General features: G+C 35.7%; 6 protein-coding genes and 1 non-coding gene across 15 annotated transcripts; 4 read left to right on the top strand and 3 right to left on the bottom strand.

The window, feature by feature from the left end:
* Window positions 1-21523: 21523 nt before the first annotated feature.
* LOC112744089 (beta-amylase 7) lies at window positions 21524-27902 on the top strand. 2 transcript variants are annotated; one of them, XM_025793580.3, is made up of 11 exons: window positions 21524-22023; window positions 22351-22926; window positions 23266-23550; window positions 23694-23771; window positions 24004-24207; window positions 24300-24494; window positions 24892-25056; window positions 25735-25995; window positions 26631-26849; window positions 27040-27259; window positions 27521-27902. In XM_025793580.3, exons 2-11 carry the CDS (start codon window positions 22471-22473, stop codon window positions 27547-27549), a joined length of 2112 nt encoding a protein of 703 aa, XP_025649365.1. In that variant the 5' UTR covers window positions 21524-22023; window positions 22351-22470; the 3' UTR covers window positions 27550-27902. The 2 variants fall into 2 exon arrangements, with proteins under 2 accessions (XP_025649365.1, XP_072071013.1); XM_072214912.1 differs by having other exon boundaries at window positions 21572-22023; window positions 23211-23550.
* A 1458-nt stretch (window positions 27903-29360) lies between these two features.
* LOC112744087 (acyl-CoA hydrolase 2) lies at window positions 29361-35023 on the top strand. 5 transcript variants are annotated; one of them, XM_025793576.3, is made up of 17 exons: window positions 29361-29514; window positions 29605-29697; window positions 31163-31230; window positions 31447-31528; window positions 31650-31696; window positions 31832-31957; window positions 32095-32172; window positions 32264-32361; window positions 32768-32870; window positions 33165-33227; window positions 33310-33365; window positions 33506-33610; window positions 33863-33919; window positions 34093-34194; window positions 34295-34343; window positions 34617-34685; window positions 34770-35023. In XM_025793576.3, the coding sequence occupies exons 1-17, from the start codon at window positions 29496-29498 to the stop codon at window positions 34845-34847; spliced, it is 1293 nt and encodes a 430-aa protein (XP_025649361.1). In that variant the 5' UTR covers window positions 29361-29495; the 3' UTR covers window positions 34848-35023. The 5 variants fall into 5 exon arrangements, with proteins under 5 accessions (XP_025649361.1, XP_025649359.1, XP_025649360.1 ...); XM_025793574.3 differs by lacking the exon at window positions 32768-32870 and having other exon boundaries at window positions 32099-32172; window positions 32264-32351; XM_072214915.1 differs by lacking the exon at window positions 32768-32870 and having other exon boundaries at window positions 29391-29514; window positions 29602-29697; window positions 32099-32172; window positions 32264-32351.
* Window positions 35024-35424: 401 nt separating this feature from the next.
* TRNAV-CAC (transfer RNA valine (anticodon CAC)) lies at window positions 35425-35498 on the top strand. Its single transcript has one exon. It is a non-coding gene; the product is annotated as a tRNA-Val (tRNA).
* A 368-nt stretch (window positions 35499-35866) lies between these two features.
* Window positions 35867-38643, bottom strand: LOC112744086 (uncharacterized). The gene is made up of 3 exons (XM_025793573.3): window positions 38284-38643; window positions 36657-36711; window positions 35867-36442 (listed from the first exon to the last, which is right to left on the bottom strand). The coding sequence occupies exons 1-3, from the start codon at window positions 38521-38523 to the stop codon at window positions 36120-36122; spliced, it is 618 nt and encodes a 205-aa protein (XP_025649358.1). The 5' UTR covers window positions 38524-38643; the 3' UTR covers window positions 35867-36119.
* Window positions 38644-51701: 13058 nt separating this feature from the next.
* On the top strand, window positions 51702-53199 carry LOC112744084 (uncharacterized). The gene is made up of 2 exons (XM_025793568.2): window positions 51702-51967; window positions 52868-53199. Exons 1-2 carry the CDS (start codon window positions 51842-51844, stop codon window positions 52982-52984), a joined length of 243 nt encoding a protein of 80 aa, XP_025649353.1. The 5' UTR covers window positions 51702-51841; the 3' UTR covers window positions 52985-53199.
* A 523-nt stretch (window positions 53200-53722) lies between these two features.
* Window positions 53723-55503, bottom strand: LOC112744085 (uncharacterized). Of its 4 annotated transcripts, none has more exons than XM_025793570.3 (3): window positions 55374-55503; window positions 55086-55243; window positions 53723-54213 (listed from the first exon to the last, which is right to left on the bottom strand). In XM_025793570.3, exons 2-3 carry the CDS (start codon window positions 55218-55220, stop codon window positions 54118-54120), a joined length of 231 nt encoding a protein of 76 aa, XP_025649355.1. In that variant the 5' UTR covers window positions 55221-55243; window positions 55374-55503; the 3' UTR covers window positions 53723-54117. The 4 variants fall into 4 exon arrangements, with proteins under 4 accessions (XP_025649355.1, XP_025649356.1, XP_025649354.1 ...); XM_025793571.3 differs by having other exon boundaries at window positions 55086-55240; window positions 55374-55497; XM_025793569.3 differs by having other exon boundaries at window positions 55369-55493.
* A 2296-nt stretch (window positions 55504-57799) lies between these two features.
* Window positions 57800-63119, bottom strand: LOC112744083 (uncharacterized protein At2g33490). Its single transcript, XM_025793567.3, has 11 exons — window positions 62743-63119; window positions 62517-62589; window positions 62025-62102; window positions 61871-61932; window positions 61679-61747; window positions 60848-60876; window positions 60559-60766; window positions 60224-60466; window positions 59787-59840; window positions 58594-59593; window positions 57800-58046 (listed from the first exon to the last, which is right to left on the bottom strand). Exons 1-10 carry the CDS (start codon window positions 62860-62862, stop codon window positions 58631-58633), a joined length of 1899 nt encoding a protein of 632 aa, XP_025649352.1. The 5' UTR covers window positions 62863-63119; the 3' UTR covers window positions 57800-58046; window positions 58594-58630.
* Window positions 63120-70256: the final 7137 nt, after the last annotated feature.

The raw sequence follows: 70256 nt of genomic DNA, 5'->3' as shown, positions 1-70256 counted from the left end.
GTATTCACCATAACTGTTGTTATGGAAATTTGATTCTGATTATGATTCTAATTATTCTAATCGCACATCAATCGAATGTGAATGACTGTATCCATGAGTACTTGAAGGAGCACTTCACCGACCACTCCAGTGCTTTCTTCTTCCACGACGCGGCAGTGAGACCCTCTTCGCCTCCTTGTCCTCTTCGTCCACATATCACGGTGGTGATTGCTTTGAAGATATGAGAGATGGCAGTTTGGTACTTCGAGTATGCCCATTTGAATGCCATCGGAAGCAGGCCCATGGGGATTACATTGTGGGCCGTATAAGCTTGAGCACTGTGAAAAAGGCAGTGTCGTGGCTTCCACTGCTGATTGTGTCGATGGGGTATGGTGTCATGAGCTCGAAGTCGAGGATGATGATTGTTGTTGTACTTTACATTGTGGACTCCGAGGCTCTTCTTCTTATCGAGCATTTGAGCAACATTAACGACTTTTTCGGCAATGCTAAGCTTCTTTCTTGTGCTCTCTGTTGTTTGCCTTGATTCCTGCTTTATTTTCTGGATCTTCTCTTCTTTGTCCAACACCCTCGCGAAGCTACAGGTAATGTATTGGTTATTTTTAATTGCTAGATTTCAATTCTTATTCTAAAATATAGTTGAAGAATAGTGGAGATGGAGAAGGTGAGAAAAAAGATATTCTAGAAATTTCATAAAATTTTTAATGGAGTCAATTTTAAATTTAATGATTGAATATTTTTGTCAAATAATACTAATCTTTCATGGGTACAACATCAATTTAATTTTTTCATGGTTAGTTTTATCAGCGGTCAAATATTTGATGGTAAGAATATCTATTTACTCATAGGACCGATGCCAACTCATCTGCGCTTGAGCCTTTTCTTTGATCTAAACGCTTCTTCAGTCCCTTCAGGATGAATTTGTTCGCTGCCTATGCTTGTCCGTTACTCTGAGAGTATTCTACAGAGGAGAACTTTTTCTTGATGCAAAGGCCTGATAGAAACTCCACAAAATTCTTATCGAAGAACTGCGTTCTATTATCCAATATCACGACCTTAGGAGTTCCAAACCTTGGACCACCTGCCTCTATAAGAATTTTCGGTAGTTTACGAACGATATACTTGTCAAAGGCTCAGCTTCTACCCATTTGGTATAGTAGTCAATGGACATAATTAAGTATTTGACTTGTTTTGGAGCCATCAGGTTGTCCTTAATTGTGTTGTTCTAGGAAAAGGCATAAGTGGTAAGAATTGTTTATTTTGAAAAATGAATTGTTACACTAGTAGTTTATGAAGTGCATGCATTATGTTTGGTCTCATGTTCGCTGATTGATTTTTGCAGATGGCAAAATATTTCAATGAGAAATCAGGCTTAACTAGGAAAATTCCAAATGGAAGCTTCAATTCTATGTTCAATTTTAGTGGCTCTTACATAGTTGATGCAGCAGCTACAAACTACAAACTCCCTTGCCTGAGGGTATCAGTGTATTTATAATAGAATAGATACCTATATTTTAGAGTAGTTCTACCTTTGAGGGTGGGTGATCGTTCCTTTTTTGTAGGAAAGTTATTGAGATCTCTGATGCGTGATCATCTTTCCTATCTTTTCCTAGTGAATTTGCATTTAATTTATTGAGTTTAATCAAGAATTAATTATCTTTTAGCCACTATGGATGCTAATTTGAGTCTTGTGTATTTCTGTTTATTTTAGGTAGCGTTTAGTTGGATTTGATGGAGCTTCTACAGAAGAAGAGAAGAAGTCCATATAGTGCAGGAATGACTTAAAGGATAGAGAGAAAGCTTGTACAAATGGAATCAGCACAAGAATTAAAGAAGATAACAGCGATGGGCGACGCGTGCACGTACCTGACGCGTACGCGTGAAAAGCAAAGTTGCACAGCGACGCGTGCGCGTACCTGATGCGTACGCATGACACGTGAAGAAGACCATCGACGCGTATGTGTGAATGACGCGTACGCGTGACATGTGCCACATGCAGAAAACGCAGAAAACGCTGATGCCTATTAACTCTGATTTAAACTTTATTTTATTTAAAAATAGGAAAAGATATTATTTAGTTTTAGAAAATAGATTTTAAATTAATTAGGATTAGATATAAAAGAGAAAAGAAACTTCTCTTCTGGGGGGATTCCAACATTAGTTCACTTTTCATTCCACCTCAGTCCAATTTATAATCCTAGTTTTTCACTCTAAACCATGAGCAACTAAACCTCCACTGTTAAGGTTAGGAGCTCTGTCTATTGTATGGATTGATACTATTATTTTTCCATTTTAATTCATGTACTGATTTATATTTCAAGAATTGTTTTTGTTCTTTATTTTATGAATTTGGGTGGAACGAAAGTATGACCCTTTTTCTAATTGAGTTCTTGTATAACTTGGAAAAGCTCTTTACTTGAACAACAACTTGAAAATAATTTCTCCTAAATGTTAATTATCTGGACTTAACGGGATACGTAACATATAATCCTCTTATATTTGGGTAATTAGGATTTTTGTGGCATAATAACTAGAATTAAACTTCACCCCCTAATTGGAATTAATTAACCAAGGAATTGGTGGTTGATGAATTTTAGAGGAGACTAGAAAGGCCTAAGGAATTAGAGTCTAGTCACATATAGTTTGCCATGAATTAAATCTTGCATGATTAAAATAAATTAAGAAGAAAATTCAATCCGGAAAATAGATAACTCTAAAGCCTTAACTGCTTTCTCCATATTTTATTCCCAACTTATTTATTTGCCCGTCTTCTGTTTAATTTTTTTTGAACTCGCAAACACTATTTTTTGTTTGTCTAACTAAGTAAATCATTTAACCATTGTTTCTTAATCCATAAATCCTCGTGGGATCGACCCTCACTCACCTGAAGTATTACTTGGTACGACCCGGTGCACTTGCCGGTTAGTTTGTGGTTGTAAATTCTGCACTAAGTTTTTGGCGCCGTTGCCGGGGATTCATAGTGATTAACAACTATCAGTTGTTTGATTGCTTAGATTAGGCATTTTAGTTTTAATTTTACTTTAATTTTGCTTAGTATTTTTGAAAAAAAATTAAATAAATAAATAGCACTAATATTTTTCCTTAATTTCTGAAATTAAGTTTGGTGTCACCTAGTTAATTTTATTTTAATTTTCTCGTTTATTTTCCCTGTTAATTTTCAAAGTTTTTTTTGTTTTATTTATTTAGTATTTCTATTTTATTATTTTACACATTTACCTCACTGGGAGTTCTCTGCACTCTGACGTAGAGAATCCCATCTTTTCTCATTTTCTGTCTGTTTATGTGCAGGAACAGAGACAAGGAACCTCTTTTAGACTTTGATCCTAAACCTGAAAAGACTTTCAGGCGGCGTTTGCAACAAGCGAGACTTTACAAGGCTGCAGAATCCACTATGGATCCTAATAATGCTGTTAATGCCAATGTGGCAAATCCGAATGGGGATGATCAACAAAAGAGAGTGCTTGGCTCTTACTCTGCTCCTACTGCAGATCTTTATGAAAAAAGCATTGTGGTGCCTACTATAGCTGCGAACAACTTTGAGTTGAAGTCACAATTGGTCACCTTGGTGCAACAAAACTGCCAGTATCGTGGTCTTCTCCACGAAGACCCAAATCAATTTATTTCTAATTTTTTGCAGATTTGTGATACTGTGAAGACAAATGGAGTGAACCCAGAGGTGTACAAACTCATACTCTTCCCGTTTGCTCTGAGGGATGGAGCTAAGCTATGGCTAGATTCCCAATCCAAGGAGAGTTTGGATACGTGGGACAAGGTTGTTACTGAGTTTCTTACTAAATTTTTCCAACCAAAGAAGCTGACTAAGTTTAGGGTGGAGGTTCAGACCTTTAGGCAGAAGGATGGTGAAACTCTTTATGAAGTTTAGGAAAGGTACAAGCTACTGACTAGGCAATGCCCTCCGGACATGTTCTCCAAATGGACTCAACTAGATATCTTTTATGAAAGCTTGGGTGAAATGTCCAAGATGTGCTTAGATAATTCTGCAGGTGGTTCATTGTACAAGAAGAAGACACCGGAAGAGACTATTGAGCTGATTGAATTGGTTGCTAGCAACCAATATTTATACTCATCTAACAGGAATCCTGTGAACTCAAAGACTTCTCAGAAGAGAGGTGTGTTGGAAATGGAAGCTGTTAATGCTATTCTTGCTCATAACAAGCTTATGTCTTAGCAAATAAATCTACTTACTCAGCGGATGGATGGCATGCAAGTCTCAGCTATCAACATCCAAAATCCACCTCAAGAGGTCTCTTATGACATGACAGGTAATTTTGTGTAAAATGATAATTATGATTATGCTCAATCCTTTTCTGAACAGGTCAATTACATGGGGAGTGCTCCTAGAAATCTCAATAATGATCCCTATTCTCAGACCTACAATCAGGGGTGGAGAAATCACCCAAATTTTAGGTGGAGGGACCAACCGCAGAAACCTCAGAATTTCAACAATAATTCTCAGGGTGGCTTCCAACAGAACAATCATAATAACTGCCAATTTCAATCTCATCAACAACAACCACCTCCGCAGACTAATTCTAAATCCCAAGAGGATTCTAATTGGGAGATGATGAGGAGTTTTATGCAAGAAACCAGAGCAGCAATCAAGAATTTGGAGATTCAGATGGGTCAAATAGCCATAAGAGTTAATGAAATTGATTAGAGGACCACTAATAGCCTTCCGGGTAACACAATTCCAAATCCAAAAGAGGAATGCAAGGCTATTACCTTGATAAGTGGAAAAGTGGCAAGTATTAAAGCACAAGTTAATGAGGAGCCAGTTGAAAAAGAAGATTGCAAGGTTATTCAATTGAGAAGTGGTAAAGTAGCTGGCTCTGAGACCAAGGTCAATGGAGAGTTAGTTGAAAAAGAAGCTCCGAAAGAGAAGAAGGAAGAAGTAGAGCACGTCCCTCCAAAGCGTGCAGACAACCCATTCCCAGACTCTCTTAACACTTATCCTACATTGCCAAAGGCTGCTGAGTACAAGCCTAAAATACCATATCCTCAGAGACTTAAAAAGGAGACCAAGGACAAGCAGTTTTCAAAGTTCTTGGAAGTCTTCAGAAAGTTACAAATCAATATTCCTTTTGCTGAAGTATTGGAGCAAATGACTCTCTATGTCAAGTTCATAAAAGAGTTATTGTCGAAGAAGAAGCCTTTAAAGGGAGATGAGACAGTGGTCCTGACTAAAGAATGCAGTGCCATCATTCAGAATAACTTGCCAAGGAAGATGCCGGATCCAGGGAGCTTTCAAATTCCATGCACCATTGGGAGCACAACCTTTGAGAAAGCCCTATGTGATCTAGGGGCAAGCATAAATCTAATGCCCTTATCTGTGATGAAGAAGTTGCAAATCCAAGAGGCACAACTGGTGCAGAATTTATAACCCACAAACTTACCGGCAAGTGCACCGGGTCGTACCAAATAATACCTTACGTGAGTAATGGTCGATCCCACGATGATTGATGGATTAAGCAACAATAGTGTTTGATAGTATTAGTTAGACAAGCAGAAAATAGTGTTTGGAAGTTTAAAAGCATTAAAAAATAAAGAAGAGTTTGAAGACAGGCAGGTGAATAGATGAGGAATAAAATATGAAGAAACAGTTAAGGTTTCAGAGTTATCTATTTTCCGGATTGACTTTTCTTATTATTTTATTTTAATCATGTAAGATCTAATTTATGGCAACTATATGTGACTAGACCCTAATCCCTTAGACCTTTCTAGTCTCCTCTAAAATTCATTAACAGCCAATTCCTTGGTCAATTAATTCTAATTAGGGGGTGAAGTTCAATTCTAGTTATATGCCACAGAAATCCTAATTACCCAAACATAAAAGGATTATATGTCACGTATCCTATTAAATCTAGATAAATTAGAAATTTAGGAGAATATGTTTTCAAGCTGTTGTTCAAGTAAAGAGCTTTTCCAAGTTATACAAGAACGCATTTAGAAAGAGGGTCATACTTCCGTTCCACCCAAATTCATAAAATAAAGAACGCAAACAATTCTTAAATATAAATCAAAACATGAATTAAAATAGAAAAATAATAGTATCAATCCATACAATAGACAGAGCTTCTAACCTTAACAGTGGAGGTTTAGTTGCTCATGGTTCAAAAAAAATACGGATTGTAAATTGGGATGGAATGGGATCCTCCCCGGGACCTCTCCAAAGGAAGGAAAGTTTCTCCCTTTTATAACTAATCCTAATAAATTTAGAATCTAATTTTCAAAATTAAAATAATATCTTTTCCTAGAATTCAAATTTGAATTTAAATTCGAATTAATTTAAATAATCACGTCTTTAATGGATGGATGGGAATCACTTGTTTCGTCCATTCTGCAGCTTATAATTTGTATTTTCTGGGTTGAAAACTGGGTCAAAACAGCCCAGAAATTGCCCCCAGCATTTTTCAACGTTTCTTGCACGTGGCGCATGTCATGCGTACGTGTCAGTCACGCGTACGCGTCATTGGTCCTTTTCGCGAGTCATGCGGACGCGTCGGTCACGCGCTCGCGTTGCTGAGTAAATCTTCAATTCATGCGTACGCGTCGCTCCTCGCTGCCATCTCCTTTGATTCTTGTGCTGCAGAAACTCCATCAAATTCCACCGAATGCTACCTAAAATAAACAGTATTGCACAAAACTCAAAATAGCATCCATAGTGGCTAAAATATAATTAATTCTTAATTAAACTCAACAAATTACATGCAAATTCACTAGGAAAAGATAGGAAAGATGTTCACGCATCACAACACCAAACTTGAACTGTTGCTTGTCCTCAAGCAACCAAAACTAATATAAGCTTAGGAGGTGAATTTGCATGAGAATGAGAGTTCGATTAAGCCCATGTCTCTTCTTATAGTGGGGTTTACAACTGCAATCCTGAACAGTTTTGGCATCTCACTTTATCCTTTGAAGTCCATAATGATTGGCATCCATAGGAACTCAGAATTCAGATAGTGTTATTGATTCTCCTAGTTCAGTATGTTGATTTTTGAACACAGCTACTTTATGAGTCTTGGTCGTGACCCTAAGCATTTTGTTTTCCAGTATTACCACCGGATACATAAATGCCACAGACACATAACTGGGTGAACCTTTTCAGATTGTGACTCAGCTTTGCTAGAGTCCCCAGTTAGAGGTACCCAGAGTTCTTAAGCATACTCTTTTTGCTTTGGATCACAACTTTAACCGCTCAGTCTCAAGCTTTTCATTTGACACCTTCACGCCACAAGCACATGGTTAGGGACAGCTTGATTTAGCCGCTTAGGCCAGGATTTTATTCCTTTGGGCCCTCCTATCTATTAATGCTCAAAAGCCTTGGATCCTTTTTACCCTTTGCCTTTTAGTTTAAAGGGTTATTGGCTTTTTCTGCTTGCTCTCTCTCTCTTTTTTTTCTTTTTTCTTTATTTTATTTTTTTCTTTTCTCCATTTTTTTCGCAAGCTTTGTGTTTTTCACTGCTTTTTCTTGCTTCAAGAATCAATTTTATGATTTTTCAGATTATCAATAACATTTCTCTTTTTTTTCATCATTCTTTCAAGAGCCAACAATTTTAACATTCATAAACTTCACTATAAAAAATATGCAATGTTCATGTCATACATTCAGAATCACAGAAAATACCACCATATTTAAGTAAATAAGACTACTCTAAAAATTAAATTCAAATTCTTATGCACTACATCTGTTCTTCTTTCTTTTTTATTTCAAGCTTAGTGGGCAATACATGAGACATCTTTCAGAATTAAAGCACTTAACAGAAAAATTAAACTAGAACTTATGAATCTACTAATAAAGGATAATGCAGCAAACAAAGCAAAATAGCAGAAAACCGGAACATACATAATAAAAGCGGGAGGGAATAAAAATGAAAGAAACTCAACCACCTTAGTTATCTGAGCAGTCATTTTATTCTTCAGGTTGTGCTCCTCAGTGAAGATGATTCGCCTCCCTTTGGTGCCATAAGAATAAACAGAAAATCCTTAAACGAAGCGTCAACACCAAACTTAAAGGTTTGCTTGTCCTCAAGCAAATAAGAACTGAAAATAGAAGAGATAAATATTAAGATGAAAGAAAAATAAAAGGATAAGAGAATAAGAGAGAATTATGATTGGGAGAGAGAGAAAGAAAGAAAACTGGGCGGCGCAAGCGACGCGTTCGCATACGGCACGCGTTCGCGTGGGTCGCGAATTTTTCATAATGACGCGTAAGCGTTAGGCACGCGTCCGCGTGTTCTGGGTTTTGAGCGATTTGCGCGAAGCCAGCCACGCGCCTGCGCGACTTTCTGTCCGCATGGCTTGGGCACCAAATTTTCATTCGACGCGCGCGCGTCATGCACGCGTTCGCGTGGATGGCCATATGTGCAACTGATGCGAACGCGTCAGTCACGCGTCTGCGTGACCAAATTTATGCTTTTAGCACACTTCTTGCCCCAAGCCAGCACAACTCTCTGCTCAAACATTCTTTTACGTCGAATTTGTAGGTCACGCGTTCGCGTCGGTGATGCGCTCGCGTGAATGGCGAAAATAACAAACGACACAAATGCGTGGGATCATTTTTGCTAAAGGCATGAGTCCAGCGCCACTCCCGCGCAACTCTCTGTCAATTTTCATTTTTCAAGCACACATGATTGACGCGTTCGCGTCAATGACGCTTGCGCGTCGTGTGCCTCCCCTGCCTTCTTTTTTTTTTTTGAAATATAGCTTGAGGTGTTCAGTTCCTGGAAGAACATAGCTGCATGATCAGAAAATTAGTAAGAACTGAATAAAAATAAAATAACTAAGAAAACTACTACTACGAAAAATAGCTAAGGATGAAAAAGAACGATCATACCACGGTGGGTTGTCTCCCACCAAGCACTTTTAGTTAAAGTCCTTAAGTTGGACATGTGGTGAGCTCCTTGTCATGGTGGCTTGTGCTTGTACTGATCCAAGAGTCTCCACCAATGTTTGTTAATCAAATGGCCACTGGGATTCCAAACTAGGCGCATAACTCCTTCGAGCAAGTTGAAGCAAGTGACAAGGCCCCAATAGTGTTGATTGTGAGAATGAATTCCAGGGTCCCAAACCTTGCTTTTACACCCGTCTTCTTGTGGATCACCATTGTTCCCACCGGGTGGCAATTGATCTAAATTCTCACAAAGACATCCAAACAACCTTCTAGACCCATTCAATTGAGCTCTACACCAATTCTTGCACTTCAATTTGGAGCATGCAACCATATTGAACCTTGCTTGAAAACTCTTACCACTAACCATCTTCCTCTTACTCTTAATGCCACAAAGAGCTCTAAGTTGACCATCCGTCTCCAGTAGCCCATATTTTCAAGTGGAAACATAAAGGTTAAGGATAGGAATTTCACCCACTTGAATGTTGTATTGGATGGTGATGCTTTGGGAGAGGTCTTGCAAGCTCCACTCCCTTGTGTTCTTCTTTAAATTCTTCCACTTCTTTGCAAGCTTCCTCAATTTCAACCTCTTCCTCTTGGTAGTTGTCTTCTAATTCAATCTCTTCTTCATTGCTTACCAAGGGCATGTGAGGTTATGCATCTTTCTCCTTTGTGGGTGCATCTTCCTCCTTTGTTTTTGCATCTTTCTCTTCTTCTATGTGTGAGGATGGAAAGTTCTCTAGTTCACTGGAGTATAAACTCTTTTAATTGATTTCTTCACTTTCTTCTATAGGATCTTGTATTATATTTCTTGGGAAGGAATTTGCTTGCTCCTCTTCCTGTGACTTGATAATCGACTACACATGCTTCTCTATATTTTTGACATTTGTCTTTATATCCTGTAAGAATTCTTTCACGAGAGGCTCAAGATCTGATGGTATTTGAAATGAATAAAGAGGAGGTGATGGTTCTTGATAAGTGTAAAAAGATGATGGGTCTTGGTATGGATAGGGAGATAGTGGCTCCTGGTATGGGTAGAAAGATGATGGTTCTTGATATGGATAGAGAGGTGGTGGTTCTTGGTATGAATATGGAGATGGTGGTTTTTGATAGTTGGAATATGGAGCACTGAAGTTTCTTTGGTTTTGACTTTGCCAACCAAAATTTGGGTAGTTCCCCCATTCATAACGATATGAATCACTACTCGGGTGTGAGTAGTAACCATATGATCTCTCTCCATTATTTTTTCTTAGCACAAAACACTAAAAAAGATTAAACACACCATGTGGTAAACAGGAAAGCAAGGAAGAAAGAACAGAATTCTAAGAATTAAAATAAGAAAAAAAAAAACTAACTAGGAAACAACAAATTTAATTTCAGAAATTAAGAAAAATATTAGTGCTATTTTATTTATTTAATTTTTTTTAAAATTTAAAGACAAAAATAAAACAAAACTAATAGAATATATAAAAAAATAAAAAAAAGTAATGGAAGGAAACGGAAAAAAAACAAAAATAAAATGGAAATAAAATAAAAATAGAATAAAATAAAAAAATAAAAACGGACTAAAAAAATAAAACTAAACAGGAGAGGGAACGAAAAAAAGAAAACAAGGAAATTTTTTTATTTTAAATTTTTTTATTTTTTTAAAATAAAATTTAAACAAAAATTAAAGCTAAAACGCTTAATCTAAGCAATCAAACAACTAATAGTTGTTAATCACAGTCAATCCCTGACAACGGCGACAAAAACTTGGTGCGAAATTTATAACCCACAAACTTACCAGCAAGTGCACCGAGTCGTACCAAGTAATAACTTACGTGAGTAAGGGTCAATCCCACGAGGATTGATGGATTAAGCAACAATAGTGTTTGATAGGATTAGTTAGACAAGCAGAAAATAGTGTTTGGAAGCTTAAAAGCATTAAAAAATAAAGAAGAGTTTGAAGACAGGCAGGTGAATAGGTGAGGAATAAAATATGAAGAAACATTTAAGGTTTCAGAGTTATCTATTTTCCGGATTGACTTTTCTTATTATTTTATTTTAATCATGTAAGATCTAATTTATGGCAACTATATGTGACTAGACCCTAATTCCTTAGACCTTTCTAGTCTCCTCTAAAATTCATTAATAGTCAATTCCTTGGTCAATTAATTCTAATTAGGGGGTGAAGTTCAATTCTAGTTATATGCCACAGAAATCCTAATTACCCAAACATAAAAGGATTATATGTCACGTATCCTATTAAATCCAGATAAATTAGAAATTTAGGAGAATATGTTTTCAAGCTGTTGTTCAAGTAAAGAGCTTTTCCAAGTTATACAAGAACGCATTTAGAAAGAGGATCATACTTCCGTTCCACCCAAATTCATAAAATAAAGAACAAAAACAATTCTTAAATATAAATCAAAATATGAATTAAAATAGAAAAATAATAGTATCAATCCATACAATAGACAGAGCTCCTAACCTTAACAGTGGAGGTTTAGTTGCTCATGGTTAAGAGAAAATACGGATTGTAAATTGGGATGGAATGGGATCCTCCCCGGGACCTCTCCAAAGGAAGGAAAGTTTCTCCCTTTTATAACTAATTCTAATAAATTTATAATCTAATTTTCAAAATTAAAATAATATCTTTTCCTAGAATTCAAATTTGAATTTAAATTCGAATTAATTTAAATAATCAAGTCTTCAATGGATGGATAGGGACCACTTGTTTCGTCCATTTTGCAGCTTCTAATCTGTATTTTCTAGGCTAAAAACTGGGTCAAAACAGCCCATAAATCGCCCCCAGCGTTTTTCTGCGTTTCTTGCACGTGGCGCATGTCACGCGTACGCGTCAGTCACGCGTACGCGTCGTTGGTCCTTTTCGCGAGTCATGCGGACACGTCAGTCACGCGCTCGCATCGCTGAGTAAATCTTCAATTCATGCGTACGCGTCGCTCCTTGCTGCCATCTCCTTTTATTCTTGTGCTGCAGAAACTCCATCAAATTTCGCCGAATGCTACCTAAAATAAACAGTATTGCACAAAACTCAAAATAGCATCCATAGTGGCTAAAATATAATTAATTCTTAATTAAACTCAACAAATTACATGCAAATTCACTAGGAAAAGATAGGAAAGATGCTCACATATCAACAACCCACAAAGATAACATTATAGATGGCAGACAAATCTATGAAGCCTGCATACGGATTAGTGGAGAATATCTTGATCAAAGTGGGTAAATTCTTCCTCCCAGCAGATTTTGTGATTCTTGACACAGGGAAGGATGAGAATGCCTCTATAATCCTAGGAAGACCTTTTCTAGCCATTGGGAGAGCTCTAATTGATGTAGAAGTGGGTGAATTAGTGCTTAGAGTGCATAATGAGCAACTGGACTTTCATGTCTTCAAATATATACATTCAGCAGGTGAAGAAGAGAGGTGCATGCAGACTGAGCTTATTGATCCAAACCTTCAAGAATCCCCTGATGACGGACAGCAGAATCTGCAGCTCAAATCTCCTTTGGTGACAATAAATAAAATTCCTCTTGACATCAAACCTAAGTTTGGTGTCGGGAATGCATCATCCACCAAGGAGGAGGTTCCCAAAAAGAAGAAAGTACCCAGATGATGGAGAAACAAAAAGATCTCCACTGAAGGTTTCTCCCCAGGAATGAAAGTGGTGTTGACTAGCAATCTAGTGTGGATTTATACAGTAAACAGAATCCTCTCTCTGGAGCATATTGAGCTACTTTATGGAGACACAGGAAAGAAGTTCAAAGTAAGGGGTGGAGAGCTGAGCCCCTATGATCCTTCTCCTTAGAGGAGCTAACCGTCAAGCTAGTGACGGTAAAGAAGTGCTTGTCGGGAGGCAACCCGATAATTTCGTATCCTTAGTTAATTTTCGTAGTAGTAATTTTCTTACTTATTTGATTTTTATTGAGTTTTTACTATTTTTCTGATCATACAGCTATTTTAGAACAGAAACCAAACACTTCGGAAAAAAAAAATGAGCACACAACGCGCAAGCGTCGCTGACGCGTACGCGTCATATGTGTGTGCGAGAAAAATAAAATTAAACAGAGAGTTGGGCAAGAGTGGTGCTGGTGGCGTGCCAAGTGCACAAGCGAGCTCACGCGTATGCGTCATTCATACGTGCGCGTCGCTTGCATTTTCACCAGTCCACGCGTACGCGTCCCCCACGCGTATGCGTGACCTTACCAATCGGCATAAATGAGTGTTTGGACAGAGAGTTATGATGGTGTGGGGCTGGAACTGTGCTGGGCGCACACGCCCCATCACACGTACGCGTCCCTGACGCATACGCGTCATTTTCTCATCCTAGCCATCCACGCGTACGCGTCGCATGCGACGCCCAAATTAAACCCCTCAGCGCCTGATTTCAAATCATCCACCCCCCAATCCTAATTCTCTCTTGTTCTTTTATCCTTTTATTCTTCTTTCAGCATACTATTTTTTTATGTCTTTTTTTATGCCCCTCTCTGTTTTCAGTTCTTCTTTGCTTGAGGATAAGCAAACCTTTAAGTTTGGTGTTGTCGCTTCGCTTATGGCTTTTCTATGGGACCAAAGGGAGGCAAATCATCTTTACGGAGGAGCACGACCACTAGGATAACTGAGGTGGTTGAATTCCTTTCATTCTATATTCCCTCCCGCTCTTACTATGTTATGTTCCGGTTTTATGCTATTTTGTCTCGTTTATTGCATGATCCTTTATTAGTTAGATTCATAGGTTCTAGTTTAGTTCTGTTATTTTCAAAATTTCTATTAGTTGCTTTAATTCTGAAAGATGTCTCATTTACCCACTGAGCTTGAAATAAATTAAAAAAGAAGAAAAATGGGATGTAATGCATGGGAAATTGAGTTTAATTTTTTTTAGAGTAGTCTCATTTATTCAAATGTGGTGGTATTTTCTGTGACTCTGAATGCATGACATGAATAGGGTATATTTAAATTTGAATCAAAGAATGTTGATGTATAAGGAACAGGAATTTATAGAATTATTATGACTTCTCTGAAATAAACAAAAATTTAATCTTTGAAGCAAAAGAAACAGCAAAAAAAAAAGGATACAAAAAGCAAGGTCCAAGGCTCTGAGCATCAATGACTAGGGAGGTCAGACATGATTAAAAGCTCAAAGAGTTGTTTCCCTAGTCATATGCTTGTGGTGTTCTTGTGTCAAGTAATCCTTGAGACAAAACATTTAGAGTCGAGATAAATTACAATTAGCAGAGTATGCCAAAGGCTTTGAGCACCACTGTCTAGGAGTAGCTGAAAGAAAAATCAAAACTTCAAAAGAGTTTCCCAGTTAAGTGCTTGTGGTGTTTCTGTGTCAAGTGAAGCTTGAGACAAAACATTTAAAGCCACGGCTAGGCTCAAGGTGCAAAGTACCAAAGAAAAGAGAATCAAAGAAAATTTGTTGTGTTCAAGGGTTAAATTGAGTCACAAAAGATCAGAGAATTCATAATATTATCTGGATTCTAATTCCGAATGACATTGACATTCCTCTGATTCAAAGGAGAGTGAGATGCCAAAACTATTCAAGATTGCAGCTGTAAACCCCACTATAAGAAGAGACATGAGCTTAATCGAACTCTCATTCTCATGCAAATTCACATCCTAAGCCTATATTAGTTTGGTTGCTTGAGGACAAGCAACAATTCAAGTTTGGTGTTGTGATGCGTGAGCATCTTTCCTATCTTTTTCTAGTGAATTTGCATTTAATTTATTGAGTTTAATCAAGAATTAATTATCTTTTAGCCACTATGGATGCTACTTTGAGTCTTGTATAATTCTGTTTATTTTAGGTAGCATTTAGTTGGATTTGATGGAGCTTCCACAGAAAAAGAGAAGAAGACCATATAGGGCAGGAATGGCTTAAAGGATGGAGAGGAAGCTTGCACAAATGGAATCAGCACAAGAATTAAAGGAGATGACAGCGAGGAGCGACGCGTGTGCGTACCTGACGCGTGCGCGTGATTTGGAGCTTTCCATGGTGACGCGTGCGCGTACCTGACGCATACGCGTGAAAAGCGAAGTTGCACAGCGACGCGTACGCGTGACATGCGCCACATGCAGAAAATGCAGAAAATGCTGATGCCTATTAATTCTGATTTAAATTTTATTTTATTTAAAAATAGGAAAAGATATTATTTAGTTTTAGAAAATAGATTTTAAATTAATTAGGATTAGATATAAAAGAGAAAAGAAACTTCTCTTCTGGGGGGATTCCAACATTAGTTCACTTTTCATTCTACCTCAACCCAATTTACAATCCTAGTTTTCCACTCTGAACCATGAGCAACTAAACCTCCACTGTTAAGGTTAGGAGCTCTGTCTATTGTATGGATTAATACTATTATTTTTCCATTTTAATTCATGTACTAATTTATATTTCACGAATTATTTTCGTTCTTTATTTTATGAATTTGGGTGGAACGGAAGTATGACCCTTTTTCTAATTAAGTTCTTGTATAACTTGGAAAAGCTCTTCACTGAACAACAGCTTGAAAACAATTTCTCCTAAATGTTAATTATCTGGACTTAACGGGATACGTGACACATAATCCTCTTATATTTGGGTAATTAGAATTTTTGTGGCATAATAACTAGAATTAAACTTCACCCCCTAATCGGAATTAATTGACCAAGGAATTGGTGGTTAATAAATTTTAGAGGAGACTAGAAAGGTCTAAGGAATTAGGGTCTAGTCACATATAGTTTGCCATGAATTAAATCTTGCATGATTAAAATAAATTAAGAAGAAAATTCAATCTGAAAATAGATAACTCTGAAGTCTTAACTGCTTTCTCCATATTTTATTCCCAACTTATTTATTTGTCTGTCTTCTGTTTAATGTTTTTTTGAACTCTCAAACACTATTTTCTGTTTGTCTAACTAAGTAAATCATTTAACCATTGTTGCTTAATCCATCAATCCTCATGGAATCGACCCTCACTCACCTGAGGTATTACTTGGTACGACCCGGTGCACTTGCCGGTTAGTTTGTGGTTGTAAATTCCGCACCAATCTCCTTTCTAAATGAGTAGGAGATATATCAGGGGTTAGTTATTTATAAAGATAAGTAGGGCTAGACTCACGTTGCCGTCCTGATCTCCAAAAGGTCGAGTAGGTGTATACTCTCTTCCTTTTGAACTCGAACATTTCCTACTTTATCGTAGAATATCATCCTTGGTGATTCTTCATTGACTTCTATAAAGATCGTGGCTTCTATGCTGTAAGCAAGTTGAAAAGGAGATTCTCTAGTTGTTGAGTGGGGAGTTATCCGATATACCCACAAGACTTGAGGGGGTTCTTTTGCCCATGCTCTCTTTGCATCTTGTAGTCGTCACTTCAATCCAGCCAATATGAATTTATTTGCAGCTTCTGCTTGTCTGTTGGCCTGAGAGTACTCTACCAACGTAAATCGGTTCTTAATTTTAAGATTTGCCACCAAACTTCGGAATCGTGAGTCGGTAAACTGAGTTCCATTTTCTGTGGTGATGGAATGTGGAATTCCAGACTAGGTGACGATGTTCTTGAAGAAATTCCGACTTCTTTGAGCTGTAATAGTTGCCAGAGGTTCTGCCTCGATCCACTTGGTGAAATAATCAATTTCTACTATAAGGTATTTTACTTGTCGTAGATGTGGGAATGGTCCGAGGAGGTCTAAACTCTATTTTGCAAATGGCTAAGGTGAAGTGATGCTAATGAGCTCTTTTGGAGGTGCCACATGAAAATTAGCATGCTTTTGGCGAGGCGAGCATTTTTTGACGTAGTTAGCTGCTTCCCTTCTGCTTCTCTTTATAAGATCGGTCAAATGAAGCCAGCTTTAATCACTTTCTTGGCTAGTGACCATGTTCTTAGGTGGTTTTCGCATATGCTGCTGTAGACTTCCTCTAAGATTTCATTAGTCATGGAGGTAGGGACGCACTTTAATAAAGGTGTAGATACTCCTCTTTTATATAAACATTGTGAACCAATGTGTAGTTTTGTGCTTCTCTTATAAGCCTCCTTACTTTCCTTTCTTCTTTTGGGATGATATCGAATTTGAGATATTCGATAATAGGGGCCATCCAACCTAAGTTTAGATTGGAGATAACCAGTGTGTCCGACTTATTGACTTTCTTGGCCACTGATAGTGCGTGGAGAGTTTCTTGGATGAAGCTCTTATTGTTGCTCCCTAACTTGGTGCTGGCCAATTTGGAGACGGCATCAGCTCGGATATTGGATTTTTGAACTATGTGTCGGACCTCTACATCTGGGAAATAAGTTAATTGTTCAAGTATTTCTTCTAAGTATTTTTTCATGTTAGGATCTTTAGCTTGGTAAGTCCCATTCACTTGAGAAGTTATTACTTAAGAATCACTGAACACTATTAATTTTACTACTCCGACTTCTTTGGCCAGCTTTAAGCTAGCAAGCATGGCTTCACACTCTACTTGATTATTGGAAGTCAGAAACTCAAATTTCAATGAAAGCTCTATCCAAGTTCCTTCTTCATTTTCCAGAATGATTCCTGCCTCACTTCCATCTTTGTTGAATGATCCATCTACATATAAGTTCTAAGCCGTAGGGTTCCCTAGTGCTTCCGTGTATTCTGCCAAAAATTTGGCCAGGTATTGGAATTTAATTGTCATTTGAGTTTCATACTTTAAGTCAAACTTGGACAACTCTATTTCCCGTTGTAGCATCCGACCTGCAATATCCGTCTTCTGGAGGATATGCTTCATGGGATGATTAGTTTGAACTTTTATGGTATGAGCCTGGAAATAAGCTCAGAGCCTTCTAGAGGTGAGGACAACCACATACGCGAACTTCTCTATCTTTTGATAGTTTAGCTATGTCCCTGCAGGATTTTGCTGAAAAAATAAATCGGTTGCTGTCTGTTTTCATCTTCTCGGACGAGAGCAAAATCTATAGCCTTACTTGCAACTGCCAAATACAATATGAGCTCTTCTCTTGGGACAGGGCGGGTGAGGATTGGCGGCTGACTCAGAAATTTTTTATAGTCTTGAAAGGCTTGCTCACACTCCTAAGTCTATTTAAATGACAACCTTTCTTGAGTATTGAGAATAGGGGTAGAGACTTTAGGGCCGACCCTGCCAAGGACCTGGATAAGGCTGCTAGCCTTCCATTTAATTATTGAACTTCTTTGAGACAAGTCAGGCTTTTCATCTCAAGTATTGTTTTGTATTTGTCCGGGTTTGCCTCAATGCCCTTTTGGGTGAGCCTGAAACTTGAGAGCTTTTCGGCTTTTACTGCGAAGGTGCACTTTGAGGGATTCAGTCTCATCCCGTGCTCTCTGATTGTGTTGAATACCTCAGCTAAGTCTGTCAAAAGGTGGACGTCCTCTTTGGTTTTGACAAGTACGTACACTTCCATTAATTTTTCAAGGTGAGAGAAAAATACCTTGTTCATCAACCGTTGATATGTAGCTCCAACATTTTTCAATCCAAAAGGCATCATCACATAGTAACAGTTGGCTTTTAGGGTGATGAAAGAGGTCTTCTCTTGGTTCGACTTCTACATCAGGATTTGGTTGTATCTCGAATACGCATCCATAAAGGACAAGTATTTGTAGCCTGAAGTTGAGTCTACCAGTGCATCAATGCTGGGCTTATTTTTTATGGGACGAGGAGATGGAAGCTTTTTGGTGTGGCAGATCTCCTTGTAGATGTCAACAAGAAAAACTCGCAAAGGAGTATAATTATGATACCTTATAGGTTTGTCCGAACTGCACTCGTCTTTTTTCTTTGTCTTCTTCTCCTTGTCCCGAAATTGATAAGGTAAATTTTGTCTTGGAATTAATTCTCTAAGTAAGGATTTCTCTTTCATGTTGGTGTATTTTTCTGTTCACTCCTATACTTCGTACACGAAATTCGGATGTTGCTTTGATTAGATTGGAAAAACGGGCCTTCTCGGAGGCCGTTGACTAGTCCCATTATTACAGCTTTTCTAGGTAGACTATGAATTTTCAAGCAAGCTTTGTTGAATCTTTCCATATAAGCTCGAAGAGTTTTTTCGACTTCTTGTTTGACCCCCAGGAGACCAGGGGCGTGCTTGATATTGTCCTTCTGAATTGAAAATTGAGTGAGGAACTTTCTTACAAGATCGTCAAAACAAGTCACCTACCTAGGTGGTAAGCTATCAAACCATTTCATCGCCGCTTTGGTTAGCGTCATCGGAAAAGCTTTGCAATTGGTCGTATCGGACGCATTAGCCTGATACATCCGACTTTTAAAGTTACTGAGATGGTGTCTCGGGTCGGTCGTTCCATCAAAGAGTTCTATGTCGGGACTTTTAAGTTCCTAGGAACCTTAGCGCGCATGATCTCGTCTATGAATGGATCTTTTTCTCAAAAAAGACTTTCCTCTCGATCCGCATGGTTGCTCCGATTTCGAAGGTCGGCTTCTAATTTCAGCAATTTTTCCTCTAATTCTTTTCGTTGTCGCACTTCCCTTCGCAAATCATTTTTGCTTCTCTTTGTCGCTTTATCTCCTGCTCAAGTTGCTCTAATTGGCCGTGATGCCCGTGTATAAGCCCATAATTTCTGTTGGGTGCACGGATTCCTCATTTTCTGGTGGATGTATTTCTGAATTGATTCTTTTGGGTTGAGAGTTTTCCGATGTCCCTTCCCCATTAGGGTCACTTGATCTATCATGTCTTGGAGGAATCATGAGTGCTCGGTCATTGTTGTGAGGTTTTGGTTCTAATTCAGATGTTGTATGTCCGTGTTCAAGATGCTCGTCTGCCATAATAAGGTGTAGACTTTCAGGTTCGCAACAACAATGCCAATGTTTTGAGTGTTACCTGAAACTGAATTGCTTTAGACCTGAACGTGAGGTCTAAGCTCCTTTTGGGTAGCATCTGACTTCTATTAGTGCCAAGGTGCCGCCGTTCAAATTTCTCGTAAGGAGGTGTGAGTAGTACCTGCAAGGGACTCCGATACTTAAGTTAGCAAGGGTTTTTAGTAAATTGGGTTCGAAATTTATCAAAAGGTGTCAGTGTATTTATAGTAGAATATATAACCACCTTTTAGAGTAGTTTCACCTTTGAGGGTAGGTAGCAGTTCCCTTTTTCTAGAAAAATTGTTGAGATCTCCCTTCTAGATGAGTGGAAGATATCTTATGGGTTAGTTATTTATTAAAATAAGTAGGGCTAGACTCATGTTGCCATCCCGATCTCCAAAAGGTTGGGTAAGTGTAGATCATACCCCACTAGGTTTTATTTGTTTTGTGTCTGACTATGTTTTTGGGTCAGGGTATGAATACATACCTTTTTTTAGGATAAAATACTATTTTGGTCTCCAATATTTGAAACAAATCTTAGTTTAGTCTCTAAGGTAATGTTTGGAAAAGAGACAAAAATTGAGAGACTGAGACTGAGAGACAAAGACTGAGAGATAAAGGTTGAAATAAGTCTCAGTATTGTGTTTGGTGTAAAGTGGGAGACAGATACTAAAATAATAATGAAACTCTAATTTAATTTGCACAAATAATAAAGTTGAAATAATTAATTTTAATAGGGGTATTTTAGGTATAAAATGTTATTAAAGTTTTAGTTTTTGTTTCCAAAAATTTCATTTTTCTGTATTTTCATTTTTTGGAGGTATTGAAATACTGAAATTTAGAGACAGAGACTAAAATTTTAGTACCAATTTCTGGATCAACAAACATATTATGAGTCCTAGTCTCTCAGTCTTTGTCCTAGTACATAAAAACAAACGCTACCGAAGGTAATGTTTATTTTTAGAGACTGAGACTGAAATTGGAAGAGTAGAACTCATTATTATGTTTGGTAGCCAGAGACTAGAACTAAAAAATTTTAGCTTTGAGACACAAAATTTTAGTCACTTCAGTACCTCCAAAAAGTGAAAACATTGGAGACTAAAATTTTTTAAGACAGAAACTAAAACCTTAATAAATTTTTTTCTCAAAAATACCTTCATTTAGCTTTTCAAATTTCAAATCTACCCTTCAATCTCCATATTTATCTTAAACCAAACATAATACTAAGACACAACTCAATCTAGTACATTTTGCACCAAACACAATATAGAGACTTAATTTAGTCTCAATCTCAGTTTATCTTTTAAATGTAACCTAATGTTTCAAACATCTTATTTTAACCTCAAAAAATTTAAAACGAATTCAATGTTGTCTTATCATTAAATTTTTAGCTTGAATAATTAATAAATTTTTATATTTCTGATTATTGGTAAGTCAATTTTACTTACGTATTAAAATTAAATATTATATTAATTTTTAAATATATGAATTGTTTATGTCAAATTTAATTGTGAGACAATATTAAACTCGTTTAAAATATTTTGAGACTAAAATAAAACATTTAAAATGTTAAACAATAAATTAAAATTTAATTCAAAATATTAATGACGAAAGTAATACTTTATCGTATGTTTAATTTCAAAATGTAAAATATTGTAAAACAAAGCCTTATGTTAATGGATGACGATGGCAGAACCAACATAATTTGCGAATCCAATTCAACTTTTTAATATTCAATGATCAAGTTGATTGGTTATTGGAAACATAAAGATTAAATTGAGTCTTATGACATCTCAAGAAGTCAACAGGTAAAGGGAAATAGAAATAGGTTTACAAAGTCAATCATCAAGTGAAGAGTTTTAATCATTTTACTATTTAATTTTGCTTTTTCTCGTGTTGTATTCTTCTTTTCTTGTTTTCACTTGTATAGATTAACATTAACACGAGCGACTCGTTCGTGTGCCACGATTTCGAAACACGTTCGTCTTCGCACACTCGGCACGAGCGAGCGAGCGGGAGAAACCCTAGTTTCCTGTGCACACCTCGCATGCTTTTGCTCGCACGCGCGGCACCTCTTCACTCGCTCGCCGGAAAATTCACTGCCGGGAACGCCACTGTCGTCTTCTTTCCCTTCGATCTGATCCTTCCTGATCCTGATTCCCTCCTTTCTCCTTCGATCCACACCGGAAACCCGCGGTGGCCGCCGGCGATTTTTGTACGCGGCGGGGTTCTGACGAAATTTGGCGCGCAGAAGACGGATTTGCCAGAGTTTTGTTGATCGAGCTGTGATTTCGAGATGGAAGGTAAAATCGTGCTGGAATTCGTGAAATTAACGCGAAATTTCGTAGATATGTATTTAAAAAAAGGGGATAATTGTTTGCTGCTGAGCTGAGGAATGGAATTGGTGAATTAAGTGTAATGTGTGATTGTGTTTGCGGTTTTATTTTTTATTTTTACTGTGATATGAAGTAATTTAAATTTTACAATTGTAGACATAGGGAGACTTGGTTGTTGTTGTTGTTCTTTGTATTAGTATGAAGTATGAACTAATAAGGCTTAAAGAGGAGGGAAATTTGCTACGTGTTTAGTACTGCTGGTGAAGTGCTAATGCTGATTTTGTCTTTTTGCAGAATGTGGAATTCCCAATGTCATAGATTTTGAACTGGATGTAATTCGTGATTCTTGATTGCATTGGCAATCAACAAGTCAGTAAGATAATTGAATTGAGATACTGAAGGTTCAGTGGGATTATGGCAACTGATATGCAGAGGCTTATTGGAACCAGCGAAGATGATGATGAAGAAATAGAGATGGATGTGAAAGAAGAGGATGATGAGGATGGAGATGAAGAGGAAAATGGAGGTGATCATGGAAATGCTTCGGAGATGGTAGGGATTGATGGTGGGAATGGTTTAGTTACTGCTGGTGGTGACAACAGTTTTCAACAGCAACAGCAGTTTCAAGAACAAGTTGGAACCCCAGGTGGATCTGCTCGAAGATGTAGACCACTAGAAGAGAAAGAACGGACAAAGCTAAGAGAGAGGCGCCGGAGGGCTATCACCGCTAAGATCTTGGCAGGGCTTCGCAGGCATGGCAACTACAATCTTAGAGTTAGAGCAGACATAAATGATGTTATTGCTGCTTTAGCAAGAGAAGCTGGGTGGGTGGTTCTTCCTGATGGCACTACTTTTCCTCCAAGATCCCAGGTGAGACCTGAACTAGACTTTTTTATTCTGAAGGAGTTTGATTTGGTGTATATTTGTGTGGTTTCCATGATAAATGAGTGGACTATGGCCTGAGTATTGTTTATCCTTCAAATCTCCTTGTGACCGTTATGTTTTGAAGGACTTTATTACTGAGAACTATTATACAACCAAACATTGACACTTATACTTAGTACTTGTACCTTAGTTGTTTTCTTGGCTATGACAAGCTAAAAGTACTTGATGTTTTAAAATCTTATTACTGTTGTTGTATCTGCAAATTTCAGTTTTAACAAATCTCAGAAAACACCCAAATTGGACCTTTTCTTCTCAACCTTACAGGGTCAAAGGCCAACTGGTGGTAATTCTGCAGTTGTCACTCCATCTTCTCCAGTGCCTTCACAACCAACTCCATCTGCTTCCATCAGGGGAGTTGCTTCTGGCTATAGGAGCTCATTAGAGTATAATACATGTCAAACAAAAGGTGTTTTCATGCCAACTCCATCTCCTTATGATCTATCCTCAAGTTCCCGGTCTCAAACATCCATGGTGGGGGATGGAGAGTTACAGAGAGACAATCAACCTTTGGTTGGCAGTGGTTCAATGGATACTGTTCATGAGAAGCAGGTATATGGTAATTATGTGGCCAATATATAATTATCCTAAAAGGCATAGTCATCCCTTTAGTTTTGCCTATAAATTCAACATGGTGGCTTTAGCTGGTAAATCTGTTGGCATTGATTTTACAATTTACACCATTTTCTTTGCAGATTATTGACTTGCCCTGCAGATTATCAGAGCGTGATCTGGCCGGTACTCCATATGTTCCAGTGTATGTGATGCTACCGGTAAGCTAATTTTTCTCTTTCTTTCCCACATTATTTCATCAAATTTCTGCATCATGGTTTCTTCATATGCTTGTAGTGAGTAGTTCCTACTGCATACTGCATTTTGTGTATATTGTTTTGGGAAATTTATGTAACTATTATGGGAGAGGAAACAAAAATATCTTCCTTTTTCCTAATTCAGAAATTCTTAATTTAATGTTTAGTAAGCATTTTCTCTCTACATTGTTGACAGTTAGGAGTGATCAATATAAAGTGTGAGCTTGTTGATCCGGATGGTCTACTAAAGCAGCTGAAAGTATTGAAATCAATAAACGTTGATGGTGTTACAGTTAATTGTTGGTGGGGAATAGTAGAAGCACATGCTCCACAAGAGTATAATTGGAATGGTTACAAGAGACTCTTTCAGATGGTGCATGAGCTGAAGCTTAAGCTGCAGGTGAGTTTCATTAGCAACTTGAATCATTGTAAGTTTCTATCTTGCTGCAATCTGGCTCAGGTAGTAACTTGTCTTTGTTGAAACTTGGCCAGGTTGTGATGTCGTTTCATGAATGTGGAGGCAATTTTGGTGATGATGTTTGCATTCCTTTGCCCCATTGGGTTGCAGAAATTGGTAGGACCAATCCTGATATCTTCTTCACTGACAGAGAGGGAAGACACAACCCTGAATGTCTTTCTTGGGGAGTAGATAAGGAACGGGTATTAAGAGGTCGGACTGCTTTAGAGGTAATAACGACATTGACATGACAATCATCATTACTATTTCTTTTTTCTTTCTTCTATTATTAGCATATTGGCAGCATCAGTTGATCCATGTAGTTGACCCTGGTCCATGGGGAGCCATTTGTTGTTAGTGACCACAATTAGTAAGAAATAACTAATATATGTTTAATGACAGGGTACATCTCTATAGACATTGTCAACCAGATTTGAAGTAATTATTAAATCATGTCATTTTAAGTGTGAAGGCATTGCATAGTATTTTAAATAAAACATTTTTTAGCGAGTCAAGTCTGTCTAAGTTATTTGGATCATGTTTGGGAAAAGTATGAGGCAGAGTCTCCATTTTACGATATGCTTATAAAATTAAGGTATATAACTTTCATATCTAACATTTTTGTAGGTCTATTTTGATTTCATGAGAAGTTTCCGGGTAGAATTTGATGAGTATTTTGAGGATAGTTTCATCTCTATGATTGAAGTTGGACTTGGTCCGTGCGGAGAGCTAAGATATCCATCTTGTCCTGTAAAACATGGTTGGAGATATCCTGGTGTTGGTGAGTTCCAGGTAATTATTTTCGTAAGTATACTATATTTTCATGTATTTAGTCTTCCCATTTTTGGCTTAAATTTTCGTTACATATGCTTTATTTGCTCAAATATCTTTGGCTGTTGTAAGCAAATTATATTCTATTCAATATATTGAACTTCCTTCCTCCCCCCACCCCCAAACAATCCGAACCAGTTGAGAGAGTGAATCGATTATGATACCGGATAAGATTTTTTTTGTTATTGTAGATGTAGATAATTCATGGCTCAAAAGAAATGGTTTCAGCTATATGTAGTATCCTTAATTATTCTTGTCCACATGTTTTTCTGACATTTTCTTTAGGGCCTTTCAACCTCCATTGACATAGAGGACGAGTTTTAGTTTGTTGATTTTAAGAGAATGAGGAGAAATCTGGGCATGTTCCTACTTCCTAGGAACGAAAATTCTTAGAATAGGCTAAGATTATAAGCAATGTTTAGTTTGTGCTATTCTATGTTGTCTTTCATTGGAAAGAAATTCTTAAATTTTAATGGTCACTTCATCTTCAGAAAACATCTTGCCACAACATATTATACATGGCCTGTGATTGTGGTTGTCCTCTCCTATTCACCTACTGTTGTTGACATCCTTTCGGTGATGCGTGTTATGTATCGTTTTCACCACTTTGCTCATCATTTTTTCTTACTTCATGGGCAGTGCTATGATCAATACATGTTGAAAAGTCTCAAGAAAGCAGCTGAAGCACGGGGACACTCTATTTGGGATAGGGGACCAGATAATGCGGGTACCTATAATTCTCAGCCACACGAAACAGGTTTCTTTTGCGATGGGGGTGATTATGATGGCTTCTATGGCAGGTTTTTCCTTAATTGGTATTCTAAGGTTTTAGTTGATCATGGAAACGGGGTACTTTCTCTGGCAAAATTAGCTTTCGAGGGATCCTGCATTGCTGCAAAGGTAAGTTAAGGAAAATGAAACTTTTCATAAAATGTGGAAGAACTTGTAATCTAGGTTCTCTTTAAGCAGAATTGTAATCTAAGTTTTAAAAAAGTTTCGTTGACCATTATGTATCAGAATGTTTTTGTCTTAAAACATAAGGAATCACATGATTGATATGGTTATAGTTTTATCTGTGAGGTATTTAATTTGCAATGCTTTTAAGCATCCCACTTTACACATGAACATAACATGATTTCTGACAACCCATTTTCATCTCACAGCATATCCAGAAAATATAACTTTCTCAGAAAGTCTTTCCAAGAAGCAACGCTCTCACCATTTGTGCACAATGTTGCATTAATTCTTGCCAATTACTTCACCCTACCACTGACCAAAAAAGTATGTTTTATGGACCGATATTGCTATGTATAAATTTTCATCTACAGCCACCAGAAAACAATAGTGTGCCAATCACCAGAAAATGAGATGAGAGGGAAAAAGGAAGTGGAGGGAAAGAATTCTTTCTGTGCAATTAACTGAACATTAATGCTTGTCCATTTGTAGGGTTATTCTTTTAGTTTTTGTGGGTTTGATTGTGTTTTGTGGATTGTGTCCTTGTAGTCTGTCCTGATATATATCTTATTTCTTTACAGTTGGCAAATATTTACTGGTGGTACAAGACTGCTAGTCATGCTGCTGAATTAACTGCTGGGTATTATAACCCATGTAATCGCGATGGCTATGTGGCTATTATGGAAATGTTAAAGAGCAATGGAGTTAGCTTGAACATTGCTTGTGCCGACTTAAACACATTGAACCAGCTTGAGGTCTTTCCAAAGGCATTCGCTGACCCTGAGGGATTAGTCTGGCAAGTACGAGTTAGCAATTTTTTCTCTCTCTCTTTTGTTTTTCTTATGCTAGTACAGTAGTACGTATAAGCAATTTCTTCGTGAATATAAAGAATATTTATGATTACTTGCTTGTGTTTAGAACTATGTTTTAGTGCTTAAGATTTATCGCAGTTCACAAACCCTAATCTGTATGTCTTATCGTGCATTGCAGGTATTGAATGCAGGTTGGGATCTTGGCTTACCAGTTGCCGGTGAGAATGCACTTCCTTGCCTAAACAGAGTTACCTATAACAAGGCTTTGGATAGTGCCAAACCCATGAATGATCCAGATGGAAGGCACTTTTCTTCCTTCACTTACCTAAGGCTTAGTCCATTACTTATGGAACAGCAAAACCTACGAGAGTTTGAACGATTTGTCAAGAGGATGCATGGTAAGTTTGACGAAAAAAATTTCACATTTAGCTTGTTGCTGACAAGAATCAAGTTTATTTAAAAGAGTGGATTTAGTTACATGCTGACAAGTGTGCACATACAACACTCAAATTCATAGCATGAGACTCTTTTCTGACTGGAATCATTTTAATTTTGCAATAGAACATGAAATGAGTCTAAGTAGCTGCCGAAGTAGTTGTCATTGCTCACTGATTGCATTTTAATTAGGGTTCATGACGCCTTATATATATTTCCTGCAGGGGAAGCTGTTCTTGATCTTCAGGTATAACCGCAAGTAAGCAAGGAAGAGACTCCGGTGGAATGTGTACAGTGTATTATTTTCCCATGTGAAAATGTTGGAGTAGCCAGTTACATAAGCATAGAAGGGTAAAGATAGTCATTTGCTACCACAGATACTAGTTGATGCCCAAGTAGCTGTAGAAATAGATTAAAATAAGCTATTTTTCTTTATTCATTTTCTTGTATTTTATCAAAGAAACATCCGTTAATACCGGGATGTAAAATTTGTGCATACATCATTGTGCAAACTCACTGAGCTTGTGTTAGCTACAGTGAACTATTATTTTCGTACATGCTACTTTATGATGTATACAAGTTTATATGCTAGGTTATCATTTTATATTTCGCTGGAGTTATGAAATTAAAATTTGGGATGGGAACTAAAATTTTATCAAATATGCATATTTGGAGATGCGAATAAAAATTGTAAAAATTTTAAAAATTATTCTTAAAAATTTATTTAAAACTTTAACAAATATAAAATAATATATTTTTATTAATAATTTTAGATAATAAATTAATTTGCTTTGGAAACAAACGCACTAAACATACCAGAACAATGAAATTGTCGTTAGCGTTTAGCATTGCAAGCATAAACATTAACTAGAATGAGATGCGCGGACGGTAAATTAATAGTAAATTAATAATAGTATATAATAAATTTTGTAAATTTAAATTAAATATATGTAAATTAAAGTTAAATTTAAAAGCTATTTTGTTTAAAATTGGATGTTGGAGTTGTATAAAGTGATATTTTTATTTGGTGATTTGATTTTTGTATTTGTTTTAGTTGAAATCAATTGTCTTTTTGTTTGGTGATATTGTCCAAATAATGATACTCCATTGAGTAAGTTTGAAATGTTGTGTAGTTCGAAAATAGATTTTTCTTGGGAATAGTGATTGGAAACTTATATAATTAGTTGAAATAGTATGAAATTTGAATATTTGTAACGTAAAATTTATTATGATTATTAATATTATTATTACAATATGAATGTTTATTATATTTAATGAGTTATTTATAGAAATTAACAAATTAATTATTGGAGTTATAAATTTATTGTGTTATTTATAACGGTGAGATATAATAAATATATGGATATGGATTGAATGTTTTTGTAGGTTACAAATTTTATTACAAATTTTTGTATTTTTTTTTTGCTGACTTGAAAATAATAGTCGATTTTGACAAAAATTGAGTGGTTGATTCTAATATTTTGCCAAGTAAACGATGCTGTTGATATGACATTAGTAAAAAGAAAAAGATGTTTTAAAAGTAATGTGGATAAACTTATATATCTACTTTTATATATTAAGAATAAATTCGATGTAATTGAATTCTTGTACGATAAATTTATTTTTCGATACATTTTTAATTAATTCTTATACATTAATTTTTTTTTCAATACCTGTATAATTTTCTTTTCTAGAATGATGAGTGTGATGGACAAAATAAAATAGGATTTACATATCTTGTACTTTAGGGTATATATTAAGTTTACAAATTAAAATTTTTTTTATTAAAAATATAAAAAATTAAATTTTTAATATATTTATTTTGTATTTATTGAATAAATTTTTAAATTTTTTTATTACTGACAAGTTTATTATGTACTATTATTTTTAGGACAGATGTTAACTAAATTCAATAAAATATTATTCCTTATTTATTAGTTATTACATAAACAATTTAGTTCCAAATCCATTATCTAATGCATGATGGTGTACAGCCATAAATAAAATATTACAAACGCAGAAATTATAATTCACGTGTTTAATACATAATTTTCAAATGTCAAATAAAGTTTCAGTGACAGTAAGAAAAGGTGATCAATTTTGACCGTACACTGCCAAAGACACTGATCTTCACACTTTCGCAGTGTGTAAGTAACTTTCTCTCTTTCTCTCTACCTTTAGGTTCATTGGCTGAGCTCAATGGCCAAGGAAGAACAAGGTATGTGACTCTCTCACCAAATTCTATTCATCTTCTTCGATTTCGATGCTGAGAATATTCTAATTTGCGCGTTTCGTTTGATCTTAGCAGTGTTTGAGTTCCTCGGGTGTGTTCCTCTGCTACAGAGACTTCCTAGCTCCTCCGTCAGGAAGATTTCTCAGCTTGTGATTGTTAAGCACTATGGTAATAATTATCCTTGATTTTGAGTTTTTGAAAAGTTAGAACTTGTTTGATTGATGGATTAGAACTCCCTGCTAATGAATCATGTTGAAATTTTGTTGGGTAAACTACTAAATGGTATATCTGAAAGTTCATGTAGCCACAAAAGCATCTAGTAAAGATATGAACTTCAATTGCAAATGACTTGTGCATTTAATCCAAAATTTTTGGAACATCTGAATAACTATTTAAAAGGTATAGGCAAAAATCGAAGCAAAATTTTTCCTTTTATATAAAATTCTCGATCATTCAAAAACAAATCACAAAATAATTCACTTGGACTAAAATAACCAAATTTTATATGAAAAGATCATATTTTCCTAATTATGTTTACAAAAAAAACCATGTCACAATCCGATCTCTAAAGTACTGTCTATAATGCCTGGTTATTTTTGTCACATTTTTAAATCTTTTGCCTTATTTGTCGTTGGTATCTTTGAAGATATTTTCATAAAACTATAAATTTCAAGTATCATTTTGGTAATTTACCCAATTTTGTTTATAGCATGGAACTTTAATTTTTTCCTTTTGGAGTAATATAACAACCTTGATACATGGTTTGTGTGTGTAGTTAAACCACTAGAAACTGAATCTTACTTTGATAAGCCAATGATTGCCTAGTTTCTATCTGGTCATGTCTTTTAATATGGTTAACCAACATGTTAATTAATCAATTACAATGAATTGGAACTGTTGTTGCTTTTGTTTCTATATTACATGAATGGTTTTGTCAATCTTGATCTTCCTTTACCATTTGTTATCAGGTGCCGCTCTATCTTATATAACCTTCTTGAAACGATGACTGTATATTTATGTTGAATTTTAAACACATGGGCAGGGCTTATACTACTTTTGATAAGATGACTAACATAGTCATTCCTTTTACTGGGTGTTTTTACTATCAGGACAGCTCAATATTGTCCAAGTAGACTACATAGTCGACACTATAATAGACTTGTAGTGTTATGTTACAAATTATGTTTATATTAAAACTATTAAAATGCAAATTTCCTTTAATGGGTTCATTTATGGATTTTTAGATCTTCTAGTTATTGAATTACCTCCATCTTTACTCTCATTACAATGGCTTCTATAGGCCATTCCGCTGCATGCCAAAATTTTCATAATAGGTGCTACAGCAGCTGACTAGCTAAAATATTCATTCCTAATCTAGTTCTGTATATCTACAATCTACTTATGCAACTAAGATTCTTGACAGTATTGAGCCTTTTTTATGGTTGGCTTTTCACCTCTCAACTTCAAAATTTATTTAAAAAAGAACTATTCAAAGATAATTTATGAAATACTGAATTTCAATAATCTATTCGAACTTGGACGGATGTTTCATTCGAAGGAAATTGGTTGGTGTTCCAATAGATACATTGATTTTATGCTTTCGATTGATGAATGATGGGTTATCATTGCGTAGAGCCTGGAGAGTATGTTGTTCGTGAGGGGGAACCTGCAGATGGGCTTTACTTCATATTTGAAGGAGAGGTATGCTTCTTTTACATGCTGTATTATAGAATTGAAAACTGCTAGGATGTTCAAAATTTAGAGAAACAATGCCAATATACAACATTCATTGGATTGCTTTTAGTGATTTAAGGGTAAAAGCTACTGATGGATAAAGGGGTAGTGAATAATTTTTTTAATTACAAGTAATTTTGGATTTGACAGTTTTGTGCTGAAAGTCGGCTTCTTGTCTTGCAGGCTGAAGTTATTGGATCGGATAGAACTGATGATGAAAATCATCCAGAATTTCTATTAAAAAGATATGACTATTTTGGTTATGGTAATCAACTTCATTCTTATAGTTTCATTGTTTTATTCTCTTAATATGCTTATTACAGATATTCCCTTAAATTGATGCATAACTATATTGTGAGAACACTAATATGATCTACAACTTGCAGGTCTAGCAAATGCTGTTCATCAAGCTGATGTCATAGCTCTGACTAAGGTGCCTTTTTAGTTTCTCATTCTGTTGCTCTTCAATGCAACAGCTCAGTATGCAATGACAAGTACAAGAGATACATTCTTAATTAAAATGGATTTTTTAATTCAGTTTATTATTTTTCTTTGTTTGCTGTTGCAGTTGTCATGTTTATTGCTGCTTCATGAGCACTCAGCACTGCTACAGCCAAATTCTATTTGGAGTGAAGAAAAACCTGTTGATACATGCTCGCTAGTGGAGCATATATTGCATTTGGAGCCTATAGAGGTGTGTTTTATGTATATGCTAGAAGAGGAGATAGAAACTAGTCAGATGTGATTGTCCTGGTTTATCTTTGGTTGTACAAAGTAACATGCTATATATTCATAATTCAGCTCATGTCTTTCTGTTGTTTATCATTGAAGGTAGATATCTTCCGAGGAATCACCCCTCCAAAGGCTCCAAAATTCGGGAAGGTGTTTGGTGGACAGACAGTTGGACAGGTATGGTAAAACTACTTTATCTTCTTTCTATGCTACTCGTGCCAGTAGCAGCCTCTACTGATAAACTGCTGACATAATATGTAACATGCAGGCACTGGCTGCAGCATCAAAATCTGTTGATTGTCTTAAAGTTGTTCATAGCTTGCATGCCTATTTTCTTCTTGTTGGGGATTTTAACAGTAAGCATGTGTGATCCCTGAATTTTGTTGACAAAGTTTGGTGTAACTATCTTCTCTGTTTCTTCATACTGCTTTTTCCTTACTTGAAGGATTCATTTTCTTTTCTTGACCACATGTTATGTTGTTTTATGCAAGCAAGTTTTCTCCTATTTTATTAATGACCTATATTACCCTTATCTTTCTTAGTTGGCAATCAAATGTCTCCCTTCTTGATAAATCCTATTCTATCTTTTCAACCCCACCCTTGATTCTGTGTGTGTGTGTGTGTGTGTGTGTGCATACGAGAACTCCCCTTCTTCCCTTTACTAGTTTGCGTGATGATAGAATGTCTTCAACTTTGTCTCCTTTGCTCAAAATGCTTATCTCTATTATGATAAGATTAGTTCATTAGCTAATCCAAGAGAAATAAATATAAGTGATAATTTGAATGGTTATATTTTTGACACATCCCTTCATACAAGACTCAAGAGTGCAATTCAAAAGGGAAATATCATTTTCACTTTGATGGCTTCATTTCAAGTAATACTAATTTTCTTGACTTGGAATAATATAATTGTCCCTTCAAAATGATGACATTGTGTGCTCTAATAGTTGTAGACCATTTGGTCATAGAGACTTTAATACTATTTACTTTGTTTATTGCATCATATAAATTCTAACTTTGCTGGAATGGGTAAAATTCATGAAATAGCAACTCTGCATTTAGGTTTTTGTTTCTTGGCTAATACATGTTCTATAACATATGTCTCTAACTCTAGTTCAGGAATTCTGCTCTAAATTAGCACATGCTTAGTTATTTCCTTAACTTCACAGAAAGAAGAAATTGGGTTTGAACACCAGGAAGTGACTATGCCATCTGTCCCTAATCCAGATGAGGCAAGTACCAAGCTTACAGTGATCAAGAATTTTCAAATTGATATCTGGATTTTACATTATTTAATTTTGATATCTGTTATAGCTTCTTTCAATGGAAGAGTTACGGGAACAACGTCTTACTGACCCTCGTCTCCCAAGGTAAGGTTTATTATTCCCACATAGTCCTATATTTGCTTACTTGATGCAACATAGTCCTATATGCTTGCTTTAACTTTTTCAGGCTCTAGATAGTATATTTGATCATTTTATGTGCCATAATGATAAGTTTGTTGCTTCAGAACTTACCGTAACAAGGTTGCTACATCCGAGTTCATTCCCTGGCCCATAGAGATAAGGTTCTGTGAGCCTAAAACTAAAACAACTCAGACCAAATCTCCTCCCAGGTTAGCATTATGCTATATGCACCTTTTCCCTTACATTTATACTGGTCTTTTATGATATTTTTATAAGATTTAGAATGCCAATGGGTGTACCACTCCTACACATTTATATTTGCCTTCCTAGCTCTTAAAACATCTTCCACCAAATAGAGCCTTAATGTCTAGAACTTCTTATGCTAATTGCTAAACATAGTGTAATTTTATTTATTTTTAAAATTTCCTTTTTGGTCTTTGTTAAAAATAAATTGTGTGCAGTTTGAGATACTGGTTTAGAGCAAAGGGGAAACTTTCAGATGATCAGGCCTTGCATAGGTAAATGTCTTTTGTTTCTTATTTGATACGTCTGCTTTTGGTTTAGCGATTTTGGCACCAAGGCTTTGGGTCTAAAACAATGCCATTGCACAAACTCATTTTCCTTATGCCAAAATTCAAACGCTTCATAGAACAACGCAACTAACAACCTACACATGTGGTTTTTGTTGTAGGTGTGTGGTGGCATATGCTTCTGATCTGATATTTCTTCAAGTTAGCTTAAACCCTCATCGTCGAAAGGGCTTCAAGGCCCGGGCTGTTAGCCTAGACCACTCGTAAGTACAAGTTCCACTGTTTGTTGTGTAATAAGTATTAACATTTGTGCCATATCTAACATGTGTCAAGCTACTAAATGCTTTTCAATTTTTATTTCAGGATGTGGTTTCATCGCCCTCTAAGAGCTGATGACTGGGTTCTATTTGTGGTTAGTGTCATAAGTGTTCCATTGTTATTATCTTTTTCCTCTAGTGATTAATTTTTTGAGAAAATTGAAAAATTATTAGTGAAAACTTCTCCTTTTAGAAAAATCAACAACTCTGCTAGTTAGAGTCAATACATTCTACTTGTCAACCACTCTAAAGTTATCATCAACTAATCGAGCAGTACCTAATTTGAACTATACATACCGAAAACTTCTTAATTTGTAATTTTGTTTTGTTTGATGTTAATGTCTTGGTAAACTTGATTTGTTCTATAGATCTTTTCTCCTAGTACCTCCAATGCGCGTGGCTATGTCTCAGGCCAAATGTTCAATCAGAAGGGAGAAGTAAGGGATTTTGTGTTACTATTTTTCCTTTTTCATCCTAACCTCTTTCCCTGATTCAACTGTTTCTTACTGTATTACTTTCAGCACCTTGTATCATTGGTTCAAGAAGGTCTAATGAGGAAAGTTAGTACTCCAAATTCAGCCATCAAATCTAAGTTGTGAGGTAGCTGAAAATGCAGGCGAACATGTGGTTCCTGTTCAGGGAAATCCCTTTATTCTAATAAGTGTTGTAAGTGCTTGTAAAGGATGCTAAATGCATAAATAATATGGTAATGTTATCTTTTATTGATGTGCTAATCTTATCCTAAATTCACAAATAATATGGAGTATTGGTTCAATCAATTTTCATTCTGGTTATGTTTAACGAATTTTTTACTCGTTAAAGATTTAAAAATAGTAAATTTCATATATTTATTGTTATTTGAAACTTAAAACTTACTTTTTCTATAAAGACGTACCATTTTTAACTCGGTAATGAGTAAGCAAAACCCAATAAAATATTTTTTTACTTTAACTTTCTTTTAATTATATTAGTATCAACGCAAATGTTTAAGGAACAAAGAACTTAGCTTATGTTTTTACTCTTATACCTTGAAGGTTACTTCTACTAAAAAAAATATATAAAAGATTGTGTGTATCTCGAAAGAAAATCCAAATAAAATTTCTAGAGATTTAATATGAAATTCTCAATGCTAACAAGTAGTTATATTCATAAACCAGAAAATTATTAACATCATTCGTCTGGGTGGTGTAGTTGGTTATCACGCTAGTCTCACACACTAGAGGTCCCCGGTTCGAACCCGGGCTCAGACATTTTTTCTTACTTTACAAGTGATTGTAGTTCATATATTGTACTAAAGCATCTCTATTTTTTTTTTTTTGGTTAAATCAACAAGTATTTTCCTATTTTTCCTATTAGAGTCAATTTTAGTCGTATAATAGAAGAGATTCTGTAGGGTGCATGCTTTTTCTAATAGTGAATTTTCATACCCAACAGAATTTGATTTTAACATCATTGGTTAAGAAGAAAAGATATCTATCTATTGGTTTTGAAGTATGTTATGCAAGTTGATTGTAATTTACGGATTACTAATTCCTTAGTCAGCATAGTTCAATCATTCAGCTCAATTCTTTTTGGCTACCTGCCAGTCTTGGTCAAAGAGCAACATAAGATACATGGATTTTCTTTTCTTTTTCCAGAGTATTTTAATCGGAAAAATAATAATTCTGGACTCAGATTAATCCAACTCAGCAAAAAACAATGTTACAGCACATGTGCCATGCCTCTTGGAAAATTTTAGATGTCAATTGCAAAAAACTAAATGATATAAATGTTCTATGTAAACCTCTTCTACACTGTACTTGTGGATGAGGATTTTCAGCACCCTCTATCAATGAATGAAACTACTTTTGTTAAGCCCTGGAGACACAGCACTACTGAGTCCTCACTTGTGTCGATCGAAATTGTTCCTTTGTCCTACCATAATAGACAGCTTCCTTCCCTGAAAAGGTGATGAAATTCCAGCCGAATGCCGATCCACCAACTACATATGTCCCTTGACCTTCTTCAGCCAGTGCCGTAACCTTAATTTCAGATGATGCCCTTGAGGTGAATGATTTCTCAACTTGAATCTGCTCCGGAGACTTCATATGTTGAGGCTGCTGCTCTTGCTGTGTTTGGCCATCTTGCTTATACTTTGCCAACGAAACTGCTTCCACTTTCATATCATCGTATAACTTCACAACAATCTTCAATTCTGCAAGCACAAGTTGAAGTCAGAAAGCATGTTTCAACCAATCACATACAAGATAAAACATTTATTTTTGGAGGACAAATCCGAATATAAATAGATATAAATCCAATTGATGAGAAATTTCCATTGAGTCATAGCTGTTATATGGGCATTTGCATTCTAAATTTATTATGTCATCAGCTATGTAATAAATAGAATTTCATCTGGATGTTCTTACGTTCTCGAATTTCTCGGGATTCTTTGCTATTTTTGTAGTCTGGAGTTCGGATAACCTTCAAGATGAAACAGCAATGGTCAGGCACTTCATATAGCATTTCAAGCAGCAGAAGCTACCACAACTTAAAGAAGATAGAAGTATTCGATTTACTCAACTCATCATAACTATTAGGAACAAAGTCTTATTAACTTCAATTTATCTAGGCAATTGCATGCTTCATCCTAACAGACTAATTAAAATTTCATAGGTTATGGTAACAAATTAACGTAACAAACTGGTTGAATATATAACTAAACAAATCTTCACAAAAAAGAGAGCAGGAGCAGATAAGAAGGAACTAAGAAACAAATAGATGGCATTAACATAATCTTATACATGAGAACATGGGAGTTGACAGAAAGATAACCAAAGGAAACAATAGTCAGTAAGAAAAATAAACATGCCGCTATGATGATCGAAGCAAAGTGCAATGAGGCTAAGAAGTTACGTCAAAAAAGTTTAAGAGTTTTCTTACCAATTTTAAAGATAGCATTGTACTATTCCTAGAGAGCAGAATGTAATTGTAATCTTTCGACTAGGGTTTATATTGAGTTGGGTGAAACGCAAAAGTTTGTACTCATCACTGATAGATCCCGCCTATAAGTTCAATACTTAGTTCATGGTCCACATATAAGAATAATTTGTAACTATATTCAATCAGAAAATCAAAACAATATTACACAAAACAATTCTCTTTGGCCGTAAGTCGCAACATACTTTCCAAACAGACTTCAGGAATAACTACCCCTCGTCCTACTAAACAGGGTGGACCACAAAAAGATGAAATGAAACCATAGTGTTCCAACTTCATTCATAAATCATATTTTCATTTAGGCCATTAGTATAATCTCTTTTAATAATTTTGCATATGGTTTTTCTAGGTCTCCTCCCTATAGCTCTAACTGTTGGATTACTTCCCATCTCATCCACTTCTTCTAAATAAAGCCTCCAGAGGTCTTTTCGGCACACGTTTAAAACACATAAGACGATATTCTATCATCTTCTCTAAAATAGGTGCTACCCCACTTTCCTCTCCAAATGCTTATTTTTAATGCTACCTATATTATCTATGCAGAGTTACCCTTCAAGAAGAATTATCCTACTAATTGTATAGAGGTTCTGTAATTTAGATCTTGTACTCAATTTCATCACTCATTACCTAATTATTTCAGACACCTATTAAAAATTCCCTCGAAAACCCTAGCAAAATGAATCATACTTTATAGAAAAAAGAAAGTACTAAAATTACTAAAAGAAAGCAAACACAATTTTTCTCCAAATTCATCCACAACTTTATCCCTCTTTTTCGAAAAGAACAGAAAACGAAATCAAATCCTCACCAAGTTTATAAATTCAAACACTTTAAGGAACAACAATTTCACCACATAATTTAATTTTCTTAAAACTAACTTCAAAAAATAAAAATAAAAACTTGGACTAAAACACATAGCAAGATGGGCAATGCAGCATAGCTCATACCATTGTGAAAGAAAAATAAAGAAAATAAAAACCAACCCAGATACGAAAATCAGATTGAGAGTTATATCGGAGGAAAAAGCAGAAATTTTGAGACAAGTTTGGGGTGTACCTGGATGAAATGGGGGCGAAGGTCTCGAATAAGTGCGCGAATCTTGTAGTAGTTGGAATAAGAATCAGATTCGAGAGGCCTCTTCTTCGTTGAAGAAGGAATAGCAGCACCACTCGTTGTTGTTGTTGTTGGTGGTGGTGAAGGAGGAGGAAGTTGTGAACTTTGAGTTGTTGTCGGTGCAGAAGAAGCAGCGGCAGAAGAAGGAGAAGGAGAAGTTTCAGGTGCTTTTGGTTCTTCCATTGATGTTGTTGCCCTTCTTTGCACTCTTCTCTTCTGCAACCAGCCAACCACAATTGCGAAATTGGATTCCTTTCTTTGATGGATTCAAGGAAAATTGAAATTCAAAGGTTCCAGCTTTCAACTTTATTGGTATATTAAATATTAGAATAAAAGACAAATACGTCCTCACTTTTGTTTGACGTGGACATTTTAATAATATTAAAAAATACATTTAAATTTTTCACCTTATAAAATGTGAGACAATTATACTCCTCCGTGAAGTTAGAGTTTAAAATGGCAACGAAAAATACTGACCTCGAGATAACATGATGAGATATCTGTTTTTGTTGATAATGTGGATGGTGAGCAAATTATTGATGGACAAATCCATTCTTATGTATCAGAACGATGCTGTCACATCAGAGAGACTAGAACGTCTTTTCTCAACCGATTGCGGACCCTGCACCTCCTCGATTGCTTCATATTCAGGGTTACCATTGCAAGGGAAGATCCTCTTGGCAATAGTATCGCACAACAACGTTGATCGGTCAAAAGAAGAATCAACCAAAGGGCACCACTTTGCTGCAAGACTGATATTGGTCAACGCACCGAAATTTAAAATCTGAAGATCATTTTGCAAACAATCGGCGAAGTGATCTGAGACGCTATTGTGGAGGAGCCGAAAATTCTTATCGCTGTTGTAACGATCAAGGAGTTTCTTGGTCATGGCGAGTTTCCTCTCTTCCCTCAAATCATGGGCATTCTCTTTCTCCGCCACAGGGTCCGAAACCTTCTTTAAGGGCTTTGATTTGAATGGCCTCCTCTTTAACCTGTTTCTCTTGCTAGATCGTTTAACGCTAAGCCCCTGCGGCTTCTAGTTCTTGTGGACATCGGAACCTTCTAGAAGCTTGTAGAGTATCTCGGGAAGGTCTTTGAAATATCCAAAATCGGTGAGGGATGGGACGTTGGCTACGAGTGTTTTAGGGTGGTTAGAGAATAGCCACGTGGCAGCAGCGTAGAATCCATTGCGATCGGACCTGCCGGTGCCACGGACGCCTTAGAGGTTACAAATTAGTTTGAGTGTGGTGAGGGGGTTGTGGGCCTATGCCACGTAGAGCCTCTTTCTGACGGAGTCCGGGGGAGTGTCGGGGACGACATGGAAGAAGAAGTCGAGGCATGGGTTGTCGAATGACAAGAAGGTTGCAGAGAATTTTTCGGTGAATCCCATTGGTGGTTATGGTGTTGAATTTTGAAACCATTACGTCAATGAAGGGATTAGAGGGTGCGATTGGGGTTATGATGGTGTCAGCATTGTTGGCGGCGGTGGCAGTGGAGGTGGGGGGTTAGGAAGGATTGTGGTTTAGGATGGTAGATATTAGGTGGACCTAGGAAAGTGACCATGATGAAATTCAGGCTTGTTGCTGCTGTGTAGGTTGAAATGAAATGGTGACGAAGACAGGCGAAAGGCCACCGTCGATGCGAAACTTGGGAAACTGAGCGAAAATGGTAGGATGGTTGTTTTGAGCGAAGAGGTTCGGTGCAATTTTATAAGAAAAATTAGAGGGCGGAGACAGGAGAAGCAAGCCTTCCATAGAATAGCAACCTAATGCATAAGGATGGATTTGTCCATCAATAATTTGCTCACCATCCACATCATCAACAAAAACGGACATCTCATCATCGTTATCTCCAAGTCAGCATTTTTCGTTGTCATTTTGAACCCCAACTCCACGGAGGGGTATAATTGTCACGCGTTTTATAAGGTGAGGAATTTAAATGTATTTTTCAATCTTGAGGGATTAAAATGTCTGCGTTTAAAAAGGTGAGGCACCTATTTGTCTTTTATTCTAAATATTAAATGTGAAGTATCTTATTCCACACTTTAGCAATTATTTTTTAAAGATACACTTAACATGAATTTAATCTTTTATAAAAAAAAAATTAGGCGTATATTAAAATCAGTCACCAAGATAGAATGTGAATTGGAATATAAAATACATAATAAAAATAAAATAAACTATGTATATATTTTGTTCATATCCTAACCCGCAATTTAAAGCGAGACCTAAAATAACTAAAGTCCACTTTAGAGTCCAAAACCATTTTCTCTACATGCACGACCTCATTTGTATGACTTGACTTGCAGAATCTTGAATGCACCTACAAATATGCTTATATATTTAAATATGAGATCTCAACAACCCCTAAATAAAAGTAGAGAATAACTACTCACCATGATAGATGGATAAGTTATAGAAAAATAACAAACTTATCTTTCCTACTATATAAATACCTCATCAAGTTCAGGTATTTTTCAACTCTAATCCACTAAAAAATATACCTAAAAATCCTTACTAACTTAAGTATCAGAGTCTCTTGTAAGTACCACATCCAATTTCTTTGAAGAGCTCGGACGATATCACTTTGTCAAAGGAGATGCCGGAACATCTCATTAAAAAGAACTTGGATCTCACGTTCAAGCCTAATAGCATATTGGTTTCAGATAAGTCTCGGAACATTGACACCATTGTTGGAGACTTGGAGTTTGACACATAACCTCTGATTCAAAACCCATGAGGAAGAACATCATAATGATGATCCGGCAATTGTCATACCCACACGATCAGAAAGAGGGAAGGGTATTGGTGAAGATGAAAATAGAAACATATAAGGGCGGAGAATCGGCTTTGAAATTCACAAGCTTGGAGGATTGAGAGACAAAGATCCAACCGAACTCATAGGCCTAGTTCATAGACACCAAGGTCGTTTAGAACAGCTCAAAATTGAATTGGAATGACAACGTGAATCTGACCAAGCCTAACGAAGAGAAGTACGACGACGCAGGAAATTAGAAGAAAAATTGGAGAGATTGGAGTCCGATCTCAAAAGAAGAAAACCTCCCGCTGGTTGAGAAGCCACACCTTTGGAAAGTGAAGATCCATTCTCAGAAGAAATCATGAGAGTTAAAGTTCCTAGAAATTTCAAGATTCTGGACATGGACCTTTACGATGGGACGACCGACCCCATCATCACCTAATAAGCAACTTCAAGAGTCATATGTATCTAGTTGACGTCTCTGATGCAACTCGGTGTAAAGCCTTCTCGACTACGTTAACCAAGGCTACAATAAAGTGGTTTTACAGTCTCCCTCCCAGTCACTTGTTTCGACGACTTGGCAAGGAGTTTTCTCACCAGGTTTTCTATTCAAAAGGACAAAACCAAGCGCGCTCCAAGCCTCTTGGGCGTCAAACAAGAGATCGGAGAGTCTCTCATAGCGTACATGGAAAGGTTCAACAAGACCTGCTTAGAAACCAAAGCATGCCCACTGAAGCAGCTATCATGGGGCTAGTAAATGACTTCAGAGAAAGTCTGTTCTTACAATCCATATCAAAGAGGCACACGACCTTTTTGTATGAAGTTCAAGAGTGAGGCAAGAAGTACATCAATATGGAAAAAACCACACAATTGAGGAAACCTACATTGGGACAAAGCAGTCAACATCAGTCTCGAGAAAAAGAGAATCAATCAAAGAAGAAAGAAAATTACAACTCGGACAAGCCTATGAGGTACCACTCCTACACTTCGTTACGAGTTTTCTTGGTCGATGTCTAAAGAGAGATATGCCATACTGAAAAATACCACCTCCTAAGCCCATTCGAAGTAAGAAAGGAGGAAATTATTCAGAATATTGTAAATACCATAAAATTTATGTCCATTCAACCAATAATTTCTATGATTTAAAGAATGTGATTGAAAAGCTTGCCTGAGAAGGACAACTGGATAAATACCTTGCTGGGAGATCAGATGAAACCAGTAAGAGGAAAAGTGATGAGGAAGATAGAGGATGGTGAGAGCGACCACAAAGAACCCCCCGAGAGACATATCCACATGATCGCTAGTGGGTTCGTGGGGGAGGGGGAGGAATAACAAAGTCCTGTCGCAAAAGACACTTGAAGGAGGTCTACCAAGTCGGAGAAGATGAAGAAATGCCAGACCTGCCTACATTAGCTTTCACAAAGAAAGATGTCCGAGGTATAGTACCTGGGCATGATGATCCAATTGTGATAACAATGATTCTGGCCAATGCAAACCTTCACAGAACTATGGGTGGCAGGAGTACCCGAACCTGCGGGTACCCGACCTGCCCCAACCCGATCGAGGTGGGTTTAAACCCGACCCGAAGCGGGGCGAGTTTTGATCGGGGCGGGTAGATGAGCGGGGTCAGGCTAAACCCGCCCCTATCCGCCCCCGGAGTACATGTATATATACACAATTTTAAGTTTCTAGGGTTCCTAATCCTCACAGCGACACAGCCACTCCTCATATTCATTAACGCGTCCCTTTAGCCCCAACCCTAGCAGAGAAGAGGGAAGGAAAGTCACTTCCTCTTCTCCCTAGTCACTTCCTCTTCTCCCCAGTACAACATCAGATCTGGTCACCTTCACTGCGCTGTCGACTCTTCCGCCGAGCTTGTCGCCGTCGTTGCGCTGCCGTCCTGCCGAGCCCGTCGCCGAGTCACTGCCACTGCGCTGTCGTCCTGTTGACGCCGTGTCGCTGCTGCCGAACGCTCGAACCTACTCATCATTGCTGCACTACCGAAGCTACTGAGTACTGAACCAGTGAACCCTTCTTTTTCGCCGTCTTCCTCCAACACGTAAGTTCCCCTGTCTCTAAGTCTCTTGCACTGCCCTTTTTTATCAGATTAAATCAACATCCAAAAAGGTTAATATCTATGAATCATGAAGTATATATATATATATATATGAGATAAAATATAGAAAATTAATTTTTTTAACTAGTTAAGTATAATCAATTTTTTATTGTAATAGTCATTTTAGTCGTACCAATTTTTTTTCCTTCACAGATTGCATGTATGAGTTTATTTTTTCTTAGATCATTAGATGAAGAATTTTTCCTTCACAGTATGTGTATTAGTGTATACGATTGCTTGCCAAATTAGTTATTATATATGGCATTATTATAAAAGATATATGTACCTCAGCATTTCCCAAATCATCCCAAAGCCAAAGAATAGTTGCCGAAGAAGAAATTATATCTGTAGCTTCAATTATTTTTAATTTCATAGTTCTGGTTAGAGTTTGACTAATTAGAGTTTTTATTCTCTTGTGTTGTTGATGTTTTGATTGTGTGCATTCTGATTTTTTATTTTGAATTGTTGATGCTTTGATTTTGTCAAACTAGACTCATAATATTGTTTATTCAAACAAGCAAAACATTCATTTCGTCTGCAACATTTTTCTTTTTATTTGAATGCAACCTGCAGTTTTGCAAAAATAATTTTGCTGTGCATACAAGTAGATATAGTAGCACCATGAATGAATGATAATGAATTGATCATGTGATGAAGGACTCGCTTCCAAGTTGTCTTACGGTGGTTTCGCTCAAACTCACATGTCGGCCCCCAAAGATTTATATTGACCAAGATAAGTCCCTCCTTTGATGAATGGTTGAAGTTACTGGCTGCCGTGGACCAACTCTAATTTCAATTTTTAATTTAGTTTAGACCACGTTCCTTTAACAACTAACTAGCAAATTAGTTAAACAAGAATGAAGAACCACCCTAATTTGTTTTTGGCTTTACTTTTAAAAAGATTGACTTGGAACTTGGAACCAGTCTTGTAGAGTTTGCATTTGGTCTTTCGATATAATTGAGAAATTTTTGCTGGGGTAATACTTGAATGGTTGTGGTTAACAGGTAAAGAGTGGTGAGATTGGTTAATATGACTCATTTTTTATATATTCTTAGCATGAGGCATTACTAAGATTGGTTTTTTTATTTATTATTTTACAGAATTAGAGTTAGAGTAAATATTTCTACATAATTATATAGTAATTTTTAATTGCATCATCATTAGAGTTATTTTATTGGTTGACCATGGAAACTCTATGCAAATTATTCAATTCTGAAATAAGTGTTGGCTGCTTCTATTTTTGTTACCTTTGCTTTGGAATTTTAATTTGGTATTGCTTTCTTCTCAATGGTATTGCATTTATTTCTGAAAAATTATTTCACTTTTTTTTTTTTAAAATGGTGCCAAGTTATTTGGTAAAACTTTGTGTTTGCTGTTTACTAATCATAATGCTTAACTTAACTAGTTTATATGTTGTGTTTTCAATGTAGGTTTGTTAAATGGTGGAAGAACAAGAATAATAATTGAAGACTCTTTTGATGCAATTTCTTTATTATATTGTTAAATTTGTAGTAATTAAACATTAATCTTTTTTTAATTTCAAGTTATTTGACATTGTATGAATCTTATGTTTGTATTTTAATTTAGTTATGAATTTTAAGTTTTTATCTTAATTTATATATGAATGTGTAAAAGTTAAAATGCTATTTAATTTTTATAGGGGCGGGTAGGGGTGGGGCGAGTACCCGTGGGGGCAGGTAGGGGTGGGGGCGGGTACCCGTGGGGGCGGGTTAGGGTAGAGCAGCCTACTATCCGCGGGTAGAGGTGGGACGGGTAGTAGTGGAGTGCAAGGACGGCGGAGCGGGGTTGGGTAGGGCAAAAACCCGCCCCTACCCGCCCCACTGCCACCCCTACACAGAACCCTAGTAGATTAGGGAAGCTCATTTGATATTCTATTTAAGCCAGCGTTTGATAAGCTAGGATTGGAAGAGAAAGACTTGAAGGCATACCCAGATACCCTCTTTGGTCTGGGAGATGCCCCTATCCGATCTCTAGGGTTCATATCCCTTTACATCACCTTCAGCAAGGGTATGAAGACAAGAACCCTAAGCATAGACTATATTTTGGTAGATGTCGCATTAGCATGCAGTTCTCTGATAGGTCGGTCAACCTTAAATCGACTTGCTACAATGGTGCCAACTCTTCATCTTTGCATAAAGTTTCCTACCCCAAAGGGAACAACAACTATAAGGAAAGATCAGAAATTGGCCAGAAAATACTACAATAAAAGTTTGAGTCTACGTGGTTGTACAAAGAAAAAAGAGGTTAATTCGATAGAAGGCAGTGTCTGAGTTTGTGAAAAATTGAGACCTCAACTTGAAGAAAAAATTGAAGAGTTGTAAATAGGAGAAAAAGTCAAAAAAATCACAAATGTGGGGGCCAATTTAGGTCAAAAGCCGAAGCAATAGCTCGTCAAACTCCTGCAAGACAATTCCAACCTCTTCGCTTGAAAAGTCTCTGACATACTAGGCATCCACCCCGATCTCATGTGCCACAAGTTGGTTGTGTACCCAGGGTTATGACCTATACAACAGAGATGACGAAAGCTCAGTCTTGAAAGAGCACAAGTCGTGGATGAGCAAATACAAGGACTATTAGAAGCCGGATTCATAAGGAAAGTAAAATACCCCTATAGCTAGCCAATATTGTGCTCATAAAGAAGCAAAATAGAAGTGGAGGATATGTATTGACTACACCGACCTCAACAATTCTTGTCCGAAAGATCCCTACCCTCTACTTAGCATTGATGCTTTGGTAGATTCAGTTTCAAGATACAAGTTTTTCTCTTTCATGGATGCCTACTTGGGATATAATCAAATTCCAATATATGGACCGAACCAGGAGAAGACGTCCTTCATCACCCATAAGGCTACTTATTGCTATGTAGTCATGCCCTTTGGATTGAAAAACGCTGCAGCTACATATAAACGACAGATGAACAATGTGTTCTTTCCCCACTTGGAAAAACTAATGGAGTTCTACGTAAATGATATGCTCGCAAAGACTAAGGACGAAAGCCATCCTACTACCCGACTTGTCAGAAGTGTTTACACCATAAAGTAGCATGGGATGAGATTAAATCCCACTAAGTATACCTTCGCAGTAGAGGAAGAAAAATTCCTAAGATTCATGCTCACCATAAGGGGTATTGAAGCTAACCCAGAAAAATGCAAGACAATCATGGAGATACAAAGCCCAACTTATTTGGAGGAGGTCCAATAATTAAATGGTAGGCTGATATATTTATCTAGATTCCTGGCCGATTCAGTATTGAAGTTATTGCCACTGTTTGCAATCCTCAAAAAGGGGCACGATTTTCAATGGACTCAAGAATGCGAATAAGTTTTTCAGGAATTCAAAAAATTCTTAAGTAAAGCCCCCATACTGACCCGACCTATAGTAGGATTAGAGCTCGTATTGTACCTAGCTGTTGCTGATAAGGCTATAGCCACAACCCTTATTCGAGAAGACGAAGAGGCAAGGTTGTCAAACTCACGAGTCTAGGTAAACTCATGGAGCTGACCTAGACTTGTACGAGTTTACTTGTTATAATTTTTTTGTATATATATATATTTAGGCATTCAAACTTAACAATTTTAACATCAAAACATATAATAAACTAAAAATACTACAATTATAATAAGTACTCTAGAACACACATTCAAATCCTACACAAGTATGTATCTAGTTCAACATAGAATGTACAGTCACACACAATCAAAGCTTCATATAACACAGCTGAACAAAAAAGAAAACATCAAAGCAACAGTTAAATGTTCTAATAAACTAAAAGCCTAAAACTGAAATCCTCCAATATCTTCATCTTCCATGGCATCGACATCATCTCTTCACCATCTTCATTAGAAACATCATTTCTGAACCAACATTCTCAGATATTTTGTTCCTAAATAAACAAATCAACAATACCAAATAATTAATTTAGTAAGGTTATAAATTCAAAGTTCAGCAGTGCCTGTAACAACTAATTTAGAATTCTGCAGTAACAAGTAACAACTAACAAATGTCATAATTTTAGAATTCAGCAGTAAGCCAGTAACATCTAACAAAGGTCATAAATTCAGAATTTACACATTCAAGTATTCAACATGACACACTAACACTAACAACAAACAACTACAAAATGCAGTAACTCAGTAACGCAAAATCACAAACGAACATACCTGAATGGAGTGAACGAACGAACCAAGGACAAAAACAACGAGCGGCGGTTGCACAACGACCAGCAAAGGACACGACAAATGGAAGTAACGCGACAAACGATGCATCGTGGTGGACGGCAGAGGCTCTATGGGAATCAAACAAAACAGAGGAACATGGACGAATTGTGGTAACCAAAATAAGAGAGTGACAGTGAGAAAGCGGCGGACGGGCAGAGAGACACAAACGAGTGAGTGACGAGATGAACGGCAGGGATGCAGGTGATCAGCGATGAACGGTGGCAAAGGACGGAAAAAAATGAGACTATGAGAGAATGAGAGTGAGAGAACGATAGGGAGAAAAGTGGGTCACGAGCCACATTAGGGATTAGGGTTCCATGATTTCATCAACGTTATTCTCCTCTCTTTTTATGGCCCAAAACGACACCATTTTGGCGAAAATGGGCACCTAACACAAACTTGCTAACTCGCGCTTAAACTTGCGATTTTGATCGAGTTTATCCGAGTCTACTCAGAAAAGAATTTATGTATGAGTTAACTCGATTTCACTACCTAAACTTGTACAAGTTTACGAGTTAAACTTGTGAGTTTGACAAAAATGCGAAGAAGGACAAAAATCTGTCTACTTTACAAGCAAGGCATTGCAAGGGGTAGAGTTGAACTATCAAAGAATAGAAAATTTGGCTACGGTCTTGTCTTGGCCTTTACGAGATTGCGAGCTTACTTCCAAACTCATAATATCAAAGTCCAAACTAATCAATCCATGAAGCATATCTTATAAAAGAACAAATATTGTGGGATAAATGCTACAGTGAACTGTGGAGTTGTTTGAGTTCGACTTAAAATATAAAGCTCGGATGGCTATCAAGTCATAATACCTGGCCAACTTCCTAGAAGAGTATACCGGGAACAACAAGGGAGTTCAACCACTTGAAATTTGTATGTAGATGGATCATCAAACAAAGCTAATAGTGGGGTAGGGGTCATCCTTGAGATTTGAGAAGAAACTCGGATAGAGCTCGCACTGAAGTTCAACTTCCCAGCATCTAATAACCAAGTTGAGTATGAAGTTGTGCTTCCTGGTCTTCGAATAGCCAAAGAGGTCGGTGCCTTGAAAGTCTTCATATTTAGTGACTCACAAGTAATAACCTCACAAATTAATGGTGACTATCAAACCAAAGTTTCCAACATGAAGTGGTACTTGGAGAAGAGTCTAGGCAAGTACCTCGAAAATTGAATGGTGACTATTAACTGGCCAAGTTTCAGGAAGCCGAGATCAAACCTATAACTCAAAAATTAAATGGTTGAGCTGATGTCCTCTCCAAACTGGCCAACACTGAGCCAGGGGATAATAATAAAAGTTTAATTCAGAAAATCCTATAATCATCATTAGTAGCAAAAAAAGTTGACAAGTCATATACTTTGATAGTCTCTAATATAAACTTGGGATGAATAACTCCTACCATCAAATACCTTAAGTTTGATATCCTACCTCACGAAGAAAGAGAAGTAAGAAGATTGCTAAGAGAAACTTAGAACTACACACCAGTTCATAATATCCTCTAAAGAAGAGGAATAACCACACTTTTGATGAAATGTGTTCCGAACTCGAAGACAAAAGAAGTTTTAGATGAAATCCACAGTAAAATTTGTAGAAATCATCTAGAGGCAAGGTCACTAGCAAAGAAAATGCTACAAGCTGATTTTTATTGGCTAACGTTACAAAGACACGCGATAGACTTCGTCAAAAAGTGGCTGCCTTATCAACTGCATGCAAACTTCCATATGGTACCACCAGAAGAGCTCATCAGTATCACTTTTCTATGACTTTTTACAAAATGAAAATTAGATTTACTTGAACCATTTTCTCAAGTTCCTAGACAGGTAAAATGTATGAAACATTTATATACAAAATACATGGTAGTTATTGATAGCTAATTTTAATGTATAAATAATATTTGTTTAAAAAATTATAATAATTTATTTTAGAAAAAAAGTAGCTATGACATCATTTTGACCATTAATTTTGGTTTTTCAATTTAAGGGGAAAATAACTATAAAATATCTCACTTGAATTTAGTTCTGAATTCTAATGATAACATTGCATAAATTATTATTTTTTTACAATGTAAAATTTAAATGTTAATAATTTTAATGAAAATAGATAATTTGATAAAAATTATATCAAGAAATTATTGCTCCAAAGATTTTAAAAAATAAAAAGAACGATTTCGTTACACATCTAAGCATTTTTGTTAACTAAGTCTAATCACACACTTCTTTTTTCTTTTTCTTTGTACGTTTTCTCTTTATCGTCATTTTTTTGTTGTTACTATTGTGGCTACGATATTTTTCTTTTCCTCCTCCTCTTCGCATTTTATTATTTCTTCTTCTTTTTCTTTGATTTTTTTCTTCTCTTTTTCTTGTTTTTATTTTTGTTAAAATGGTGAAATAGGAATAATTGTAAGTAGATGAAACAAAGAAAAAGATGAAGAAAAAGAAAAGATAAAGATGATGAAGAAGAAGAAGAGAAGGATGAAAAAATTTGAATTGTATAATTTATCCAGAAAAATAGCATCGAAATATTTTAACCATCACACAATATATTTCTTAATTTTGACAACAAAATTTCTTAACTGTCACATAAATTCTTGTTAAAATGGTGAAATGAGAAAAATTATGAGAATGTGAAATAAAATGATGATGATGATGATGATGATGATGATGATGATGATGATGATGATGATGATGATGACGAGAAAAGAGAGTCTCACAGAATTTATTACAAATAATATCAATAACTTTTTAACTATGATGACATAAGCTTTTGTTAAGAGGGTGAAATAAGAAGAAGAGTAAAGTATCGTTTTTGTCCCTAATATTTCGAGTAAGTCTCAAAGTTGTCTCTAACGTTTCAATTATCATATTTAAGTCCCTAACGTTTTAAAATTGACTCAATATTGTCCTATCATTAGGGATCCGTTAACAGAATTGACGGCGGGACAAAATTGAGACGATTTTAAAACGTTAGGGACTTAAATAGGACAAAAACGTTGGGGACAAAAACTATACATAAAAATAAATTTTAATTTTATCCTTCAATAATATCAATTTTTTATTATACATAGTATTCAATTATTTTTTATTCACATCTAAGTAAATTACACTTAATCATATTACTTTCATTCTAAATAAATTAATTTTTTTTATAATTTTACTCTTAAAGATTTTTAGTTATCATGAAATGTTTGTAGAATGACTAGTATATAAACTTGCGGAAAAGAAAAAAAATAATATATATACAATAAAATATAAATTATACTTTTTGTCTCTAATGTATCAAAATTCTTTAAAATTATAAAAAAATAAATTTATTTAAAATGAAAGTAATGTAATTAAGTATAATTTACTTAGATGTAATTAAAAAATAATAGAATACTATGCACAGTAAAAAATTTATATTATTAAAAAATAAAATAAAATTAAAATTTATTTTCATGTATCATTTTTTGCCCTAACGTTTTCGTCCTATTTAAGTCTCTAACGTTTCAAAATCGTCTCAATTTTGTCCCGCCGTCAATTCTGTTAACGGATCCCTAACGGCAAGACAACATTGAGTCAATTTTAAAACATCAGGGACTTAAATAGAACGATTGAAACGTTAGGAACAACTTTGGGACTTACCCAAACGTTGGGGACAAAAACGATACTTTTCCCTAAGAAGAGTTACGAGAATGGGAAACAAGAAGAAAAAGATGATGATGAGAAAGAGGAAGAAGAAAAGAAATTTTGAATTGTGAAGAGTTTATTAGAAAATAGCATAGAAATTTTTTAACTATGAGTCTATGACACGTAAAGTTTCTTAATTTTGATACCGAAATTTCTTAACTACAACATAAAAAAAATTAACCAATTTTTTTTTATTGTTGAACTAATTAAATGATATTAAACTCATATATAAGATATTTAATCATTTTTATATCATTTGTAATAAATTATTGTATTTTTTTATTTCAAAATACATTTGAATATATTTTATTGATTGAGTGAGTTAAAATTTTAGATCTGTAATTTTTTTAAAAAATTTTGTATTATTTATAAAAAATTTTAGTGTTATTTTTATATTATTTTTATTATTCTTAAACTAATAGTGTGATATTGAATTAACTAAGAAGAAGATAATAATGATAATGATGGTGGTAAGGATGATAACCACCATGATAACGAAGGTGGAGGGAAAAAAAAAAAATCAAACGACAAATGTATACTTAATATGGTTGTTTACTTTTTTTTATGCCACATACACAAAAGTCAAAAGAAAAATCATGCTTCTTCTGAAACCTTCTAGGCTTCTAAGTTTCTTCCAGTTTCTGGGCGTCCTCTACAAAAGTAGAACCGCACTTTCACAAAAATAACTCCTTGCATGAACACAGTGAGCTAAGAAAAAGCATGGTTAAGAATCCACAAGCTGACAAGGTTGTTAGAACAGTATCCATGGTGGCAGCTATAACTGCTTCTTATTTCCTCTTAACTGCTGATTATGATTGTGATCCTCAACCCAATGTTCTTGAGCCTGTAAGCTCTCTTCTCTTCCTCCTTTTTCATTTTCTTTTATTACAAATTTAGAACCTTTGTTGGGTTGGTCTTTTTGTTTGCTCTATGAATTGCAGCAAAAAGGTAATCAACTGTAGTGATCATGTCATCTGTCTCGGAGCATCAAAAAGATAGGAAGATAGATGAGTGATCATTCCACAATCTTCAATCAATATCCATTTCTCTATAGAATAATGTGTGATTTTCTTATGGTATTTGTCAAGGATAAGAGTTCAAGGAAGAATTAATAAAAAATAGAGTCTAAAACGAGCAAAAGTAGTTACTTACTAACAGAAAACGGTTATAGGTAGTTAGACTTGCTGCTGAGCTATCTGGTTTTGACATGGTGTATAAATAGCTTAGTAGAAGGCTTGTAATTGATTCTTTTTCCGCAGAATCAATTAACAAAAATTTAGTTATAATACTCAATTCATCTGTGCAACCTTTTCTTGTTCTTCACATTCTTGTCAGTATTGTTTTGGTTCTCAAGACCCTAACTGATGCAAGTTTTGTGCCTTTAAACGCCTTAAAAGTGCGTTTGTGAGTTGGGATCTTAGGGGAGAAATTCCCTCAGAAATCTCAACTCACAAATCTCAATACTGATTTGCATCGCATTCGTTTCATTTTTTCAATCTCAAATTTCAAAGAGCCAGAGAAAATGGACCTAGATTGTGAACTTTAAAAGGTTTCCACTTTGTAAATAGAAACGGTTCTGTATAGCACTCATCCGAAAGTCTATGATCCGTTTATGGTGACGAGTCGCACTCCACCCTATGATAAGTACATGGAAAATAAGTCATCTATCACACTCGATTGCTTTGTTTCTGATTCCAGTTACTAAAGATGAACAAATTGAATGCTTTGCACATTTCATTTTTGCAGGTTAAGAAGGGAATATTTTCAGCAGAAAGTACCGTGAAAGAGTACTTTTTTGGATCCAAGAAAGAATTTCAAGATAACCAAATAGAGAAATTGGACAGCAACAAGGAGCATCCATAATAAGTTCACGGTCGTGCCATTTTATACAAGAACATCAATGCTGATTCAAGCTTTTATTTTAGCCTTTTGAACCTGCTGAGTTTCTGTATGATCCATTGTTATGATTGATGAATATGATACTGGCACACTTGCAATGGAAGATTGTTGAAATCAGATTTGTCATTCATGGTATAAAATCATTGAAATGGAAGTGTGAAATTTCAGGTTGTGCATAATTTGATGTGTGAAAAAAAAAAAAAAAGTCCAATTCATGGATGAACTTTCTATTGTGGCTTTCAGCGCGTTAATTTTGAAAAATAGTTGTATTATCTGTCGTTATTCGCCTTTTGATAGTGAGCCAACTCATTTTGTGTAGAACTCAATGAATACAAAATTTTCTCTCTATTAAATTACGGTAAACTACTTACGATGAAAATAACTCTAAATAAAAATTCAAGCACAAAGTGACGCAAGAAAAATTTAAAATAAAATGCCAAAAGTAATCATATATTCTCAAAAAGATTTTAAAAATTATATTCTATTGTGACCTTTTACAAATATAATTATAAAAGGAAGACATTTTATTGTCCAAATAAACTTCGAATACTATTTTAGTAATTTACCAGAGAAAATAAATGACAAATGGTTCCTATCTACCAATTTTTTGAGATATTATGGTCTTCTTAATCCCGAATTGATGGAAGAGCATGGCTTATTTTCATCTTTCCAATTACTCTTCTTTTAATTCTTAATCCACACTTCTACAACACATGCAGTTTCCAGTTTCATTCATTAATACTACCTCAATTACACTGCTACAATAATCATGATGATATATACAAGATGTAAGATAAAATCATGTTCAAAACAAGGGGAAAAACAAATTCAAGTCCTGCTGCACATAATCGTACTGATGCTCAACATACCAGAATCAAATCTAAACAGTTGCAATAACTAACTCGAGCACTGAGACTTGACAAAAATGCTTATTTTTTTCTTCATGAAAACAAAGCTTAAACAAGAGGCTAAGTGATGCATCCTGCTAAGCCTGAAGACAGTATCAGAAAAGAAATGTTCCCAGATTGGGAAGCCTAAAGCACTAATGATACAGCTTTCAGATGGATCTAATATTATCCATCATCATGGCTCTTCTATCAACTCTGTGTGACATTGTCATGAGCTTTATTGCTACTGGCAGAAGAACTTTTAGGAGGAGGTGGTTCAGAACATGCCCTCAGGACAGCTTCATTCTTCAAAGATAAAAGACACATAACATGACATTAGACATTGATGATAGAAACAGTCACAAGTTCACTACTACTCTTGTTATTCTCTCGAAACAAAAAATACATATACAAGAAATCGATGCAGATGGAACAAAACAAAACACAATAGGCGTGCCACGGGAAGTTACTTGAAGGAAGTTACTGGAAACAGCAACTAGCCAAGGCTAAGGTTATTCAAGCCAGAGCCAGAGCCACACCCAAGCTTGGCAAGCTTGGATCAGGTACATGCCCCATTATGAGACATATTACCCACCAGTTTGCATGTACCAATCACACTTCTTCTAGGTACCATAGCGCCATGGGTATACTTCTCGCAGAACATATTTTACATGTTAGCTCACTTCCAAAGTACAGTATCCGTTTCGTTTCGTTTAAAATAATTATGTAAATGAAAGAGATGTTAGCTCATACTCCAGTGTATTAAGTTAGCTATAGTTAGTTAAATCAGAAATACTAATGTGCAGCAGAGCAGTAGTATATATATATCACTATACATACAATAATCACACTTTTGGAATCAATGACAGAGTACGTACTCCATTTTCTCTCTCAGTACTCACTCCTCTAACTAGAGATGGCTTATGTAAAATGAAGCAACAAATAAACACCACTAAGCATTCAGTCCAAGATACTGAATATGCCCAATATGAAATCGGGGATATAACTACACTATGTAAACCGTCAAAGTTAGGAACTTAGTTTGCAGCAGCTATACATATTAAGCACCCTATTCCCAAAATGCGGTAAACCTTAAACCCTAAATTTTAAATCCTAAATCTTAAACAGTAAGAGATATAGTTTAAGCTGTAAATAATAGGAATGGGTATGGCAGATACCTGCCAAACGCGGAGGAGACGCTTCTTGGCGTTGGCTTTACGGGTAGTAGTGAGCTTAATTCTCTTCCAAACGAGGCCTCCAGAATCATGTTTCTTCACAATCTCCAAAACCCTAGTCCCCCAAAATACACCCATCCTCGTATCTTAGCTTGCAACTGCTGCAATGATTAAAGATCAACATAATTCAAATTTCAGGTACAATTAAGTATCAAACATCAAGAGTAGATAAGATCACGTATAACCCTCTCACTAATTCGCACACAACACAAACAAGAACAAATACCGAACCGCAAAATGGTGGGTCAGACAGGGCGAGGGGCGAGGGGCGAGGGGCGAGTGGCAAGCGGGAGAGTGAGTCTCTTTGTGCTGTTAGGGTTTCTCTTCTGTGTCTTGGGGTTGGGGAGTAGGACTTCTTTTAAATTATTATTATTATTATTATTATTATTATTATTATTTCCTGTGTGCAGGTTAAAATATTTAAGAAAATTATCAATGGTTAAAATCCTTTTTTTTTATATCAAGTAATTATTAAAATGATATTAAAAAATTTGTATTAATAATAAAAAAAATTGAAAGATATGAATCAACAAATAAATTTTTAAAAAATTAAAAAATAATAATAAATTATATTTTTCATAAATAAAAAATAATTTTTGTATTTAATAAATAACTTATATATTTAATTCGAATATTTGAATTACTAAAGTTTTGTTTGTTTGAATGGAAAATAAAAGAAAAGAAAAGAAAAGAAAAGAAGTCGAAAGAAAAATTATTATTTTTTATTTAAAAAAATATTAAAAAAATTAAATAGTATAAAAAAATTAATGAGACCTATTAATTTTTTTAATATTGGATGAAAAAATGATAGAAAATTTACTATATTATTTTATTCCAATATTGTTCCTATTTTTTTTAATATATTTTATAATAAAAGAGTAACATTATTTATTTTATAAATTTTTTTTTTCAACAAAACATATCTAAGGAAAATAAATATTCGTTCAACTTCTTTTCTTCTATAATTCAATGTAGATATTTTTTTTCATATTTTAAAAAAAAACTTCAGCAATTCACAAAAGAAATTACTAATATTTTATTCAAAAATACTCCTAACGTTTAATTGTATTTAATTATATTCTTAATGTTTTTAATTTGTATCAAAATTATTGTTAGATGTTAATTCTATCTGAAATTTTGGGGACAAAACTGAAAATATTTAGGAATAGTTTTTAAACAAATCAAAAACGTTAAGGACAAGATTAAATAAATAGAAAATGTTAGAAACAAAATTGAATAAAATTAAATATTAAAGATAATTTTAAAAAGGTGAGTTCTACCTAACTCCTCTAAAACATGTAAATTACCTTCTACGATGTGACACATTTTAATCGAATGTTTAGTTTTAGTTTGAGTTAATTTAATCCACTAAGAGTTAATATTTTAACTAAAGTAGGACCATTTTGTAATTAAATAGTTTTATAAGATGGATGATTATATAATTTCTGTAAATATTAAAAAGTAAATTTATATTTTTTTTTATCATTATTCTGAACCCAATGCACCACAGCCCCATTCCTCTCTGAAATTGAAAGAAAAAATCAACCTACCCACCCATTGACCCAGCCCCGCCGCCCGCAGCCTCCGCATCCCCGCAGCCACGCCAACCTCTGCAGCTACCTCAATCCCGCAGTCCCGCATTAGCTTTATGAAGGTATGGTGTTTGATATAAGTAATAAAAAGTTACTGTTGAATAAAAGATCACTATTGCTGCTATTTTTCTCATTGGTTTTTTGGTGCCATTTTTTCCTTTCTATAGGACATATGTAATTGGTGAAAGAGTTGGAAACGTTAGATGTTTCAGGGTCTTTTAGCTCTAAGATGTCTGATGATCTACAAGTAACCAATAAAGCAAAAGAGTATGATTCAAGAAGATTGAATGAGTCCAATGAAATGGCAAGTATGCTGTGGCCAACAAGCTTTCTGATAAATGGTCCAAAAAAAAAGGGGAAAGCCACTGGAAGCATGATTTGGGGGAAGAAGAAAAGATTCAATTTTTAGTATTGTAGTAAATTATACAATTACCTATTTTAGGATATAATATAATTTTAAAATAGGTTAACCATAGTTAATATAACAATCAATTAAAGAGTGACATATCATAAACGATAATTTACATGTTATTATAAGAAAGGTAGAATAAAATTTATCTTTTAAAAATAATTATAAATTTTAGAGATAAAAAATATACTTTACGCTTCCAAAATAAAATGTTACTAATCTTTTTTGAACTTTAAAATTGAGTTTTAATGTATTTACATATACCTTAATCACTTCTTTTTCCACCGAATCCATCTGAATTCAGACAAAAGACAAATAAAAGCACGTTTTGAACATAAAAATAGAATCGAAGAACAAGCTTCAATTACTTATCAACATATGATTTAAATAGACATTTGGATCGTTTGGAAAGACACTTTTTTGCCATCGACTTGCTTAAATGCAAATTTCAGCTAAAGAACTCATGGTCAGACCAAAGGGGAAGACAACATAACAACCCGTGGAAATATGAGGTTAAATCTACTACATATATCGATGTCCTCTTTTTTTTCTGGTGACTATATCGATGCCCATTTATTTTCTCTAAAATACTCCTTTTCATATATTAAAATTTTTTTTTATTTCTAAAATTTGAATCCAAATTCCAAAACCATTAGTTTAAAAAAAAAGGTATTTCCTATCTTTAACCAGTTCCAATTATTACACAGAGTTGAATGAAAAAACTAGAATTAATAGACATGCCTATTAATCCACCAGTTAACTATATTCACAGAAGAGAATAACCAAAAGGAGTATTTACAGATTTGAAAGTAAGCAAAACTTGACCTACGCTGAATTTGCCAGGTCAAAAACGGACGGGGCTATCTTCAGACTCTGGAATTAAATCTGCACAAACGTTAACACCTGCACCCAAAGCAAATATTGGCATCAACAGTTTTCAGATAAGATTTCTTATAAGATTCTAGCACTGAATAACCAAAACTATAATTTTCATTTCAACCATTTGGAACGAATTTCTGTGACTACAGGCTTTGAATTTAATAACTTTTCTTACTATCTGGCACTGTGGCACATCAAGTACACTACATAACCTGCAACATAAAGTGAAAATTCTGCACCCTATTCGAGACATGTAACCCAGCAATGGGTAAGATGGCAAAACGATTCCTACATGTATAACGGTTTCTAGTCCATTTAAAATCATATGCTAGTTTATGTTAAACATAGAACTTTGTCAACAGGTTAGTTATTCCCCGCAGTAGCACTTCAGATATATTAACCCTCATCTCGATTTTATTTAAACTAGGAAAACTGAGACAGAGGCATAGCATTTATATTTTATCACTAAAACTAAACTCTTTCCCCTCTGTCTGAGAGTCCGACATTCATATACCCAGAAAATAGAAATAAGAAATAGAGCAAACAAAAAGAAATCAGATTTAGAAATTACCTCCGGTCGAAACGCATAGAGCAAAGTCTTATCCATCTTACTGCCAATTATTAGATAATGTTACTGGTGTCAGAGGAGGAGAAGCGATATCCCTTGATATAGATGATCTGTGAGACGTCTGCAGTGCCCTTGACCCCTGTAATGCTGCACCTCGAGCACCACTAGAAGGTATGGAGAAACTACGAGGCATGGCCTGAGGTGGCATTGGCAATGGAGATGCTGCATGTGATGCAACCAAATTACTCGGAGGAACCATTTGATTTTGACCTCTGGAAAACAACGGCCCTGAATGAGCCACCAAATCTAAAAGCCTTGAATTGGATGGGGAACTAGTTGGAGGCCTAGGAAGTTCATGAAGCTCACTGATTTTGGGTGAAGACATAAGTCTAGGAGAAGCACTAGGAGAGACTTTAGGAGAGGATGAGGGAGGCTTTGGCATTGGGGTTGGCAAAAGAGGTCCAGATAACAATTTAACAGTTTCTACTGATATAGGTTTGGTAGGCCAAGGATTACTTGTCAACGGACCAGAAAAGGCATGTCTCTTAATCTTTTTGGAGTAAGCAGAAACATAACCATCTTTTTTAGAGGATAAAATTCCATCTACCGAAGGAGGCAGCAATCTGGTGGAGGTAGTATTGCTGTTACTCTCCTTGAGTACAGAGACAGCATTTTTTCCTGTAGGACCAGGAACCTCATCTACAAGAACTTTTTCATTTTTCTTTTGTTCAAGAGGGGAGGAATGCCACATTTTCTTTGTAGGCTCATTTAAATTTGTCAGCATTTTAGAAGGTGCTTGGTTAATGGGCCCTGAAGAGGTTGAACTCTTTGTCTCAACTGGTGTGGGTAGCACATACGAACTAAACTTCCGTGATAAAGATGGGCGCATCTGTCTTAATTTTTCGCTGGGATCAGGTTTGCTATCAGCAAAAAGTGGGGCAGATTGGCTCCCTGTCGTAACCCTGAAGGTAAACAAATTCCTTTGAAGCCTATCAAAGTCTTCCTGCAAATAGAACAACAGAGAATCAATATGTATACATTAACTTTTCTTTATGCATCTTAATTCTTCATTAGAAAGGAAACTAAAGAATTATATATCTAAATTTATCAACAGGCTTATTGAGTTATTGTGCCTAAGGAAGTTTCTTCTATCAACTCATGAATATCGATAATCTCTTTTAAGTTTAACTTCTAACCTTAGTGGCATCAGCTGTTAAACCTTTGGAAAATGTAGGCTCCACCTGGTCCAACTGGAAGGATACATACACAAGTGAGTACAATGTTTATTATAGCAATTTTGAACTAATTTAAGCTTATTCCTTATAGACTTAAAATTAGAAACAAAAATTCCAACATATTCATAATAAAAAATTCATCATAAGAATATTTCCATAGCACTTTCATAATTTAGTGCATTGACCAAGGGAAGTTTCATCAACAGGTTCTTACTCAATCCATCAATCTAGCAAATAAGGATGTGAACTTTCATTGCTTAAGACAACTTTCGTTTCTATGTCTGATTGTGGAAGTAGCTTCTCAATCTTCAATAGACATCCATTTCTAAGTTTGACTAACATGGAAAAACAGAATTTGGAGAAACATTACGAAACTCCGTGTCATATAAGGTTGTTACCTCCATTGAGTTTTGTGATGTAGAAACATCTTGTTCTTGTTCATTTTGTCCATAGTCAAAACTCAACTCTCCATCATCATTCTCATCATTTTCACTGTCGTCATCATAATTTCCATCTTCTTCATACCCATTCTCCTCTTCAAGACCACTGAATTGGTAATCAATGTGCTGCCGTTCAGTTACTGATTTTACATGTGGTTCTACTGTCTCGAGGGACTTGACTGCTTTCTCGAAGAAACACAACTGTTGAGGCATATCAGGAAGTAATGATAATCATCAGAATTATAAAGTTGGAAATGCGTACTCTAAGAACAAATAGCGGGAATCAGAAAAACCTGAGCGGCATGGTGACGTGCTGCCTGTGTTAAAAGACTGCGGGACTGTCCTTGCTTTAGTGATTTCAATCGGAAAACAAATAGTGTAGCCTCCTGGTCATATTCATCACGAGCATTCTGCAACTGCTGCAATGTAAAAGTTTCCCCTTTCCCACCTTTAGACCTACCTCTTTCCTTATATTTGGTTACCATATACTCATAAACATCTCTGCAAAATCATACAACTAAACAATAAGTCATAGCCATGTATCACAATCAAAGACAAATCAGGATTCAATACATTACATACCTTTTCTCCTCACATTGTCGCTTCATTTCCTGTTCCAACATTGAGAACATCCAAAAAATATATCAAATCAAAATAAATAAATATCCTTCATGAAGAATAGAACAGAAAAATGTTCTAAAAATAGATTATTAGCCACAGCTCCTAAAGTTGTGAATTAAAATAAACCTGCTATACCAATAATAAAAAGTTGTAAATTTGTAATTTTAACCAGCATTGACATTTACACAACTTGAAAGCATATAATATGTATGAAGCATCCTAAGTTTGTCAATCTTCTATGTCTGTATCCTAATTGTTCATGTCTCCATACCCCCCATAAAATGAACCTACAAATTAAGAAACAAAGAAGAACAACTAAATTGCAACTAGGTCCTGCTTTCTTTTTTCTGGTACCATATATCCTGATTGTGCTCTACATAGATTCAGAAGAAGAAAGAACTTGTGTAGATGTCTTAAAAGTAATTGCATTTTGTGATTAAGATCCACCATTCATTTCATCTGTGTATAAAATGATGCCGGTTTACAGCCATTCTTTCCAATACTCAAGGTTCTAGTTTCATATATTGATATAAAAGAAGCTCATGGGATGGCTCCCTATCTGATGCCTCATTACTAATCTAATCAAACACCTAGTTGCAAGCCCTTCATGTATGATTATGAACCGTTCGTTGCCATTGTTTATAAGACCAAAATAAATCTTGAGAAGAATGCCTATGCACACTTAAAAACACATTGATATGGCAGCACAATGAAGACAGTGAAGGACAACTGGACAAGATAGAACAGAGGAGACAAGAATAGAAAATGCAGGTGGAACTATATGCAACAAACCTCCACAATTCGAAGTTCATTCAGAAGAGACTCTGAGGGGGTGGTAATTGTCTGGAATACATGAGAACGCTGAAATTGAAGAGCGAAGGATTACTGAAAAAGTAAAAGCAGAAAACATTGAAAATGAAAATAAAAACGTTTCCTCAGACACCAAACGGAGCCCTAAGGGAGTGGAATGAGACAAGGAGTTACATAGTTATCAATGAGCTTCTGGAGTTTAAACTGCATTTTGCCAAGCATAAGGAGGACTTTTCCTGCATGAATAATAAGGCAGCATGTAAGTTATATGACAGCTTGCTTGATTTGATACATATGAAGTGGGATAAAGGGCAGAACAAATGAGTACCAGTGTCATCTTCATGATCAGTCAAGGCAGTTTTCTCGAGAAGGCAAGAGCCCATATCACGCAATGACTCCGCGAATTCTGTGAATCAGCAGAGCAGAACATTAACAAGTGAGTAGAAGATATCACAAACAGCACGGAACCAGAGCAATAACAAGGGGGTTAATGCTCAAAATGGTCTCTTAATTAAGACTTATGCTTTCACAAGGTATGTTTCAAAAAATTAAGCCGTGAATGGATCCTTGCAATTTTCTTGTAAACTGTGACCTCTTACTATATATTCTTTAAGTGAGACCCAGAGAAAACATGTGAGAGAAGGACATTGAATGGTGAGAGATCGCACTTCACAAGAAAATTGAGAGAAAAGAAAAAGTTGAGAGGATCCATTTCCAAATTTAAGTCTATAAAATTAACAGGCTACATAAGCATAAGAAACCATATGACCTATATTTCAATCTTGAGCATTAACACAAACAAGAAATGAACATAGAATACCAAAAGCACTGCTGGCAGTTGCTGCAGCTGCGGAAAGTAAGGTATCGTAGCAGTCCTTCATGTCCTCCAAGTCCTGCAAATACAAAATTCAAATACAATCCTCCAAAACAAACCCTAATCCTATTTTATTGCTGTTGTATTTCTCTTGTGTTGTGTTGTTATCTTCTCCGATCTGAGAAATGAAATTAGAAACAAAAAGGAGAAAAAAACAAAGGAAAAAGCATACCTGAGCAGCCTGAGCAAGCTCGTCAACGTTGGGAAGCGGAAGAACAGCTCTGGCGGCGGGGCGGCGTTCCTTGTGGTTGTGAAGCGCCAACCCGCGCAACTTGTTCAGAGAGCTCTTCATGGATAACAACAACAATCTCAAATTCTCAATCGATTTCTTGAACTTGTACGGATTCCTCTCTTCTCCTCTGCTTACGCCAACAACTCCTCCTCCTTCGAATCAAGCTCCTTCCCTGCGACTTGAAATTTCGCTTCGCTTGCCTCTTCCTTTATTGACTTCTTCTTCTTCTCCGCCTTCCCTCCTCTTTTTATTGTTATTTACTTGTGCTTTGACCTGACTCTTAATCCACCATTTACTACGATTTAATTTTAGTCTACAGTCAAATAAGTAACTATCAACAATTTATTAAACATGGAGAAATTGACTATTTAAATACAAGATATCATTATTATTTACTGCATTTCTTTTTTATTAATAAAAGTAATTATTATTATTCTATTATATTTATATTCTTTCGGTCTTTTTCTCCTTGACAAGAAACTTAGGATGCAAACACAATGCCTTTTTAAATCCAATTTTAAATTTGAATTTGAATTTAAATTTTTATTTATTAGTTTAAAAGAATTTTATACAGACAACTAATGATATATTATTACATCAACAAAAATGTTAATTGTTAAATTTACTATTTAAATATATAAATCTAATTAAAATAATCTCATTTATTCCGGTGAATACATTAAAATTAAAACATTTTAATTTACCACTTATTAGTCAATGGATGGAAAACAAATGTCCATGTGTCATGGACTCATGGTAATATTGAGAAGTTAGTTAGAATGGTAATAAAACTATGATATAAATTTTGTCCCTCCATAACGGGTTGACCGTTAGACCAAAATGAAAAGCATAAATATGATTCGAGTCAGACCAAAAAATAAATGGGATTTGAGAAAATTAGAAACTGAATGACAATTAGATTATTAAAATTTTTCTTCTTTATTATATAATATATACACACGCAAAATAGAGCTATCAAAAAATTATTGTTTTTCCTTTGTTCAACGTCAACGAGACGTGTTTTGACCTTTAGAGTTATCCAACTCAAAACTTCAGGCATGACAATTGAATGCAATGCCCTGGGAATATAATAGTTGGTTCGACAAGGAAATAATATACTAATGCTCTCACTATTTGTATAAAATTTTAATTTTGTTATCAATTTAAAACGTTTTGTTTCTCCCACATTTCTAGAATATTTTAGATTTCCCTTTTTGTTAAAATTGTCAACCATTAGACCATTTTTTTTCAATTAGACAAATAAAATTGAAATTGAAATCTTTTAGAACAGATAGAACATCCAGTGCACCAAATTAATTTATGAGTCAGCTCAAGTTCGACTCCTTAACAATTTGATCAATTGAGTTCTTTAAACTTGAATTTGAATAATCTTGACTATTTGATTCATAAACTAGTTCAATTATATTGAGGGGTCTATTATCAAAGGCCAAAATTTTCGTCACTACGCTCTTCATCGTCTGTTTTCATCTTTGTGTTGAGTTGTTTTCGTCTGTTTACCTTCGTGGGGGTGGCGTAGTATATTGAAAGGGTGAAAGGTTGTTGAATATGGGCTGGTTTGACGAGTTGGTGATGAGTCCAGTATCCGAATTTTTACCGATCCTTGGCTTGCTCCTCCACATCCTTGTGTTGTCCCTACATTTGAACTTTCAATATGTAAAATCAACTTCTATTGATGGTAAGACTTAGGGCCTGTTTGGGAAGTTTCAAAAGTAACTTTTTTGAACTTTTAACTTATGAAAAGTATTAGTATTAATATCTGGTGTAATTTTCAAAATCAAATTACAGCTTTCTAAGAAGTTATTTAAGAGCTTATAGAAAAGTTTAAAAAAAATGACTTCTCTCATAATAAAAAGTTTTTTTTATTATATTGCTTTTAAAATAAGTACTTTTAGAACTAAAAATTCAAAAATAAAAGAACTTATTTATAAGCTACTTTTAATATAATCATTTATTGTTTAAGCTATTTTTCAAAAGTAGCTTAATTAAGTTGTTTACCCAAATTGGACCTTAATACTTTCTAATGGTCTGTGGAATCAAACTCTAATTAGAAGTATTTTTTCTGAGAGTACTAGTCAGCGTGCGCTAGCAACAACAATTGGAGGTGGAGAAGATAAAATTTATTGGGCCCTTAATAAAAGTGGTTTGTATGAAGTGAATACGGGCTACTATGTGGCTTATGGGTTCTTGCATCTTCTCATTGAATTTTGCCCAGAGATTATGAGACAATAAAACTTGTGACAAAAACTGTAAAAGTTGGAAATTCCGGCGAAAATTAAGATTTTTCTCTGGAGGAGCTTCCATGAAAAACTTCAAGTACTGCAAAAGTTTCATCATCGCATCCCATCGATTCAACCCACCTGCCGAAGATGCTTAAAATTCCCAGAAACAACCAATCATTGCATCTTCCAGAAATTAATAAAATTTTGGTAAAAAATGAGCTTACCGGCTACTAGAAGGGACACCGAAGACTCTGATTTCTATGTTGAGTGGAATTGAGAATAGAGATCTTGCGTACCCAACTCAATAGCTCCTCTCAAAGGATGATGATGGTGATTTTGAGCTGGTCCTCATGGAAGGCTAGGAACAGGTTCATCTTTGATAATGTATCAACTAGTGTGGAAGAGATAATCGCGTCGACTTTGAAGTTATAGAATGAGTTTCAACAAATCCCCAATTCCTAATTGATGAGCACTTTACTTTCTTTTATTTTTCTTATTAGATTATTATAGTGCATCAAAGCGTCTTCGATTAGACCGGAATCGGGAATAAAAATAAATTAAAATTGATAAATCAAGGAAAAGAATAAAAAGAAAAGTTTTTGAAAAGAAAACATGTTGAAAACAGAAAAGTTTGTGTTGAAATTAAAAGGAAGCAATAAAATGCCTTTGACTGGATCAAAGGATCTTGAATTGGAAATCAACAATGCAAGAATGTAAATTGAACAACAACGAAGATAAAGAATACTTGGAAAATAAATTTACTTGAAATGTAAAGTTTACAAAAAGATAAATGGAAAGAATGAAAAGATGGAAGGAACTCTACAGAAAAGTTACTCGATTGCAGACTCAGAAATTTCCTAGGATGTGAGTGTGTTTGAGTGTTTTCTGAGTAAAAGTTCCAACCCTGATTTCCTAAGGTTTCCTAGTATTTATAATCAATATTTAATAACTAACAATTAATTATGATTAATTACAATAAATTACAATTTTGAACTTTTCAAAGGCTTTCCCCTTGGTAACTGCTCCCGCCACTTGACTGTAGACGTTTTCCATAATTTTTGCATGTGATAAAAGTCTTTAATTGTTCCACTACCGTGATTATTCGACCTACCTTTCGAATGCTTTATTCGATTCTCCATCTCGAATGACTTACTCGATTATTCCTATCAAATTAACAAGTCACTTGAAGTCCAATTGGCGTTCATTATTTCCAACCCACGCTTACGCGTACATCTTCTTAAGAAACTCTCCCTGACTCATTCCGAATCGATTTGCTTTTATCGAAAAATATTTTTCGATCAACAAATTGCCCTCTTGGATTAATGTGTTTGCCTTCGATAACATCATTAGAAGAAAAAATGCTTAATCCAAAACTGAAAGTGTAACAGCCCAGACCACCCGCTAGCACGATATTGTCCGCTTTGGCACACAAGCTCACGGTTTTGCCTTTGACGATAGAGATGATAGCCGAAGCCCCCCACACTCACTCGTCAAAACGCATCATGCTAGGGAGAGGTATCCACACCCTTATAAGGCATGCTTCGTTCCCCTCCCCAACCGATGTGAGACCTTACAATCCACCCCCTAAGGGAGCCCAGCGCCCTCGCTGGCACATCGATCTGGGCTCCGACTCTGATACCATCTGTAACAGCCCAGACCACCCGCTAGCACGATATTGTCCGCTTTGGCACACAAGGCCTCACGATTTTTTCTTTGACGATAGGGATGATAGCCGAAACTCCCCACACTCACTCGTCAAAACGCGTCATGCTAAGGAGAGGTATCCACACCCTTATAAGGCATGCTTCGTTCTCCTCTCCAACCGATGTGGGTCCTTACAATCCACCCCCCTAAGGGAGCCCAGCGCCCTCGCCGGCACATTGATCCGGGCTCCGGCTCTGATACCATCTGTAACAACCCAGACCACCCGCTAGCACGATATTGTCCGCTTTGGCACACAAGGCCGCACGGTTTTGCCTTTGACGATAAGGATGATAGACGAAGCCCCCACACTCACTCGTCAAAATGCGTCAAGCTAGGGAGAGGTATCCACACCCTTATAAGGCATGCTTCGTTTCCCTCCCCAATCGATGTGGGATCTTACAATTATCTATAACAGCCCAGACCATCCGCTAGCACGATATTGTCTGCTTTGGCACACAGGGCCTCACGGTTTTGCCTTTGACGATAGGGATGATAGTCGAAGCCCCCCACACTCACTTGTCAAAACGCGTCATGCTAGGGAGAGGTATCCACACCCTTATAAGGCATGCTTCGTTCCCCTCCCCAACCGATGTGGGACCTTACAATCCACCCCCCTAAGGGAGCCCAGCGCCCTCGCTGGCACATCGATCCGGGCTCCGTGATAAACCACTATTTTATGGTTTATCTTGTGCTCAATTGAGTGGATTTTATCAACTCTTTACCCACTTATTCATACTATTTGCATGAGTTTACATTCTCCTTCCTGTTTTTGTGCTATGATTGAAAACATGTTTCTTTGATCTTAATTTAGCTAATTTTAATCCTCTCTTATTACCATTCGATGCCTTGATATGTGTGTTAAGTGATTTCAGAGATTACAGGGCAGGAATGGCTCAGAAGATGGAAAGGAAGTATGCAAAAGTGGAAGGAATACAAGAAGTTAGAGAAATTGCTAAGCTGTCCAGCCTGACCTCTACGCACTAAAACAGCCATAACTTGAGCTACAGAGGTCCAAACGATGCGGTTCTAGTTGCGTTGGAAAGCTAACGTCCGGGGTTTCGATTTGATATATAATATGCTATAGTTGCTGTAACGATAAGTGACACAAACGCGTGCTCCACGCGGACGCGTCGCAGTGACGAAAAATCAGCGTGTTTGAATTCGCAACCAGCGAATTCTGGGCTATTTCTGACCCAGTTTGCGGCCCAGAAAACACATATTAGAGGCTATAAAGTGGGAGAATCCATTTATTCAAGAGAACAAGCTTTCATATTCACAATTTTAGGATTTAGATGTTGTTTTTAGAGAGAGAGGTTCTCTCCTCTCTCTTAGGATTAGGATTTTAGGATTTCTATTAGTTTAGTTCAACTCATCTTCAGTCACAGGTTCAATATTCCTTTTATTTTATTTCAATATTTCTCTTTTACTTTCAGATGCGTTAATGCTTGTATTAGTTATGTTGCCTAATTGGCTTATGAACCATCCATGTTAAGGATTCTTTTTATTTAATATTATTTGAGGTATTTCAAATTTAAGATTGTTTTGCTTTATTTATATTGATACTTTTAATTTAATTTAGATATTTTCTTCCTTTTGGCTTTGGTTAAGTAATTGGTAACGCTTGAGCTGTCAAATAAAGTAGTGGTTGAAATTGGGAGTTACTCCAATAACTCTAGTCTTTCCATAGGAATTGACTAGGACCTGAGGATTAAGCTAATTAATCCACTTGATTTACCTTCATAGTTAGAGGTTAACAAAGTGGGATTAAAATCCAATTCTCATCACAATTGATAAGGATAGGACTTCCGGTTCTAATACCTTGCCCAAGAGTTTATTTTATTATTACTATTTTATTTTTCTTATCATTTAACATACTGGTTCCTTACTTTCAAAACTCCCAATTTACAAGACTCATAACCAATAATAAGAACATACTTTCCTGCAATTCCTTGAGAAGACGACCCGAGGTTTAAATACTCGGTTATCAATTTTAAAGGGGTTTGTTACTTGTGACAACCAAAACGTTTGTAAGAAAGGTTGATTGCTTAGTTTAGTAACTATACTCGCAACGAGAATTTACTATAACTTCTAAACCATCAATCCTCAGTTCTTCAAAATGGCGCCGTTGTCGGGGAATTGCAAACGTGTGCCTTATTGTTGGTTATTGTAAATATTTGCTTTTTTCATTTGTTTTTATTTTTACTTTTTTCGTAAATTGAGAGGTTATTGGTTTTTATTTAGTTATTAAAAAAAAATTTTTCACAAAAATTTGTTCTTCGTGTTCATCTTAACCTTCAAATTGTTCTTAGTTGTTTTCTTCGTTTTGATCTAAAAATTTTATGTTAAGTATCATTTTATTATTTTTCTCTTTCTTCATTAAATTCAAAAATTCAAATTTAAAAAAATTTAAAATTCAAATCTTTTTCAAAATCTTATCTTATCTTATTTCAAAAAAAATCAAATTTCAAAATTCAAATTTCAAATTTCAAAATTTTAAATTTAAAAATTTAAAAATTCAATTAAAAATTTAATTTTTCAAATTCAAAAATTTTAATTTCAATAACCTTTTAATTTAAATTTATTTTTATTTTTATTTTTTATTTTATTTTTATTAGCTGCCATGAATTCTCACCCCTCTCGCTTTGAGTTTGGTTCTAAATCTGTTGAAAGGAGTGGAAGCTATAACAGGAATATGCATCAAGGTCTAAGCAATCAAAGATGGATGGAGCTAAGAGGATCTGATCAACCCTTTAGGCAACAACACCCTCCAAGATATCATGGACAAGGACCACTCTACAATGCATACCAAGCTGATAGATATGGTGGACCCCCTTGTAATTACCAACAAGCCCCACCCTGTGCTTATGAACCACCTCCCCAACATACCTTTGAACCACCAAACTCACAAGCCCCTTTACACCATTTACCACCATATGACCCTAACCCACATCCACCATACCAACCACCCTATGAACCGAATGAGCCATACATAGATCCACCCCAACCTCCATTGGATAACAATACACTCATCTCCAACATCATTGGTCTCACCTCTACACTCCAAAATCTTATATCCCGCATGAACCAACCCTCTACCTCCAATATTCAACCCTCAAGCTCTAATGCACTTTCTTTTCAACCACATAATGATCTTTTCATCCCATCACCACCCTCCATGGAAGAGCACCCACATCCATCAATCTAAGAGCAAGATGATCCCAATTATACTATTGATATGAAACAGGAAAGAAGGAATCATCTTCGCGAATCCATACTTCATAAAGAGCTAGAGGAGGCCCTACGAGTAAAGGTAGGAGAGACCCTTGAAGATGAAAGAGTAGTTAAAAGGAATTGTCATGGAAAGAAAATCATCGAGGATGAGTACGATTTCATACTTAAACAACTGGACAAAGCAGCAATTATTAAAAAGAAAGAAGTGGTTGCAGACTTAAGAGATGTTGTACCTCCATTGGAAAGTCCAGTCACAGAGCCTCCTTCCACGGTGTTTGA

This window comes from Arachis hypogaea, chromosome 14 (genome assembly GCF_003086295.3).
Source record: "Arachis hypogaea cultivar Tifrunner chromosome 14, arahy.Tifrunner.gnm2.J5K5, whole genome shotgun sequence".
NCBI lineage: Eukaryota > Viridiplantae > Streptophyta > Magnoliopsida > Fabales > Fabaceae > Arachis > Arachis hypogaea.
Note: the sequence above shows the minus strand (reverse complement) of the source record. Positions and strands in the feature narration are given on the sequence as shown.

Excerpts from the sequence above, each read along its gene's own strand:
- LOC112744083 (XM_025793567.3), bottom strand. The coding sequence starts at position 62,862 with ATGAAGAGCTCTCTGAACAAGTTGCGCGGGTTGGCGCTTCACAACCAC. Across the intron at positions 61,933-62,024 it reads TGATCATGAAGATGACACTG|GAAAAGTCCTCCTTATGCTT; the intron begins GTACTCATTTGT and ends TTATTCATGCAG. Across the intron at positions 60,467-60,558 it reads CACGTCACCATGCCGCTCAG|TTGTGTTTCTTCGAGAAAGC; the intron begins GTTTTTCTGATT and ends ATGCCTCAACAG.
- LOC112744086 (XM_025793573.3), bottom strand. The coding sequence starts at position 38,523 with ATGGAAGAACCAAAAGCACCTGAAACTTCTCCTTCTCCTTCTTCTGCC. Across the intron at positions 36,712-38,283 it reads TTCGCCCCCATTTCATCCAG|GTTATCCGAACTCCAGACTA; the intron begins GTACACCCCAAA and ends TTCATCTTGAAG. Across the intron at positions 36,443-36,656 it reads ATCCCGAGAAATTCGAGAAC|AATTGAAGATTGTTGTGAAG; the intron begins GTAAGAACATCC and ends TTGTGCTTGCAG.
- LOC112744084 (XM_025793568.2), top strand. The coding sequence starts at position 51,842 with ATGGTTAAGAATCCACAAGCTGACAAGGTTGTTAGAACAGTATCCATG. Across the intron at positions 51,968-52,867 it reads AACCCAATGTTCTTGAGCCT|GTTAAGAAGGGAATATTTTC; the intron begins GTAAGCTCTCTT and ends TCATTTTTGCAG.
- LOC112744087 (XM_025793576.3), top strand. Across the intron at positions 29,698-31,162 it reads TGTGATTGTTAAGCACTATG|AGCCTGGAGAGTATGTTGTT; the intron begins GTAATAATTATC and ends ATCATTGCGTAG. Across the intron at positions 34,344-34,616 it reads ATGACTGGGTTCTATTTGTG|ATCTTTTCTCCTAGTACCTC; the intron begins GTTAGTGTCATA and ends TTTGTTCTATAG.
- LOC112744089 (XM_025793580.3), top strand. The coding sequence starts at position 22,471 with ATGGCAACTGATATGCAGAGGCTTATTGGAACCAGCGAAGATGATGAT. Across the intron at positions 23,551-23,693 it reads ATACTGTTCATGAGAAGCAG|ATTATTGACTTGCCCTGCAG; the intron begins GTATATGGTAAT and ends TTTTCTTTGCAG. Across the intron at positions 23,772-24,003 it reads CAGTGTATGTGATGCTACCG|TTAGGAGTGATCAATATAAA; the intron begins GTAAGCTAATTT and ends CATTGTTGACAG.
- LOC112744085 (XM_025793570.3), bottom strand. The coding sequence starts at position 55,220 with ATGGGTGTATTTTGGGGGACTAGGGTTTTGGAGATTGTGAAGAAACAT. Across the intron at positions 54,214-55,085 it reads GTCTCCTCCGCGTTTGGCAG|AATGAAGCTGTCCTGAGGGC; the intron begins GTATCTGCCATA and ends TTATCTTTGAAG.